The 72,089-nt window shown below is 36.2% G+C and overlaps 1 protein-coding gene and 1 long non-coding RNA gene across 4 annotated transcripts; one reads left to right on the top strand and one right to left on the bottom strand.

Annotated features, from left to right (window-relative positions):
- Positions 1 to 3,745: 3,745 nt before the first annotated feature.
- LOC140037314 (uncharacterized) lies at positions 3,746 to 5,497 on the bottom strand. Its single transcript, XR_011841237.1, has 4 exons — positions 5,013 to 5,497; positions 4,567 to 4,807; positions 4,256 to 4,294; positions 3,746 to 4,092 (listed from the first exon to the last, which is right to left on the bottom strand). It is a non-coding gene; the product is annotated as an uncharacterized lncRNA (long non-coding RNA).
- Positions 5,498 to 21,184: 15,687 nt separating this feature from the next.
- On the top strand, positions 21,185 to 34,735 carry LOC113739937 (protein FAR1-RELATED SEQUENCE 3). 3 transcript variants are annotated; one of them, XR_003460345.2, is made up of 7 exons: positions 21,185 to 21,545; positions 23,678 to 26,071; positions 26,187 to 26,270; positions 27,881 to 28,030; positions 29,225 to 29,484; positions 31,209 to 31,323; positions 34,309 to 34,735. XR_003460345.2 is itself a non-coding variant. In XM_072080618.1 (6 exons), exons 2-5 carry the CDS (start codon positions 23,831 to 23,833, stop codon positions 31,317 to 31,319), a joined length of 2,586 nt encoding a protein of 861 aa, XP_071936719.1. In that variant the 5' UTR covers positions 21,189 to 21,545; positions 23,678 to 23,830; the 3' UTR covers positions 31,320 to 31,323; positions 34,309 to 34,735. The 3 variants fall into 3 exon arrangements, 1 of the variants encoding a protein (XP_071936719.1); XR_003460346.2 differs by having other exon boundaries at positions 22,727 to 26,071; XM_072080618.1 differs by lacking the exon at positions 29,225 to 29,484 and having other exon boundaries at positions 21,189 to 21,545.
- Positions 34,736 to 72,089: the final 37,354 nt, after the last annotated feature.

Genomic DNA, 72,089 nt, shown 5'->3' with positions numbered 1-72,089 from the left:
TGTAATGTTATTGCATCATTTTGCTCAATAATTTCAGCCAAGTGTTGGCTTGTTTATTTTAGCTCAGGTGCAGCTAGAAGAGATAGGTAAGCAATTTGGTGCCTACGTCTTTGTCTTGAGTTTCTTTGAAACTCTAGACAAAGAGAGGCAAGTTGTAGACACCAAATTTTTGTCAATTTTTAATATTTTCCTAAATTTTTATCTATTTAATAAGTTATCTATTATTATTATTATTATTATTATTAATGTGTAATTTTCTCATTTTTGCAGGTTTATTTTAGAAAAAAGTTAAAATAAAAAATAAAAAAATAAAAAATAAAAAATCAAATCAAATCAAAATCAAATTATTACAAAACTTACACATTTTCATCATTTTTCCTATCAAAAAACACTTAACCCATTCCTACACTCAACTTTCTTGTCATCTGGTAAAAAATAATCATTTGGACCAAATACACACACAAGCTCCTCTTTTTCTCTCCCAATATGGTTTCTCTCGGCTGGGGGGGGACAGAAAAAAAAAGACACTCTCGGCTCTTCTCTCAACTCTCCCTCTCATTTTGGTGAACAATATACAAAACCTCACTCTCTCCCTCTCAGTTTTTTTTCCAACACACTCACGCACAACAAAAAAGAGGGGCAGCTACCAATTGGACAATCATAGCTTGGAATTTCCTCCAAACTCTAGCCCACGGACCGTAATTCCAGCTGGGGTAATTTTCCTTTTATTTTTCCGATTTCCTTTTCTTTTTCTTTCTATTTTAGTAGTTATATTTAAAGCATGTTTAGTTGATGATTTGTCCCTTCCTCTTGCTGGTTTTATTGTTGTGATGTTGTTGGGCAAGTTCAAGACTAGACTGAGGAAAAGAAAGACGATTTTTGTGCATGCATGCTAAATGTTTGATGAAATGCCAAAACAAAAAAAAATGAATTTTAGAAACTGTTTTGTCTTAATGTAGTCTTTTGTTGTTGTTTTCTTGTTAGCTAAGATTATATTTGTAATGTAAAGATTATAAGGAGCATTGTAATATATTTTTATGAATTTTTGGTGAAGGTTTAAAGGTCTAAAAATAATAAAAAATGCAGCTGTTTTTTTGGCCATTTGGCCACTTTTCTTTCTTCTTTTGTAAAAACTAACTCCGGAAATGAAACCTACGCGAAAAATCGAGTGAGGAGGTGTATTTTGGTGAAATTTTGTGATCGAAAAAATGGCCGGCGACCGGCGGTGGCGGCGCCGGCAGCCGCCATGTCAGCCATGGTTGGCGGTGGCGAGGAGCTTCAGCCGGCCAGGCAAGGAAAAGAAGAACCGGAAGGTAGAAGAAGAAGAAAAAGAAAAGAAAAGAAAAAAGGGGATTGGGCTAATGTTTATTTTTCGGTTGGGCCAAGAGCTAGTTTTGTTAGGTTTTGGGGCTGGGTTTTGGTTTATGTTTTCTTTTGGGTTTCGGTTGGGTTAGGAGTTTGGAGCCCATGTGTTTTTGGTTGGGTTTGAGTGATAGAAGACGGGCTGGCCTGTGTGTTTTGGCTTAGACTTTCGGCTGGGCTTAGGTAGTTTTCGGCCCAAAGAAATAAATAATGGCCCAGTGGCCCATTTGGCTGAGAAATCTGGTTACGAAATTGCAAATCAGTCCCTGTACCCTTGAGCATTTTCTCTATGGCCCTAAATATTTTGATTTCTTTCAATTAGGTCCTTAATATAATTACAAATAGGTCCCTAAACTTTATTTTTATTTAATTTTGATCCCATATCTTTTGTGATAATTATAATTTACCCCCAAAACTTTATTTATTTTTTCAATTAGATCCCTAACAGATTTGATTGCTTAAATAGAAGTTGTTTTTTCTTCTATAATCATTGATTACACTTCATTTAAGTGTTTTAATTGATTGATTTCATGTTTATTTCCATTTGTTATGATTCATTTGTTAATTAAATTGGTGCCTTGATGATTTTGTTAATTTTGGAGGTAAATAGGGCAAATCCAATTTCCCATTAATTATTACTTCAAGGGAGGTATCTTCTTGTATCACTTTAAATCCTCCTATGTGCTCCAATGTGTTTTATGTGTAATTACATGTTTTGAGTGTTTTTCTTTTATTTATTATTATTCTTTTCTTTTTTATTATTGTGATTCATTTTTTAATTTTATTTATTTTATTTTATTTTATTCTTGATTATTTGAGAAGGCAATTAAATGCCACAATTGTAATAGTTAGGTATTTATTTTAATTATTTTATTTCCCTTTTTAGATTGTAGTAGGCTTCCCCCCTAATGTAATACTTAGGGCTTGTTTGCTTTATTTACTTGGTGTGATTTGCATGCTTATTTGCTACGTGTTACCGCTTTTCTTAGGGTATTTGTATTTAGATATTATGCTTATGTGTTATGTGCTACGTGCTCTTATGTGTTTATTTATCCTAATTTATACTTTATTTGTTTACTATGTACTGTTGATGCATGACGCCACCACACTAGTCCAACGCTAGTTGTGGTTTCTCCCTCCATTTACTTGCTAGTCCAATGCTAGTAAGGACCTTTAGAAATGGGTTAGTCCAACGCTAGACCCTTAGATTGTTCATGCATTAAATTCATTTTTGTGTGATATTCATTACTTTTTCATGCATATTTTTTATTTTTAGGATCTTTTCCCATTTGCATGATATTCCCTATTATCTATTATCCCCCTATCCTCCATGTGTTAATCCTGTTGTTTAGAATTGCATCTCAATTAAGTTAGTTCATTTGCTTGTTCATGTTTGGAGAATTATTCTTTGAACATGGGAAATGGGTGATTATAACTCTTTAGTTTAAATACCCCATCGATCCCGTGTAAAATTATTACGTCACGAGTTTTTGTCTCCCGTACCCATTATGCTGCATTTTTCTTTTTCTTTGATCACTTATACCTATGTATATAATTTAATTTTCTTTTATTTTATTTTCTTTACTTTTAATTTCACCATTTGCATACTCGTGACACCTTCAAGGAATTATTTTGGCCTTTGCAATTAATGCGATTGGTTCAATTAAACCCTTGAATGAACATTTGTTCCTTTCGATGTTTTTATTTTTGCATCCATGTAGAAAACATTCAAATGTGATAAATTAAGGGTTAGATTAGAAAAATTTTGACTAAACCTCGCAACTAGCTTAGACTAGGTTGAAAGGGTGCCTTAGGTTTGAGTTAATCGAACCTTTGCCTTCCCTTTCTTCAACCGTGACTCCCGAATCCATTTTCTCTTGTTTTTCAAAGACCTGGAGTTGTTGAAAAGGGTTTTATTTTATTTTATTTAAATACATTTTTTGGGTGACTTGATACACCCAAACTCGATATCAAGTGGCGACTCCCTTTTTTCTTGAAAACCCTTTTTAGACTAAATTTTTGGACCCAAACTGTCGCATTTTTTAAAGTTCCATTTTAGGTCCTTTTTACTTATGTTTTAAAATAAATTCACATCTTGTAAATATCACACATTATTTATTCTTTTATTTTTCAAAAAATGGGGCGTGACAGAAAGGTTATTACACACTTTTATAGCAAGACAATTACATAATTCAGGTTTAAGCACAAAGACTAGTCCCACTAGTCATGTTAAGAAAAGTATCTAAATCTGAGTATTTAGTATTGTATGAGGCAACTTGATGTACACATGTACATCTGGAATATACAATCTATACCCAGATTAGAAAAAGGAACTTTTGCTACAAGTCATTACTTCACCAGCAACACCAAGGAACCATATATGAAAGCAGGAAAGAACTCCATTTTATTAACACAAACAATTAAAGAACATTACTTTAGCATTTGCAAATAATTAAGAATGCTATGAGATGGAGTTACACAAAAACAGATTAAGTTAAGATGCTAGAAGTCGAATAGATTCATTGTACCAAACAAAGAAGAAAAGTAAATCCAAACTACAAAAAAAAATGAAAAGAAAAAATTCCCTTCAATTAACCAATAACAGTCCCATAGCTATCTCTCCTGGCAAAGCACAAAAGAGAAGGGAAGAAGAAATACAAGTGATTACCCTCTTGGAAATAGAACGAATGTTTCGTATTGCTATCTTGGAGAAAATTGCAGTGCATAGTTCTGGAGAAAAAAAAATCATGGCAGAGGAAAATTAGATCTCAAATTCTAGTGTCAACACCAAGTTATGGTAAAGTTTAATAGTTCAATAAAGGGAAAAGACAATCTGCAACTCTTATTTATAGATATGAAGACAAGGATCAGCAATTACATCATAGCAAAGTACCTCTAAAAACAGATGGACCAGCCAATGCTATAGCATAACCTGCAAAAACAGCAGCTGAGCTCATAAAAGTGCCAAAATTAGTTGAATTCGCCGCATTAAGCTTGGCAATAGCACTAGCATTACCCGTTGCTATTGCTAACCAATCAATAAGTAGTTTAATAAGAATGGCCCTTGAACATTCCACATATAAAATACACAAAGGTACTTAACAAACAGAAACTCTAAAATGCTGATTTCCAAACAAATACAACTTAGAACAAGTTGTAGTTTCAATTATTTGAGAAATATAAATATTATCTTTTTTCACTTACCTTTGCACTACCCAAGAAGCCTAATGTGGAACAACCTGCAACTGGACTGCATAATTGTCCTTCAACCATAAATACTTTGCTAGACTTTGCTAGACTTTGGCATCCGAAACTTGGTCTACTGACACTGCTCCCAGTTGCTTTGCTAGGGTAGTTTTTAATCATATTCTTCCTCACCAACATTTCCACTATTCATCCAAAACATCCCAGCATTGTGTGGCTGACCCATAAGAACTTTTTTACACTAAATTAAAAAACAAAGAAAGCATGAACAATTTTTACAAAGCCAAGAAGAAAACTAGAGAAGAAAATTTGTCTCTTTCCTTAATTAAAAAAGTTAGTAAGCTGTAAATAAAATAAAATAACAACTTTAATATTCACTAAATAAATTCATTGAACGGGAATGAATGATACAAGGATTTGAATTAAGGCTAGAACTAAAAGCTCACCAGTATAGGGAATCAAAAAATCAGCTCCACTGAAAGATTTTAGGAGGGGGAAATTTGGATACAAGTTAGGGCTTGAAGGGCTGGGATTTGGGGAGACCTCATTGAAGAGATATAGCCAGAGTAATGGAAATTCTGACTGGAATAGGAATGGAAAAATAGTGCCGGTCTAGGAGACGCAACTTCTATGCACAGATGGGTGCTTGATTTATAGATCGAAGATGACGACGATACAAGTTGGAACGGCCTGTGGAGATACAAATTGGAACGGCTGGTTGGGAGATTTGCCAAAAAAAAAATACCTCAGAGGTATAGGAGGCAAAACGGAGACGTTTTGAGAGACAACCCATCAGGAGAAATGGCAGATCTACTGCAAATACGAAAGCAAAATGAGAGAAGGGAGGCCCTTCTGTGTGTGGGCAAAAGTTTATTGTGAATGTTCTCTGAAATACACAAGCGAGAAGATAAAAGCCAAAAATGTTTTATTACCTTACCTAGATATTCTATGACTTTCATTGACGACTTGTACACCTTAGTTATAGAAAGTCCATTTTATCATGATGATAACTCGAAACTTGTCATAAAAGATGACTTTTTGTGGTGAATTAGACTTTTGTCAAAAATTACCTTGTCATAAAAAGTACCTTTTTTTAATACCGTACTTCTTAAATTTGACTCTTTCTTATTAAAAAATTTAAAAAATGTCAATTAGATGAGAAAAATATTTTTTCATAAATAATTTATTTACTATTAGTCAAACATAAAACTTCACATTTAATTTATTAACTTTGAATAAAAAATACATAATTAAAGCAATATAATAAATTGATTTAATTAATTAACTAAAGATTTTAGGAGTTATTTGCTTTAATAACTAGTTTAATTTACAAACTCTTAAGATTAACATTTTTTAGGTATTGGAAAATTAACTACAAAATGTCTTTAGTTTTTTTTCCTTTAACAAGTCATTCTTGGACAAATTAATATGACCAATTGACTAAACTAGTCAAATTGCCAATTTATATGAAAATCAAGAGGCTCAAAATTGTATGATAGTCAAACGGTTTCATTAGAAACAAATTAACATTAATATTAATATATTGCCAAAGTTGTAAAAATTCTAAGATAGTTTAGTGACAACATATAATTATCACTAAAGCTATCCATTGTTATAGTGACAACAGAGAGTTTCTAGTAAAGAAAGTACACAAGCTTCAGTGACCGCCTACTCTTTATTAAATCCAGAAGCCCAAATGAAAATTTAAAACAAAAAATAATGCCTACCCACTCTAAAACCCAATTAAAAATAAATAAAAGGCCATGTAAGTCCCACAGACAACCAAGAGGGGGGGTGAATTGGTTTGATTAAAATCTTAACCAAGTTTATGCACTTTTTCTTTAATGAAAATTTACCTTCCTTTTTAGTAATGATCAACCAAGTAGATTAGAAGACAATAGCAATATTGATCAGAGAAGCGAGTTTGGATAAGCAATGAAGATTTTATTAAACAGAAATGTAAAATAGAGAAACAAACCAAGTGTCTACCAAGCTTTACCCAAACTTGAAGACTAAACACTAGGAAGAGCAACTTCTCTTTGATGAACGAAGATCAACTAGATGTACAATGGAGGGAGCACTTCCTCCTTGCCCTAAGCCTCACTTAGTCAAGTTAGGAAGTTTTACAATCACTCAGAAAACCCTCAACAAAGCTACACTAAAGATCCTTTCAACCACAAAAGAAATGCTCAACAGAAATTCACACCACTTTAAAACAAATCTGCTTTGGAGACTATTTTCTGGCTAAAATATCTCACTAGATCTTGTAAACAAAGTGTGCCAAAAGTTCTTTGAAAAATAGTAGGATGTATAGGTGGCATGTTCCTTTTGATAAACTCCTGCTTCCTTGCTTTCAAAGTCTCATCCAAGTTGTCCATTCTCCTTTTTAAATCACCATGTCTTTCGTTCAGCATTTTACAAATATTTGTCTTTCTATCAAGCTCATTCTGAACATCAAATCCGGCTCTTACAAGACATTCATTGTCAGTTTTTAGTTGTTTATTTTGTTGAAGGAGACATGCATTTTCATGAATGAGAAAAGCAATTTTCTGTTTTAGCTGTTTGTTCTTATCATAAGATTCCTTCAAAGCATTATGCAGTTTTTCAACAAAGGATTCAAGATCATCATCTTCTTCATCACCACTTTCAGATTGAGAGTGTATGGAAGTTACCTCATTATCTCCAATAGCCATGAAGGCCATTTGAGCTGATTCTTCCTCTTCTTCAACTTCCCCTTCAGAGTTGCATTCATTCCAAGTAATCTGGAAGTTGTTGAATCTTGGCTTTCGATCAGCTTTTCCATCTTTCATTTTCTTCATGGGGCATTCGTTTGCATAGTGTCCAGGCTGTCCACATTCATAGCATTTGTCCACTTGCTTCTTGTTGAATTCTTGTTTTCCTTTGTTCCTTGCATTTGATGAATAATTTTGGAATTGATTGTTAGGTCCTCCCTTTCTGAACTTTCTTTTATTCAAGATTCTTTTGAAGCCTCTTGTGATGAGAGCAAGATCATTATCATCACCATCCGAATCTTCATCATCCAAGTGAGCTGGATCATCTTCACTTTGAGTAGTCTTTAGAGCAATATTTCTTTTTGCTCTAGCATCCTCTTCCTCCTGCACTTTAGATTTCAGTTTTAACTCATAAGAGGTTAGTGAGTTAATGATAGATTCAATAGGCACAGAACTTAAATCCTTAGCCTCCTCTATTGCAGTCACTTTATTTTCCCATTCTTTGCCCAATGCATTGAGAATTTTTCTGTTCTTCTCTCCCAAGGTGTACTCTTTGCCCAACACCTCGAGATCTTTGATCAAGTCAGTGAACCTGCAAAACATTTTGTCAATATCCTCAAGAGGTTCAATCTTAAAAGATTCATACTTTGTGACCAAGATGGCTTTTCTCTGTTCTCTCACATTGTCACCACCCTCATGGATTTCTCTTAACTTATCCCACATTTCTTTGGCTGATTTACAGCCTTTCACTCTAATTGATTCATTTGAATCTAAGGCACTATAAAGAACATTCATGGCCTTGGCATTCAATGTGAGGTTAGTCCTGTCTTGAGCATTCATTTCAACTCTCATTTTTGGCCGAAGCAGCCCTGTATCTGCATCAAGAAAGTTAGCTTCATGCGGTCCTTCACTCACAATAAACCATAGTTCAATATCAATAGATTGTAAAAAGATAATCATCCGTTCTTTCCAGCTAACATAGTTAGAGCCACTGAACATGGGAGGCCTAGTAACAGATTGCCCCTCAACAAACATAGCATGACTGGTTGTCATCTTTACTCCAAGCCGTTAGAGCTTAATCTCAAGGAGACCAAGCTCTGATACCAATTGTCAGGATCAAGCGCTTACCATTGCACCAAAAGCTATAGCTGTTAGTGAAGGCGCAACTTTATTTCCTTAACCACAATGGCAGCGCAAAGCACCGTACCACGCTCGGCCAGCATGAGGGTCTGCACCCCTGGGTGCCACGGGTTGGGCGGTTAGTCCCGTCGAACCGGGATCTGAGGGATGTTGCTGATTAGGCCAACAATCCCTCCCCCAGCAACAGCCAGGGAGATTCGAACCCGCGACCTCGCTCTGATACCACTTGTCAGGATCAAGCGCTTACCATTGCACCAAAAGCTATAGCTGTTAGTGAAGGCGCAACTTTATTTCCTTAACCACAATGGCAGCGCAAAGCACCGTACCACGCTCGACCAGCATGAGGGTCTGCACCCCTGGGTGCCACGGGTTGGGCGGTTAGTCCCGTCGAACCGGGATCTGAGGGATGTTGCTGATTAGGCCAACAGGCCAACCCTTTATCTTTACTCTCATTCTCATTCTCATTCTTCTTCTTTTTCTTCTTTTTCTTCTTTTCTCTCATCTCTAGCCTGCTCCCCCATCCTGCCGACGACCATGGCTTCCACCGGCAACAGAGCTACCACTAGACAGCCATTCACGCCGGTCGCCAGCGACATTTTTAATAGTCAAAATTCATGTCCTCTCTCAATTTCTCGTAGAATCCATTTTCGGGGTTACTTTTTCACAAAAAATGAATGAAACATGGTGAAAATTGGCAAAAACAATCAGATTTCTCTCTCTGCCAAAATCACTAGAGTAAAGCCCAACAAATCACAAAAAATACTCCAACACACTCTTTAGAAAATGGGAAATCCACAGCAATTCACAAGAAATAAGAAACAATCACGAATCCATAAGTTCATATGCAAAATTAAAAACTAACTATGAAACCCATTTAACAAAATTTAAAAGCTAAATCAAGTAGAAATAAGAAAGAGAAGACCTTGATGGTGATGAATGTTGTTGTGGTGGTGGTTTTTCGATCAACCTTAGGCTGTTCACTTTCTTCCCCCATTTTTCCGTTCTTGCCTCTCTTTGCTTTTGCTCATTTTCTCTATTTCCTCTCATTCACTTTTATTTTCTCTTTTTTTTTGTGCTGAGAATTAATGTGTGTTATGTGTGTGTTGTGCTAGTATGTGTGTGCATTTGTGTGAGAATTCGAGAGGAAGAAGAAGAGGGAGTTGTGTGTATTATGTGAGATGGAGAGAACCGAGAGATTCAAGGAGAAATTTTGGAGAAAAAATTGTCTTGTATGTGCGTTTATGAGAAAGTCTGTGTTAGTGTCCATTGTGAAAAATTGAGAGGGAAAGGGTGTTGACCTTGGTCCCTAACTTTTGATGATTACAAAACAAATGGATGTTACTAACGTCTCCTCAAAGGCCTTTTCAGAAATGAAACAAATCAGATTCAAAGATTAAGCACATTTGAAAGGGACAAAGTATGCTGAAACTGTCGGATGCACAAAAAGACTGCATCAGCCGTCCGACAACCATTGAGTATCTTCGGACGCAGAAAATCAGCCTACCGGACCTCCTAACGAATTGAAGAAGAATTCTCAGTTGTACATCATACTTTCGGATGCAGAAAATCAGCCTACCGGACGTCCGAAAGAATTGAAGAAAAACTCTTTATCTCACTGCCTGTTGTCGGACGCAAAAAACAGGACTGCCGGACGTCCGATACTCCAACGACTAGTTGAATCTTCAGCTACTTTCTATCCGTTGGAAGCATTAATAAGGCACTTTCTTGGTCCTATATAAATAGTGATTGGTCAGATACTTTAAACAACTTTTGCACACTGAAGATACAAAAGATCTAGAGTGATTTTAGTGAGAAAATACTCTTCAAGGAAGATTTGTAGTCTTAGTGGTGTGAGGTTCATTGTAAGATTTTCATTTGTGAGTGAATACTTCATGAGTGTAGCTCTGTGAGGGTTGTCCTGAGAGATAGTAAAACGTCCTAACTTGACCGAGTGGAGTTCGGGGAAAGGAGGAGGTGAACCTTCCTTTGTACACAAGAGTGATTGTAATTCATCAACTTGAAGAAGCTTGTTTGAATTAATCTACAAGCTCAAGAGGAGTTGGGTAGTTAATTGGTTTGCAATTCTTTTCTTTTTATTTACTTATTGTTACATTTGTGATTTGTACATTGTTGTTTATCTCTTCTACTCACAAGCACTTGTGCTTTCTCATCAATTGTCCATTGTGTGGTCGCCTAGAAAAGAGGTTGTCTTCGCGCCTTACAATTGGTATCAGAGCTTGGTCTCCTAGAGATTAAGCTCAATCGGCTTTGGAGTAAAAATGACAACCAATAATGTCATATTTTTTGAAGGACATTCTGTCATTAGACCACCTATGTTTAATGGGTCAAATTATGTGAGTTGGAAAGAAAGAATGATTATCTTTTTGCAATCAATTGATACTGAATTGTGGTTTATTATTGGTGAAGGTCCATATGATGACTCTCTTATAGATGAAAATACTCAGAGATCTAGACCAAAAATAAGAAATGAACTGACTGCTGCGGATAGAGCTCATCTCACCTTAAATGCAAAAGCCATGAATGTGTTATATTGTGCTTTAAACTTAAATGAATCTATTAGAGTCAAGGGTTGCATGTCAGCTAAAGACATTTGGGAAGACATTTGGGACAAATTGAAAGAATTTCATGAAGGTAGTGAGAATGTTAGAGAGCAAAAGAAATCTATCTTAGTTACTAAATATGAGTCATTTAAGATGGAATCTCATGAAAATATTGATCAAATGTATTGTAGATTCAATAATTTTATTAAAGATTTAGAGGTTCTAGAAAAGGAATATACCTTAGGAGAGAAAAACAGAAAAATCTTGAATGCTCTGTCTAATGATTGGAAAAATAAAGTAACTGCTATTGAAGAGGCAAGAGATCTGAATTTCTTGTCCATTGAATCTCTTATTAATTCTCTAACCTCTTATGAGCTGAAACTTAAGTCCAAAGTGCAAGAGGAAGAGAATGCGAAAGTAAGAAGGAGCATTGCTCTAATGGCATTTCAAGATGAAGATGATTCTGCCTCCCTAGATGAAGAAGATGCGGAAGCTGATGATAGTGATCTAGCTCTCATCACTAGAAGTTTCAAGAGGATCCTCAACAAAAGGAGATTTAGAAGAGGAGAACCTAACAATTCAGATTCTAATCAATTCAACAATGCAAGAAATAAAGGAAGATATGAGGCCAATAAAAAGTAATGTGACAAATGCTATGAATGTGGCCAACTTGGACACTACATGAGTGAGTGTCCAATGAAGAAAAAAAATGGTGAACGAAAGCCAAGATTCAACAACTTTCAATTCACATGGAATGAGTGCAATTCCGATGGTGAAATTGAAGAGGAAGAACAATCTGCTCAATTGGCTTTTATAGCCATTGGAGATGATGAGGTAACAACTTCCAACTCTCAATTTGAAAGTAATGATGAAACTGATGATAATCTTGAATCTTTCAATATAAAATTGCATGATAGTTTGAAAGAATCTTATACTAGAAACAAGGAATTAAAATATAAAATTAGTTTTCTTGTTCAGGACAATGCTCGTCTTTTTCAAGAAAACAAGAAACTGAAAACTGAAAATGATTCTTTGAAAAAGAATGAGATTGATTTACAAAATAAACTTGATAGAAAAACAAGTCTTTGTGAGACACTCAAAAAGGAACAAGGTGATTTGAAAAGAAGAATTGATGATTTAAATGAGTTACTACAATATAAGAAACAAAACTGTTTTCAAAAAAATGGAACAAAACCTTATTTTGGCACTTATGAGAAAAAGATAAATTTTGGTACTCATCAGATAAGGCTGAATCAGAATGCAAATGATTTTACTATTTATAAAAGAAGACAAGTAAGATTTATTAAACTTGTTCATGTAAATAACTCTTTGGTTATGTGTAATTTTTACTGTAAAAAAGGTCACATGAAAAATAATTGTTATGTGAAAAAGAACATGAGAAGAGGCATGAAATGCATGTGGATAGTTAGACATGATACTAACTCTAACAAGTAGAAGATATTGGTAAGATTGATGAGATTTTTGTTCATAATATTTTTTTTGTAATTCTCTTTTGATGTATCTGATGATTTGAACTGAGTTTTTTCTTGATGTTCTTGCATATTACTGAATTTGTTTGATGTCAAAAAGGGAGAGAAAAGAACAATTCTGATCTAATGTTGGGATTGCTGAATTCTGGTATTATTTCTCTGTTTTTGTTTGGAATATTAGATTTTCTGTTATTGTTGCTGAATTACAGTATGAGATTTTTACTCTCATCTTATGATGACAAAAAGGGAGAGATATGGATGCTATATATGAGGGGGAGTTATTCTGAATTTGTAAGTTTGAATGCTATGTGTGAGGGAGAGGTTATGCTTATTTGCTCAATTTTTTTTCTTTCCTTCTTCCATCCATTGTTTTGTCATCCTAAAAAAAGGGGAGAATGTTGACATTGGTCCCTAACTTTTGATGATTACAAAACAAATGGATGTTACTAACGTCTCCTCAAAGGCCTTTTCAGAAATGAAACAAATCAGGTTCAAAGATTAAGCACATTTGAAAGGGACAAAGTATGCTGAAACTGTCGGACGCACAAAAAGACTGCATCGGCCGTCCGACAACCATTGAGTATCTTCGGACGCAGAAAATCAGCCTACCGAACGTCCTAACGAATTGAAGAAGAATTTCCAGTTTTACATCATACATTCGGACGCAGAAAATCAGCCTACCGGACGTCCGAAAGAATTAAAGAAAAACTCTTTATCTCACTGCCTGCTGTCGGACGCAAAAAACAGGACTACCGGACGTCCGATACTCCAACGACTAGTTGACTCTTCCGCTACTTTCTATCCGTTGGAAGCATTAATAAGGCACTTTTTTGGTCCTATATAAATAGTTGTTGGTCAGATACTTTAAACAACTTTTGCACACTGAAGATACAAAAGATCTAGAGTGATTTTAGTGAGAAAATACTTTTCAAGGAAGATTTGTAGTCTTAGTGGTGTGAGGTTCATTGTAAGTTTTTCATTTGTGAGTGAATACTTCATGAGTGTAGCTCTGTGAGGGTTGTCCTGAAGGATAGTAAAACGTCCTAACTTGACCGAGTGGAGTTCGGGGCAAGGAGGATGTGAACCTTCCTTTGTACACAAGAGTGATTGTAATTCATCAACTTGAAGAAACTTATTTGAATTAATCTACAAGCTCAAGAAGAGTTAGGTAGTTAATTGGTTTGCAATTCTTTCCTTTTTATTTACTTATTGTTACATTTGTGATCTGTACATTGTTGTTTATCTCTTCTACTCACAAACACTTGTGCTTTCTCATCAATTGCTCCATTGTGTGGTCGCCTAGAAAAGAGGTTGTATTCGGGCCTTACAAAGGGAGAACCAAGGAATTCAAGAAGGAGATGGGAGTGTTTTGTGAGAGTGTAGAGAAAGAATTTGGGAGGTTGAGTGTAGTAGTGGAGTAAATAGTGTATTAGTTGGAAAAAATGATTAGAAAGTGTTTTTCCCCCTCTTTTTTTATTTTTCTTTATTTTTTAAGATAAAATGAAAATAAATGACTCATTAAATAAATAAAATTCAAGAAAATATTATAAATTGATGAAAAAATTGCCAATTTGGTCCCCAAACATTTTTACTAATACCAATTTAGTCCCTTAAAGTTTTTTGTATGCAATTAGTCCTTAAAGTAAGATATATACGCTAATTAAGGACTTGTGTCGCAGTTACCGCCCCAAACATATCTTTTATTCGAATAGATGGTGGTCCATTCAAGGGCTTTTTGGGTAGTTCATGCCAAGATCATTTTAATGCTTCGAAAATTAAAAATAACAAATGAAAACCCAAATGGAAAAGAAGATATAAAGGCAATACGAAATGAGGGGCGGTCCAATTTAGCCAAATTAGGGTTTTGAGCAGATCCCATTCCAAAATGTCTTCAAATTTCTCTTTTTGAATGTATAATAGAAGGAGAAATATGGATGACGGGTCCTCTAGCTCAGCCACCAATGGAGATCCAAGGAACGACACATATTACACTTCAACTCTTGGAGGAATCATCCGAGAAAAGGTTGAAAGCTACGGTGGAGATGACAAGGTGAAGTGCCACTGCCAAGAAGTAAGTAAAATAGATATATATAGTTCGTGGACTACAGCAAATCCATCAAGAAGGTTTTATGGATGCAGAAATTATGGCATAATGTGACTAACTGGAATGGAATTTATTTGGGTTCATTTCTTTTTTTTAGGCTAATTCTTTTTTTTTTGTATTACTAATCACAGAATTATTGATAATTTGTAGACACTCCAAGTTTACAAATTTTTTTATGGCACGATCCTCCCATGTCAAAGTACACTAAGAACGTGATGGTGAAATTGCTACAAGAGCTAAGAAAAGTCAAGGGGGAGAACATGGAAATGAAGAAAGAAATAAAAAATTTGAAAAAAAGATGAAACTGTTTCTGTTGGTAGTGTTCGGCTGCTGCATTTTATTAGTTGCAATATTGAGTGATAATGCCAAAAAGAGGCATATAGGACATGGACTCAAAATGTTGCAGTAGCTCAGATGGTGTTGTTGGACAAAAAGCATTCTAGTATTCATGCCTTTGTTTTAGTCATCAATTGGAATTAGAGGTTGGATGTTGAAGAGGTTGGATGTTGAAGAGGTTGGATGTTGAACCTAGTTTAAGACTTGTAAAGCTATTGTGATATGTATGACTAATGAAACATGGTTAGCAACTTGTTTCTCATGTTTAAAAAACTTCTCAACAGAGTTTCACTTTAAATTTGAACAATCCCAACCTTGAAACCTAACTCTGTAGTGATACAATAGCAAAATCACTAGCTATAACCACAATTAGATATCAACTACATCATTTCAATGCAATAAGTTGCTCATAAAAAAAATTCTGCGGAGTTTTGCTTTCATTTTTAAGAATCCTAACTAGCAACCAAATACATAGTACATTAACTTTTTTCAAGTAACACCCTGAGCACTAAAAATTTCAGAACCCGTGAATGAGTATCATTCCAACCATTAACAAAAAGGGATATGTTCATGTTAGTTGGACATGATCATAGAGTACCAAAATAATAATGCAATTCCAGCAAAGTAAAATGTCCCAACTAACATGATTTAACTAGGGAACTAGCATACATGTTCCATAAGTAGACTCACAAAAAATGTTCAGCCAAAATACATAAGTAGGCTCAAAATAATTGATCAGTCCCTATATTCTAGATGAAATATGTTGATCAACATTGGGTGTGAGCTGCTATAGCTATTTGATATTACTCATAACCAGTTAGATGGTCATTAATTCTGGGTTCATTTTCCTCACTGGTTCATCTATGAGCCTATGTGCCAGCATAAACATGCAAGTATAAGTGCTATCATAAAAAAAGCATGCAAAGTATAAGTGCTATCATAAAGAAAGCATGCAAAGTATAAGTTGTTTTTCATCTCATATACTCACCCTCTACTTTATCCTACGTTTTTTTTTCAATTGATTCAACATATGGACCATAAGCATCCATAGATGCCTTCTGTATTCTCCAAGATTGTACCGGATGTGTGGGACATGTTGTCCTGTTATGTTTTGGAGCTCGACATAATGTGCATTTTACAGTTTTTGTCTTTTGTTCAGGAACTTGACTAGGAACCGAAGGTGTAAGCTCTGTTGTTTCAGCAGGTTGTACAATTTCAATCAATGCACATGAATCTACAAAGAAAAAAATAATAATTGGTGGCCATATAAATACAATTAACATGCAAGTTGTCATGTAAGTATGTAGCAACCATGTCCTTCATCTCGAGCAGCTTGTTTTCAACTGTACAGCCTTGCCAAGTATGATGTTCAATTGTTCATGAGCTTCTAGTTATTTTTCAATAGCTTGTTATGCATTAGACACCTCAAGACCTGACCTCTCTATAAAAAAGAGAAAAGATTAGCAAAATGGACTTAATATTACTCAAAATAGTGTAGGTGTTTGGTAGGAATAACAAACCAGCTATTGAAGTATTTTTGCCATTTGCAACTGCACAACTTTTCTCGCTATTGTAGATTGTTGGGCAAGTTCTTCTATTATGACCCAACTCTTGACAATTGCTGCACCTGTTATTGTTGAAAGACGGCCCCCAACTGCTACTATATGCAGTTAATTGCTCCTGTGGTATAAGCCGTGGACATTTTCTTTTAGTGTGTCATCTTTCATGGCATTTTGAACAACTTAGTGGAGTGACTCCTGCTCTTGACAGCTTTATAACTCCATCACTGCTCTTGACAGTTTTCTTAGACCTTCTAAGAAGTCTCATTTTCTTAGGTGGCAGTACAGGTTCCTTGGCCAAGGTTTTCCACGCATTTGGGCTACTTATTGGAGCAATAGTGGACTCATATGCAGCCAAGTATGCCTCTCTTGAATAACACTTGTGTGCATAGTCCTCTAGTTTGCCAGATGCAAGTGAAATACATGCAATAGCATGACAACAAGGCAAGCCTGTGAGTTCTCACCTTCTAAAAGTGCATGTGCACTTGCCTAGGTCCACCACATAGGTTTCTCCATAGATATGTTGTATTTCAAATCTCTTTTCATGTGCATGTGCACTTGTTGTGTAGGTGCCGTACACAATATCTATGCTCTATTCCTGGAATCACTTCTTGAATGGCAGATCCTAAACCCTGCAAGTATAGACCAATAAGCAAGGTCGATTCATTGAACTAGAAAATAAAAAAAAAAACTGTAAGCATAAGCAACAAAATGTTACCTTTTGCCTATCACTAATGAATGTCCAGCTTTTCTGTTCATAAATTGACAAGTCATACTTCAGGAATTTTATGAACCACTTCCATGAACTTTTAATTTCTACCTCCACTATGGCATAGGCAACAGGATAGATGCAGTCATTTGCATCAATACCAAATGCTGTTAACAATACTCCGAGGTGTGGACCCCTCAAGTGACAACCATTCACCCTAATCACACGTCTACAACTAGCTTTGAACCCTCTTTTCAATGCTTCAAAACATATATGCAATTTTAGAAATATCTCCTTACCACTAATTTTATCAATAGAGGTTTCCATATGCACTGTTGTCCTGGGATTACATGTAAGCAGCTTTTCACAATAGTCCCATAACTTTTTGTATTGGTCTTTGTAACTACCATGAATCAACAACTTGGCCTTCATGAAAGTCTTGCTTGCTTGGTCCTTAGTGATGTTGACATTGAGTTCAATGTGAAATTTTTCCTTGAACTATGCAACTGTCACCTTCTTGTTCAGCCTAATGAATTCCATGTAATGTCTACTTAAGAAACCTGAATTGGTCCGCTTGTGATAAAATGTTCTACCACAATGACAATGTGGTCTCCTGGTTCGTATGACAAACGCATCACTATGAGCCTTTTTAGAAGTGTAAATGAACCATTTGCAATTTGATGCCTTGCAATTGGTCCTCATTCTTTTAATATCATTCTTTTTCCATAGAAATACTTTTTTCCATTTCACACCATAGTAATCAATGACTCTCTTGAAGATTTGTTTATCATTGAAAAACAACCCAATATAAAATTTTGGGTCTGCCATGTCAATTTTAGGCCTAAACCTGACATATTTTGGCTTCCTCATTCTTAAACTATCCTCATTCGAGGACTCACAACAGCTATTTAGTTCCTCAATGTTGATTGAGACTGATTCTTCATGCACTGGAATGGGATCTCCATCATATCAGCCCCATCTTTGATGCTTTCTTGTTTGCTTGCTGCTGTTTTTTCTACTACATCATAAGCTGGTTTTGTGGCATTATTTCTACTACCTCGAGTCTCTCCAATAGGTAGTGTTTCGCCTATTTTTGATCAATTTTTAGCTCCTTTTCAACACTAGCAATAGCTTTTTGGAAAATCACATAGTCTTTGTCTTTGCTAAAGTCATAATCACTATCATGAAAACTTTCAACATCGATAGATTCTAATTCTGCATCATCATCAACCTTGCAGGCATCTACTTCCTCAATAAATTAAACTCTCACTGTAGTATCTTCAAAGGTAGTACAGTCGTTGAAGGTTATGTTAACATAACAACAATCTTCTTCTTCTTTTGATCCACTAGACTTGGCCATACCAACATTACACCTACCTAATTTACTCTCCAAGAATCTAATATGGAATTCTTGTACCAAATATAGTTCAACTTCACCAATTTTGCTCCCTATGGCAGCCATATCTGCGACATCATCTTTACTATCTATTTTGCAAAGTTTAAATTCATTCTTTCTACCTAGAAATCTCTAATACAATTGCACATTACCTTCATATTCGAGCAAGGTACAAAAGGAAGAGAGACTGCTCAAACTCACTCGATTTGTAAGGACACCTCAAAGGATTTCATACCGTCCCCTACATACTTTTCTTCTGGTGGTCTAAAATATACCCCACCATGAAATATTTTCAGCATAAAAATAATCCAATTTGTGTCCTGTTTCTATTTTTTTTCCAGAAAAAGACAAAAATATTTTTATTAATTATTCTCCACATGCTCAAACTTTATTCTATCCCTATTTCTAGTAGCCTGAAAGCAACAACATAATGCAATTTTACCAACAAAGGAACCAGATGGGTTAAAGAAAATCGAAAAAGCAACATTATCTCATATCATACCCCACATTCAACCACCCAATTTCCTGGTCTTTCCTACCCATGAAATGGACATGGCGCATAAAATCAAACAATCTTTCAAAATAAGTGAAGAATCAACAGATTATGTAATCAAATCGTCAAAACAATTCACTTCTCAAGTAAAAGTATAAATGATTGGACTTATTGTACTTAATGCTGCTATTTCACCAGCTATATCCTTCGCATTCTTTTACTCACCCAATTGTTCTATCCTTACCGATTCCATGTTATTCAGATCATTTTCCATCATCTGATTCGTGTCCACTAATGCAGAATTCGAACAGCAGCAAAAAGCCCTAAATTGGTTTCGCGCACTTCCTTTCTCAGACACTCTCCTAATTTTTGCCTTTTAATCGTGTTTTTATTTTCTATCAAAGCATTAAAATGATCCTGATGTGATCTACCCAAAAAGTCCTTGAATGGACCGTCGTCTATTCGAATAAAAGACATGTTTGGGGCGGCGCTACGACACATGTCCTTAACTGGCATATATATTTTACTTTGAGGACTAATTACATATAAAAAAAACTTTAAGGGACTAAATTGGCATTATAAAAAATGTTTAGAGATCAAATTGGTGATTTCTTCTAAATTAACAAAAATTTGATGTCTACATTTCGAAGGCCAAATCTTTAGAGATCAAATTAACATATACAAAGTAGAACCTATTTAAAAACACATGTGAACATGGCAGGGTAATCTACCAATCTTTTTGTCAAAGACTGAAAAATTGATACAAAATTTAAGCATTAACATAGGAAATCAATCATTCAACATGATCTGAATGAGCTTTACTTTGCTAAGGATAAAAATCTTTTTACTACCAAGTTTTGAATCTCAAATTAAATGCCAAAACAAGAAATTTCCTATCTTTTTTTTGGTGATTTCAAAAGTTCATTTTTACGTTTAATTCTTTACAAGAAATCAAACAAATCTACTTTGGCACTCTTCATTGGCAAATTTGCACATGATCAAAATTGACAATCGCTGCACAAATCAATATGCTTTCTCAAGATACATAGCCACCAAAAGAAAACACATAGACCATGCGAGACAATTCTGTCTAAGTCAGATTATAGTGCTTGGCCTTTAAAGAGAGTTATAAGCATTCTGCAATCTACTATTGCATGGCCGTCCTCCAGCCTTTTTGTTGAACTTCGTCAAATGTGTATTTCGTAGATATATGATAAATTGCATTTATATGTTCAAAAGTTGCAATTATCAAATGGATTGTTATATATGACAAATTTTGTTCTTTTCCTTGATGAATTCTTAGATGCATGATGAGATGATAGTCTAATTATTAAGGTTTAAGTTTAGAAAATTGCAGAATTTGACTAGGTCATGGCAACATTCAAAAATTTTCTAGCTGGTAGTAAAATTGAAGAAGCAATATTGACGGTGCAGAGGTGGAGAAATAAGTTTAGCGAATCTCTAGTTAAATAGGTTAATTGAATTTGGTGGGTTATCACTTACCCAATTATACCCATTTTATTTATACATATATGTAAAATTTAAGATACTCATACCCAACTATTTATGGGTGTGTATGAGTAGACTTCAATTAAATGGGTCTCTTTGACACCTCTAGATTATAAGTAGGAAATTCTAAATTCAACACCTCTCACTTAAAAAAATGGCATGTGGTGGGCTTGGCAATTGGGAGTGGGGTTTGAGGAAAAACTTCTTCGAGTGAGCAGATATTTTTCTTATTGTTAAGGGGCCAAATGCTAACAAAAATGAATATGCAGGACTAACTGCCACAAATATCTATTCACACGGGGCTGAATTGTCATTTGACTATTTATCAAGGGTCTGATTCACACACGTGACTTTTTTGCAGCATCAATTTAAAATATTAAAATAAAATATATAATTATAATAAAATTTTATAATTATAATAAATTATATATATATGTATATATTATAATATAAATATAAATATATAATATATAAAAATATTAATTATACTAAATATTATGTAATTATAAGATTTTGGAATCACACTTGGGTTTTGGACAAAACTCACCCTTTTACTAAGGAATGGAGGGATGCTAAATTTTTAGAAATCATTCCAAAATTTCAATTCCCATACCAGTGAACCAAACACCAATTATGGAGTTTATTCCATTCCTTCATTCCGATACCCTTTTACCAAATGCCCCCTAAAATGGAAACCCGGAAACCAGAAAACGTAAAAAACTCCGATTTGCCTGTAGAGCGAGCCAGCAGCTAGCCCAGCTCATTCTCGCTCTGAGCCCGAGCCCGCGCCCGCGCCTGATCCCTGACGACGGTCCCTGGCTTCCTAAGCTCTGCTAACCTCAACCGCCACCCGGACCACCGCCGGCGTCGCTACCACCACCACCGGTTTCCTCACAAATTGACGTTATTTCTGTGCATTTCCTACTTCGGTGTGTGTAAATTAGTAATTGGTGAGTTCGCTATTATTTCTAGTGCAGCATTAATATCTGTGCTTTTCTTTTTTCCACTCTAGGTTTCAGTCTGAAATGGAGAATTGGAAGTTTCAGTTGTAGTGTAAGGTAGAAATGTTACCTTTTTGATTTTTTATAGCTTTTTTTTTTCTTTTTAGGAATTTATTTTGCTTGATATTTGGGGTGAAACTAGGGAAACTGAAATGCTCATATATTTTGCCTTTTCTGTTTTCCACTTTTGATTGGTTTAGTATACAGAAAGCATAAAAAGAATGAAAGCATTTTAGCTTAAAACAAGCATTTCTTTCTTTCCTTTTTAAAAATTTTTAAATTTCTTTTTGAATTTATGATCAATTTGCTGGTTTTGCACAATGGGCTAGATAGGAAATGGTGGTTGTCTGGAGCATGGTGTTCCATTTGAAGACTGGCGAGGCTCAGGGGAAGTGGAAGGAGGGCTGTGTTTAATGGGATTGACTAGTGAGAGAGTAGACTGATGTGATGGCCGATTGCGTAGGGGGAGCAAAACTGTAGGGTTCAGCTTTTTGGAGCTAAGTAGCTGACTGATTTTTTGTACAGCCCCTTGCTCACTCTTTAGAGAAAGAGCATTGGGTGGCATGAAGAGCTGAGGCACTAATGTGGTGTTGAAGGTTCTAGCTAGTTTATAAGGTGAGGGTAATGTGAGGTGGGTGGAGAAGGGGAGAAATTTGCTCTGGATTGTAGGAGTAAGGTCACTACAGGAAAGCTATATTAAGGATAGCCTTCTGTCTGGTTATTTTTTGTTTCTTCGGTTAGAGATGCAACTACAACCATAGCGTATACTGTCTTGTACAAATATATTTCCAGATGCAGTGTAAACTCTCGCACCAAAAGAGAGAGGTTCAACTTAAAACACTTAAAAGAAAAATTACGACATTTGAGCAAATCTGCTGGTCCTGCATGAATCTCTTTAAACTCCCCATGTTTATGATTTTCCGATCCTTCTCTTTCTTTCCCTCTGAAGAAGCATTTGTGGAAGATGTCTTGAACATCAAAGACTTTGTATGAACAATAATTCTCATTGGACTAGATTCTACTTCAAGAATTCTTTCAAATCAAAGACTTTGTATGAACAATAGTACTTATTGTACTAGATTCTGATTATCTCTTGTACTATTGGAGGACCTTACTAACTCTTACTGCAGATGTATGAATGTTGTCAAGTCTGCTAGTGGGAGTATTGTCATGCTGTCCTCCACTGTCGGATGGTTTGGAAGCTTTTGCTAGAGGATAACCTTTTTAGGTAGCTACTGAAGTGGGATTTTAGGGTTTCAGATGGAGCATTCACTTAAAAATTGGTGGCTATCTGCGCAATTTATGATTTATATGACATCTATGGAAAATGTATCTTTGAACTTCTAAGCTGTGCCATTATTGTGGCTTTGAGATCCTATTTCTTGATCTCTATGTTTCCTTTAGCATCTTGACTTTTCTGATACTGCCTAAAAATATGTAGAGAGAGTGCAAAGCATTTCCTTTAACAGATTTATATTTAATTCACCTACAAGTTCTCATCTGTCTTTACTTTTTCATCTTGTTGATAATTTCTGGTATTCATAAAGGATAAAGAATTCATCCAACAAGGAAGAAGAAAGCAATATAAGTTTCTGAGAAGTTTCATTTGCATTCAAGAGGATTGATTACTGAGCTTTATCATATGAATTTCCTATGTTCACATGATTGCATGCAATAGTACTGTGTTTCCACATTTTTCCTATTCCGGCTACCAAAATTTGTTGTTCCCTTGTAAACTCTTAATCGGCTATAGTTGCATAATTAACTCTTAAACACACAGCAAAAATTCCTCAAGACACTGCCGCACGGCCTCTTGCTGTTGCTAATGCATTTGCCGCTGCTTCTACATATTCAGCTTCATCTTCTTGAGAAGGAAGGTGATGTTGACGGAGGCTGCAAGGCCCCTATGTATAACATTTGGTTATTTCTGCATGCTTATTTTTAATGCTGACTTCAATGGATGGATTGATAAATTCATGGTACAGCTTGGGTGCAAGTTGACACTAACTTTTTTCTAACTCTCTCTTTCTTCTCTCTTCTCTTTGCTTCTTGTTCGGTTGTTTATGAGTGGTTTCTTTCAGCATAAGCAGGAGGACAAATGTCGGATGCACTGTTAAGTTTAGTTGCTTGGATAAGATTTTAGTCGCCAACCATTCGTTTTACATGAATAGATGTGAGACATAGATGCGTGAGTGAGAGAATATGCCAATGTCCTGATACATTCACTCAGGTCAATGGATGATGAAGTTGTTGAAGTTGTCCATGTAGACCGAGAGAAGAGGCAAAAAAATGGTGAATCGCACACTCATATTAACCATGATAGAAAGAAAAATCTTCCGGGGAATTCTGCTGAAAACGAGAGAAGCTGTCAGGTTGAAAATGGAATTGAGAAGCCGTATGTGGGTATGGAGTTTGAATCTGAAGAAGCTGCCAAGAGCTTTTATGATGCATATGCAAGGCATGTGGGTTTTAGCACACATGTTGGGCAGTACAGCCGTTCGAAGCCAGATGGACCAATTGTTAGGTGGGATTTTGCTTGTTGCAGAGAAGTTTTTAAAAGAAAAAATGTTGAAACCTGTAACGCTATGCTTCGGATAGAAAAAAAAAATTCAGATAGTTGGATTGTGACTAAATTTGTGGAGGATCACAACCATTCTACAGTGAATCCTGGAAAGGTGCATTATCTCAGACCTCGAAGGCATTTTGCTGGTGCTACTACGAGTGCAGCAGAGACACTTAGTAGCCAGAATGACCTCATGATCTCCACTAATGGAAATAACGTATATTATGAACTTACTCACCGTGCAAGTTGTGTCTCTCCAGTAGAAATAAGTGTTCCAGTGAGAAATCTTAGCCCTCTTATGCCCATAAATTTTGTTCAACCCTGTGGGCAAAAAAGGACTCTGGGAAGAGATGCTCATAATCTCCTCAACTATTTCAAAAAGATGCAGGCTGAGAATCCTGGCTTCTACTATGCTATACAGCTTGATGATGACAATTGTATGACTAACATTTTCTGGGCTGATGCAAGATCAAGGACAGCATACAGTCACTTTGGTGATGCAGTTATATTTGATACCATGTATAGACCTAATCAGTTTCAGGTTCCATTTGCTTCTTTTACTGGGGTCAATCATCATGGTCAAATGGTGTTATTTGGTTGTGCTTTAATTTTGGATGAGTCTGAGTCTTCATTCGCATGGGTTTTCAGGACATGGTTATCTGCAATGAATAATCATCCTCCTGTTTCAATGACAACTGACCAAGATAGAGCCATCAAGGCAGCAGTTCATCAGGTATTACCAGAAACTCGTCACTGCATTTGTAAGTGGCATATCTTAAGAGAGGGCCAGGAAAGGTTGGCTCATGTGTATTTAGCTCATCCTTCCTTTTATGGAGAACTTTATAGCTGCATCAATTTTTCTGAGACAATTGAGGATTTTGAGTCTTCATGGAGCTCCCTCCTTGACAAATACAATCTCTGGAAAAATGAGTGGCTTAAAGCTGTATATAATGCTCGCCAGCAGTGGGCCCCAGTTTATTTTCGCGATTGTTTTTTTGCTGCATTTTCAGCAAACCATGGGATAAACTCCTTTTTTGATGGGTATGTGAATCAACAGACCAACCTTCCAACGTTCTTCAAGCAGTATGAAAGGGCTTTAGAAAATTCCCTGGAAAGGGAAATAGAAGCAGATTTTGATACGCTTTGCTCCACACCTGAACTGAAGACACCATCACCAATGGAACAACAAGCAGCAAGCCTGTATACAAAAAAGATTTTTGCGAAGTTCCAAGAAGAACTTGTTGAAACTTTTGTTTACACCGCCAATAAAATAGATGGTGATGGTGTGATAAGCAAGTTTAGGGTTGCAAAATATGAGCATGATGACAAAGCATATATTGTCACATTGGATATTTCTGATGTGAAAGCAGATTGTAGCTGTCAGATGTTTGAGTACTCAGGCATTGTCTGTAGACACATTTTGACTGTTTTTACTGTGACAAATGTGCTTAAGCTTCCAGCCTGTTATATACTGAAGAGATGGACGAGGACTGCCAGACTTGGATCTGATGACAGAGGTGCAGATACGCAGAGTATGGAGTCTCTAACGTCTCGTTTCAACAATCTATGTAGGGAAGCACTGAAGTATGCAGAGGAAGGGGCAATTTCTTCAGAGACCTATTGTACTGCATTGGGTGCATTAAGGGAAGGTGCAAGAAAGATTGCTGTGGTGAAGAAGAATGTTGCCAAAGTTAGACCTCCTTCATCTCAAGGGAGTGGGCATTTTCAGGATGAGATTAATAAGAAGACACCTTTACCAACTTCTAATGCGTGTCCACCTCTGCGGCCATGGTCAGATATGTTGCCACATTGCTTGAACCTGAATGACGTTGGTGTCCCTCTTGCTGATTCGAATCAACCATCCACGGGTCCTGTGACTATTAACCATGAAGGAAGCCCTTCTGATAGTTCTGTGTGTACTGGCGCCTTTACAGTTTATTTTATCAAAATTTTGTTAACAATTAAAAGCACAACTAATGTGGATTATTTCAACTCGTTCTCTTAAGTACTTCATTTCATGCATGCAGGTTGTTCTCACTTGTTTTAAGTCTATGACATGGGTTATAGAAAACACAGATCCGGCCAATAAAGTAGCTGTCATTAATCTGAAGGTTTGATCTCTTGTCCCTGGACTTAGACTCTAGCTTGGGAGACTGCTGTTTTTTCTGCTGTTATTAGAAGGAAAAGTGGACATGATAGTGCGCCAATTAGCAATTATGGATAAGTTGATTTTTAGGATGCAGTTGTAAAAATCTTCACAAATCAGAAGATAGGAGAGGGAACAATAAGATCTAGAAGTAGAAACTTTGAGAAATCAGAATTAACTTTAGACATAGAAGCAAGAACTTTGAAAATAAGGACTTGAAGTAAGAAATTCTAGGGATGCCACCTAGATTTCCTTGGGGAAGACCTAAAAGGCAAAGCTACTTTCAGTTCTCTAAGAAGGACAGCACTGGATAATAAATTCAATTCAACAAAGTTCTGTGTCATTCATCTCTACTAATGTACTGCAACTGACATATATATAGAAAAAAAAAAAGAATATAAGTACCTTTAGGACTAAATTTGATGCTTAGAAATCCTAATAAATAAGAAAGATAAAGCTAATAAATGTGAAAGCCAAACTGGACTTGAACCCTTAAGCGTAGGCAGCCAAATTTGACCTTAACAGCATAAGTTTGATTTGATTGGACAAAAGCCTTGATACTTTTAACTTGCCTAGGATGACTCGTGCCTTCAGCACTTAACATCTGTTGGCATTACAAAACTGCCTTCAAACACCTAGAATTCTAATGGAGCATTACTAGTAATACATCCTAGTTGACCTAGATGATTGGAAAAATTGCTCTGTAACAGCTAGGTATAATTCGGTGGAATTGCAAAAGTTACCTTCTTTCCTTCTTTTCATCTTTGCTCTCTGAATCAGGACCTGTTATTCATACTGAAAGTTGAAAGGTATAACAGTTTATACTCATTCATGCTAAAAATCAAAAGACATAACCATTTACAGTCTTACTTTCTTACGGTTCAAAAAGCATTGGTGCAGTTGGATTCAACTTTAAACTGATGCTCCATTGTGTCAAATGTTAGAGAATCAGGATCAGTATCTCAAGGACATTAACACATGAAAGGTGTCTTATTGTATAACCCAGGCTCTTATGCATGAGATGACATATCTCCCTTTGCTCATCTAATAAGTCCTTTTGTATGTAATTGAAACATATTTACAGGTATATCAATAGCTGTTGATTCGTTACTAATACAATGTTGTTGTGCATTTTTGTGTAGTCTTATACATCATACGTGTAGAATTTTACAAGGTGAAATTTATCCTAGTTGTTGTAGCATGTTATCAAGTGAAATTTATCCTAGTTGCTGTAGCATGTTAATTTTTGAAGAGGTATACAACAATTCTAGACATGTTTCTTGCACAAAATAATAAAATGGAGTAAGAGGCTGATTAATTGGCTGTATAAGATCTGTTGGCCATAACTAACGTCTAGTGGGTGCTGCTGCTTGAAATTGGCAAGTGCATCAGAGGTTGTCTGCTCTTAGGCTATGAATTTTGTGACGACCTTAAAATGTTGACACGATGATTTGTTCCCATTGGTTTTGACTATCATGTATTTGACAGGGTGAATATGTACTGGATGCATTGCTTTTGATTTGTTCTACATATCAATTAACATTAATCTGCATTTCTGTCTTGATTATGTTGCAGCTGCAAGATTATGGTAAGACTCCTTCAGGAGAAACAGATGTGCAGTTTAGACTTACAAAGGTCACACTGGAACCAATGTTGAAATCCATGACATATATTAGTCAACAGCTTTCTGCGCCAGCTAATAGGGTTGCTGTCATCAATTTGAAGGTTAGCTTTATAAATTCTTGAAATCAAAAAACAATGGAATGATTTAAGTTTCTCTTCTATGTGGCTACCCTTTTTATGCTTTTTTTTTTTCCTTTGGGTGCCAAATTGTAAATTAGTAGAAGCCAATATAGATGCCTGGTGGTCCTGCATGCCTTTGGTAAAACAGAGCATAAAGTTTGTTGTTAAAGGTATTCACTGAGTGCTGAATAGAATTGAGGAAGATTTTATACAAAATATTCAAGAAGGATAGTAAAGGTTCTAGAATGTTTATATTTGATTTTGGAAGTTGGACATGAGATAGATGAGATGTCTGATACTTACACTGAGATTGCTTGCAGAACCAGGCTTGATTTTGCATGATGACAACCCGAGCATTGTAATTACTGAACATGTATAAGAATTGTTGTTCCTACAGTTCTACTATTGTAATTCTCTTCCATGAGGATGTACATTGGGACATGTTTCCATCTGTATCATGAGGTTCATGGAAATTTCTTTCCAAAAAAAGGTATACAGCAACGTATAACTGGGATTGTTGTACATGAGACAATCTTCCAGTTACAGGTCCTTGTCTCAGAAGCAGATCAGCATCCTTATCATCTTGCTCCATGCTGTGCTCTGCTGACATGTCATCTTTATTGTTTATTTCAATGATTCCCTTCTCCAAAAATACTTGGAGAGTTGGATGATGAGAAGTTTTCAACTGTACATCACCATCATGAATGATAACATTTTGATTTTCTTCCAGCAGCTGCAATAGCAGCTTTTTTGTTTCTCAATCTGTCCTTAAATGTTACTTCCATGCAAGTTGTCATGGTGCTGTATTTGCTCTGATAACAGTTTTTTTTTTCCTTTGAGCACCAAATCTAGGCTCGTTGGTGAATATAAGTTTGCCCATAGACTCTAAACTTTTTAGGAAATTGCTTTATTAAGTGCCTTAGAGTGTTAAGGTCTAAATGCAGCATTTTATGGATATAAAAAATTGGTATGTTGTGTAGAGAAGTTGAGATGCCTTTGTCTTACAGAGTAAGTATGCAGCAAAAGAGACATTTACAAGCAAATAAGTTGCAGACATTTAATGAAAATGAATTAATGCTGCAGGGATTAGGTGTCTCAGCCTTCCCACAAAAAGAGAGTGGAAGTTTATTTATGATTATTGCCATCGTAACATAACCTGGTCCATTGATCTCGTAGGAAACAGTTTTGAAGACTGAGTACTTGATCTCCAGGCAAATGTTTTGTGTCATAGAGAATCTTGGCTATGAAGCTGTGACAGCAGATGAAAGTCACTTGTACAGCAGCTTTATCATATGCTATGCTGCAGCGAAGTCACAAATTGAATACCTATGTGCCGTACTTGTTATGAAGCCCTTATATGATGTGCAATAATAAACACAGGCACAAAACCTGCCTAGCAAAGCACGGTTTGAAATTTTCTGTATCAATTCTGAGTTGTAAGCATGCCAAGACAAATGAACACTTTTGCTTTAGAGTTCAACTTTCTCCTTTTTTGTGACATTTTCCAAATCTTATGTCCTTGTTTGTATTAATAGTGTTAAAATTTTGTACATTGTCCAAAGATGCATCTAAAATTTTAAGTGCTCAGAAGTGTTTACCCTAGTCAATGAGTTTCTGCGTAATGAACACAGAAAGGCTGAGATCTTTGGGATGAAGAACTTGAACCTGTGTAGTTGAGACAATAGAACCTTGATGGTCAATAGTGCTAGACATCTGCCACATGATTTGTTCTTTTCACAAGAATTTGGCTCAAGGGTTCACAGAATGACGAGCAGAAACCTTGGACTAATTTTAAATTCAAATTGAATTTATGGTTTTGGGACTTGATTATTTATAGGATTCAGGGAAACTGGATAAAAGCTATTGGAATCATTTACTTATCTATAAACACACAAAATAGAAATAACATATTATTTGGTGGTAATTGGATGTAACACAAAATGAGGGGCTTGAAAAAATATAGGAACCTCAAATTCAGAGGAAACTGAGTACAACTGCATTCATAAACTATTAATCCTGAGACTATTGAAGTCCTGTGGAATTAATAATATTTTGCATCAAGAACAAACATGACTAAATGTTGGAGAACACTCTTTTTCTTGGATATTCCAATGTTCAATTTTGCATATAACTTGACACAATAACATAATAGGTCGACTTCTTGATTTTGAAAATTGAGATCTTGGTGTTACGATGTTAGGTTTTGGACATCAAGGATTCTTGTCACTCTGTGAACTGTACAATATTGTGTTTTTTCTTGTTTGTTTATTTTGACATCTGTACATAGTAGAAGTTGGTATAATTAAGGACAAACATATTTCCTACATGCAGTTCTGTCTTTCATATAGGTCAACAAAGTAGAGAGGAAGAAATTGTTAGCCTTAAAAGACTCGCTCATGAAGATTTTGATGCTTTATAGTTGGTAGTAAATCTAAGGTCATAGTTGATCGTTTACTGCATGATAAACAACAGTCAACAATAACCAGTGAACCGTGGTAGTAGAATTCATCAGGGCTGCCTTTTGCGGTCCCCTTGTGTAATAGGTGTAAAAGTTGGGACGAATTGAAAGTATGTAGGGTGCTACTACTGGTGAAATCCTTCTGCAGTCCCATTGCGTATAGGTGTGAAAGTTGGGTGGGAGGATTGAGAAGTGAAATCCTTGAGAATGGTGGCTTGACACTATTAATTGCTAGAATTTCGACGGTTCTTGGCAGGTGGTTAAGATTTCAGGAGGAGATTAATAGTACAACTTATCTGCTGGACCTTGTTTCAAAGAGGAGCAAGAATATTAGAAAAAACTTAAAAATGTCAATTCTGAGACACCCTTTTGCTTTCAGATAAATGGCCTCCACTAATTACTAGGGCTCCTCATTGTATAAGATAACTACTTGTTTATCTTATTTTGTTCCCTCTTGCTGCCTCTTAACAAAATCATCGCCTTCTCAACGAAACGGAAAAAAAATAAAATATAAAATGAGTTTATCAACTAAGTTGACACAGAAATTGCGTGAAACAAAAATCTAGGCCGCTATAAGATATGCACCAAATAACTTTATTTCCCTGTTTATTTCCCTTTTGATATTGAGTGATTCTTCACATCATGTTATGAATAATATTTTAATATCCAAATTAAATATTCTGTTATTTTTATGCATGTCAGCTCCAGGATACCATGACAACTACTGGTGAAACAGAAGTGAAATTTCAAGTCTCAAAAGACACGTTAAATTCCATGTTGCGATCAATGGCTTACATCCGTGAGCAACTTTGAGTTTGTAAGTAGCGTTCTCTGCAAGTTCCTTCTATTTCATTGCTAGAGTTTCTTTTGGGAGCAGTTTTATTACTTGCCAAAAGCTAGGCCAATTGTCTACCTAGTGTTACGGTTGCTTGGGCACTGCAGATAGCTTTTGTCTGATCTGGATGAATTTTTCATCCCATGTAACTTTCCCTCTACAACTAGAATTCTATGTGCTAGTTGACATGCTGCTCCATCATCTTATTTGGGGATTTGGACAGACATATTGCTCTTGAAGGGCATAATTGATAAAAGAAATTTTGCATTATGTGAAGAGGACTGCAAGATATTTTAGCAATTCATACACAAGTAATTTAAAACTTGCCTGCAAGTAAATTTGCAGAAATAGAAACAAGTTCAGTAAGATTTCAAGGATTTGTCACAGGATCTAACATGACAGAGTGGCCTGAGTAATTGAAAGTTTAGCATTTGAATCACTCTGATTATCTTAGCTATGTCAAGTACCTCGGTTTAAGGGTGTATCTAGGTTGAACTCTACTCTGATACTAGGCTTTCTACATTCATCTCTTAAACCTTCCTGGGTGAGCTTTGAATTCGTCAAGTGTCCTAAAGGTTAATTTACTTATAAGCAAACCATCTTTCTTTCGTGAATAGCCATTAATTCCTGCTGTACCATTAGAATGAGTTTATTGTGATATCTTTGAGAGCAGTTTTTTAACCAACTTACGTTGATAGATGGGGAGTTATGATTCCATTTAATCTTATCTTGGTGAGGCAACATGGATCAGTATCATTTATAGCCCTGTCAAGTACTGAAACTATGTTAAATGTTGAATCTCAGCAATAATTTTTTAGTGTGGAACTAAGACCTGTTCTGTGATAGTTTTGATTAAATTTGTAATTTGTTTCCATTTCCAGATTTTTTCTTTATGTTAACCATCAGATTAATACTATGGAATATATGCATTTGCAGGATAAAATTCAGAGATTAGACGTAATTTGGTATATAGACTACAAGTAACAATCTGAACATGGGACTGCCTAGTCTTTATGTCCACAAGGCCAAAGCCTGATTTCCATGGTTTTTCTTTTTGGGTCAAATGCATTGTATATTGGGAGGAGGACTAGAATCTTGGACCTCACATAGGGATTTTATAAGATGTCTGGATCTTGTTAAAGTGGGAGGTATATATGTATTGTAAGAGGGAAGTTGCCTTCTCAAATATTTACTGGCCTACTTATTTGTGTTATACGAATACAAAGCTTGATTAAGATGAATATTATTCTGATTATTAAAGCTTCATAAGTTAATTATTGAAAGCCTATTCCGTCATTCTGGAATTTCTGGGATTATGAAGTTTTACTGGAAGTTGCATCTGTTGGAAAAACCTTTGTATGTGAAGTTATGAAGGGAAACAGATAGCTGATAGGATCTTGCATGCGTGTGGTGTTTGTTGTGTCTTGGGACTTTAATCCTTATGATACCGCTCTATAAAAGGTCATAGTAGCTTTTGTTTTTCTGGGCAGTTTGATAGTCCAAAGCATTAAGAAAGTAGATTTCTTGCTGGAATTAGCAAGTTTAGTTGTTGAGGAAAAGGGATTTCACTTGGCTGGTACTTCATAGCGAAAATTGCTGCACAAGTATAACAATGGTGGCACTAAATCTCTCTCACTCTGATATCAAGGCAACAGTTTCCAGCTCTTAGTTTCTGCTGTCAGCTTAGGTTTTCTTGTTTGTGTAGTCGTAATCAGAAAGGAAAACTGCTTAGGTTGATGTTATATTTTATGTGAGAAAATTCTGCATTTGAACAACTTTTTCCTTTTCAGGTTTAGTAATTTTGCGCAGCTGTTCATCCTGGCTACTTTGTCATCCATTTCTGTTATCATTTTCCGACTTCGCCTCCAGCTCTCTTCCTCTCTTTGTTTTTTATCCTCTCATTCTAATCTCTTTGCTTTTGAAGCGTGATCAAAGCCTCAGTCCTTTTAGTTTTGTCATGACACTCAATGATCTTGTCACTCAATGGATCATAAGTTAACAAAAACAAGGAGAGCAGGCATTCATTTATTGTTTTCATGCCAAACCATTTATTTCTTCCTGGGAACACATCTCCCAGGTGCCCATGTAATCCAAAGTTGGGAGATGCTTGGTTTCGCAGCATGGAAGGTCTTATGATTTTTGACTTAAAACTCCTGTTGAGCCTACAGTATGTGACCTGAGGCTGGAATTAGACTGATATTAGTGCTATAAAATGTTAGGAAGTCCATTTAATGCATACATAACATTGCTTTGGAATGAAAAGATAGGATTCAGAAGCATTTGGAAGTCAAGCAGGATGTCTTGCTTTTCATGGAAAGTCCTGTTTAGACATGGAGCTTTTGTGTTTTTTAATAGTTCTTTGGACCTTCCACTAGAATGCAGTTTCTGTAATGTTGGTATGCTCAACATTTTGTGTACGTCTTGAACACAGGATTAAATCTTGCATGCAGAGAACAGAAACTGTAGTCTCCCCGCTGGTGCTTCATGTGGCCGTCCTTAAATAATATGAAGAAGTATTAATGTCTCCCCGCTAGTGCTTGTGTAAAGCAGCAGGGAAAAATCAAAGCATGTTTAGGTCTGTGGAGATAGCTTCTAAACCTGTTAAATATTGTGTTTTGTCAGATGAAACGTTGACTTTTGAGGTCCATTCTAGCAGGCCGCTGGAGGATTTTTCGTGTTATACTCAGTAGCATGTGAATGTGATGTCACTCTCTTGCAGTTCTACGTGCATGATATGGGTCACTTCCTTGGGCAATTGCTAAATTTTCAATATCTCAAGTAACTGCTTTTGATTGATTGTGGATAAAAGGTCTATTATGACAAGGTTTATTTTGATAGCTAAAATTATTATGTCTATGACCTTGACACCTTGCTTATTTCGCTGCTGCATCAGTCAATTAATTTCCTATCCTCTCATAGCATTATAAGAAATATTGTTTGTTGACATGAAGAGATGATATTTTATAGGTGCAGAAGACCTTTGAGTGATTGTTGATTATCTACCACAAGCAAAGTGACGAGGTGAAAGAGCTTCTGCTGCGCACGAAGACGAAAAGATATGCATTGTCCTAATGCAGTTGCTCATTTTGCTGTAATCGCTCGTGTGCTTTCATCCGGTTCAATCCCTGCTGTTTATTCTAATTCTAGTCACAGGTTGTCTAACTCAGTTTCTAGCTGCGTAACCTATCTTTTGACTGTAAGAAACTTTATGGAAACATTTGTATATGGAATTTCTGAAAACCTAGTCCAAGCTTGGTTGCAGAATATTTGAGGTTAGCATTAGATTGTAGTATAGGTCTGGTTATTTGTAGATAGTGAGGTCATCCTCCGTGTAGTGTAACTGATGAAGTTGGTACAGATTTAGCCAAATTTATGCAAATTCAGTTTCCTTCAATCCCTGTTTTATTTTATTTTATTTTATTTTTGGGGCAAATTCCATTTACACCTTGTGGTTAAGCACTTCTAGCAAGCCACCCGCATATACAACCCCCCCCCTCCCCCTCTCCTCCCCCCCCCCCCCCCCCCCCTCTTTTCTTCCCGCCTTTTTGGGTTTAAGTGGAACTAGGTGAAACTGACTACACTAACAGTGCGGTCCAACGGTGAAGTATACAAGTTTTCTTTTTCTTTTTTCGTTTCTTTTATCAATAATAATAAACATTTCTGTGGTCAAATTAGAGTTTTTAAAATTTTTGTGGGTCGAAATGAAAATTTCAAAACTGTTCATCTCCCAAAACCAATCTGACTTCGTTGCTGCAACTTCCTCAGGTGGCGGTCAGCCACCTTTGATCTCTGTCGGCCACCACTTGGTTATTTTACAAAGAAAATTTAGTTCCCAATTCCATTTTTCACTATCAGGATTTGCACCTTGTTTACAAGAACGATGGAAGATCCAAAAAATGTTTAAACAATAAATGGACTATTTTAAGAATAAACAAGCAAAACAAGAGAAATTAAAGGAGATTGCAAATTCTTTAGAATTCACTATAGAATATGACCATTTGGTGGATCATATGCACAAGATCCAAATGAAATATAAATTTCAAAGAAAGTACAAATATTCAAAGGGTTGTCGGCCACAATAAAAGATGAAGTGACATAAAGAGGTCAGCCAATTCAAAAGAAATTCAAAAGAAAGTATAGGCATGACTTACTTGTTAGTAGACGAAATTGTGGATCAAATATTTGAAGAAAGCTTAAAATTGAATAAGCTATTAGCAACAAATGGAGAACCACTTCATGTTACTTACAATTTACAAAAGGGCTGTATGTAATAATGATTACTGTTTTCTATAAAACATTATTTTATTATAGTAAAAAATAGGGCAAAGAGTCCCAGTGGCCCTCAAACTATTAGCCGGATGAACTTTTGGTTCTCAAACAATTAAAAGTAAATTTTTGGCTCCCGATCTATCCAAAGTACAAAATATTAGATCTTTTGTCAAAATCAGCAGTTAATACTGATGGAATCTACGACCACGTGAAACGCACACCGAAATACCAAGGGCATTTTTGTCCACAATGAACTGTGTTCCACTCGGTAAAATGGAGCGAAAAATAATTTTGACCAAACGGTTTACTTTCACCACTATCTCTCCCTCTGTCTGCCATTATCGGCTACTACTGCAACTTCCCCACTACCAGCACCGTGGAAATGATGAATATAAAAATGGCTGTTTTGAGAGTGAAGCCAAACAAAGCCCACATGCAAAAGGCACTGCAGAGCATAGCCACCAATCCAAAGCCTAAAAGGGGTGGTGGGTCTCTCGGTGACGGTAGTCAAAAGCACAAAGGCAGCCACCAATACAAACCCCAAGTTCCATATCAAATCAAGAATCACGAAGGGCCTTGAGAACGAACATTCTTGGCCTACTGGGAGTGATGGGCCACGGCCACAGTCATCCTCATGCTCCTGCCTCTCATCATCATCATCGTAATCATTGAAGAAAATCCTGTGGTGGTTCAAGGTGGCCTGGAGAATGTGGTGGCTATATTGGTGGGGGCCCTTGTGTTATTGTTGGAGCTGCTTCTGTGGCCATTCTAAAGAAGAAGCAAGCCTTGCTACTGGTTCTCCAGGTCCATTTATAGGGATGATAAAATTTTGGTGGCTGCAATCTACTCTTTTGCCCAATGAGAGAGAGCTGGTGCGATCGGTGGCGGTAGTGAATTTTGTTTTGTTTTGAGAGATACGGTTATAGTAGCAGTAGAGCAAAGAAATGGTTTGTTGGTCGACTCTGCTGCACTTTGGGAAGTGGGGGCCTACTGAGGACTGAGGAGAGACAATCAATCACCCATCCGTGCAATTCTCCATTTTGTAGCGACTTTCCTTTCTTGTCTTCTTACTTCTTCTTCATATGCATCTCTTTGCTGTTCAGCTACATTAATTCTTTTCAGCAGCCCAGGTATGATCTCCGTTGACCGGCTGCACATCTCCTTGTCAATCCACTGCTAAAATCTGCAGCCACCATCCGTGTACACCGCAAATCTCTGCCCAGGATTTCTTGAGGTCCACGAAATTCTGACCTTCGACATTTTCTCACACCTGTACAATGGGAAAGGCAGATTGTTGGTTTCTCGCATGCTTCCAGTTCAGCAACTTCTTTGGCTGCAATGGAGTTTTTCTTTGTTCAAGTTCGGGAAGGAGTCCCATTTTACCGAGTGGAACACAGCTCATTGTGGATAAAAATGCCCTTCGTATTTCAGCATGCGTCTCACGTGGTCGTAGATTCCGTCGGTATTAACTGCTGATTTTGACAGAAGGTTTAACATTTTGTACTTTGGATAGATCGGGGGCCAAAAGTTTACTTTTAATTGTTTGGGGGCTAAAAGTTCATCCGGCTAATAGTTTGAGGGCCACTGGGACTTTTTGCCCTAAAATATATAGCTCCAAATATAGTATTAGGTACTCCTTTTCTTATTCAAATTTATCCATTTTCAGTACACTTTGAGAGAATTCATACAAAGATAACGGGAAGAACTATTGCATTTAAATTTTTGACTCCAATGAAACAAAGAGAACTTAAACTATTACAATCCTCTTGTATATGTGTGTGTGTGTGAGACAATAAATCAAATTTAGTATGTTAAAAGACAAATAAACTATGTAAAAGAAGAAAAATCTTATTTGCATATAGAAGAACAACTTCAAAATGATAATATTCAGAAATTTTATTAGTAGTTTCATTAGCTCTTTCACAATATTTTGTTGGTATTAATCCTTCTTTAATGCAATTTTGATCTGCTCCACTATCTAAAAAAGTTATAAAAGTTTCTTTAAAATCTTCGACTGTAATAGTTACCATGACATACCATTTTTGAAATATTAATTGTTCTATTAATTTTAAATACTATTCATTGTTAGGTTTATCTGCTATTACTATCTCTTGATTGTTTTTAGAAGAATTTGAGGTTGAAGGTTTTGTTACTAAGGTTAATGTTAATCTTGTTTCTATTTCTAAGTCTTTTGTTTTTAATTCTAAAATTTCATTTTGTAATTGTCTTATTAATTTTCTTAAATCATTAATCTCTTCTTGAAGATTTTTTGTGGTATCCTTTCTAACGTTAGTAACAGATGAATATTTATCTAATAAGTTTGAAATACTAAAAGGTTTTTTTATTTATGGTAATTTTCCTTCTTGAAGTATTACATCTTTTAACCTAGTTAAGTATTCCTTGTTTGCTTTTGGATCTATATTTTTTCTATAATATCTAATAAAAAATTTTTATCTTCTTTTTTAATGATTACATTTAAGTATTTTGTAGGAAAGTGCAAGGAACTTTAGATTCATTTGAACTACTCAAATCATTATAATTATCTTATGTTGAATAATTTTCTTCTTCATTTACTAATAGTGCCGTTAAATTGTCCTTAATATCATTATCTGCAAATAAGTCATTAATTTTTTGTTTTAGTTAACATTGATCTGCTTATGACCATATTTTCCACATTTCTAGCAAGTATTATTAAATTTAATCATTTTCTTTCCCTTTTTCTAATATTTACCCTTGCTTCTTTTGTTTTTGGGATTTTTATATTTTATATATCTTTTTCACTTTTTAAGGTTCTTTTTATTTAGTGAGGAAGGAGACTTAATCCCTTTTATTCTAAAGGTTTCACAAAATGTCCCTACTTCTTTTCTTTCTGATCCATATTTCATTTGAATCTTTAATTCAGGACACAATGCTAATCCTTCTTTTTCAATGAATGCAAATAATTGTCCAAATGTCATATTTTCAAATGAAACTACTTTTGTTCCCATTTATTTTTGCAAATTGTTCATTGTTCTTTGAGAAAATAAGTCTAGTAACCCTATAACAAATCTTTCTTTCCAGAATGAAGCATTACAATCAGGTCTTCTTAATACTTGAGTTAAAAATGTATCTTTATATCGTCTAAAATCTATTAATATAGGACATCTTAAATTTGTTAAAAATACTTTTGAACATTTAATTTTCTTTTGGATTTCCTACAAAATACATGGCTATAGTAACTACTAAAAAATCTGTCACATCTGACTGAGTTTGAATATTTCCCTGATTGTCTTCTACTTCTATTGTATGATCTACTATGACAACTTTATCTTGAAGTCCTAGTGCATTATCCCACAAATTTTTTAATTGTCCAGTAAATCTAGATATTAATAAATTTGCAATATGTCTTTCGTTTATGTTAGTAAAATTTTTGGGTCAACCCATGAACTGATTTGGTAGAAAAAGGCTCAATTTTATTATGCCTGTGATTTGTTCGATGAAATGTTTAGGTGAATTCTAGTAAAGAAGAAGGGGTATTTGAAATCCTTCATGTGATTGTAGGAGTGGAGAACTCTGGCTAACCTAACACTGGCTCAAATCTACGAGTTTTTAGGCGCAACTAGAAAAAGAATTGGAGTGCTATAGTGGTTGATTTTCTTTGTTTTGTTTTTTGTGATGGTACAGAATCAGATTACAACAATGGCAGAAATATCACAGCAACCAATATGAACTTAACTACAACAGAAATTAATGGAACAGAGAGTTTGAGAATTCAAAGATGAACTCAACTTTTCATTAATGAATTTCAATAACGACTTACAAGAATAAAAAGTATGGATTCGGAGTAGACGGGGAAAGGGATGAAGGAAAACATGGGAAGGAGAAATGAGATTGGCAATGCCAAATCTTCTTACAACCAAATCTAAAAAAATGACGAAAGTTACAAAAGCTCCCCATGCTTATATCATTTCCTAAGCTAACTAACTTCCGACGTGACCAACGAGCTTAAGACATGGGTCCCTCCCAGAATCTTCAGCTGCAGTGGTCCTCAGCTCCTGTAGAATTTACAGATTTCTAGTAAAGGCATGCTCCTAAAATCACGCCTTCCTTCAACTTCTTACTATTTCACTCTCCACGCCTTTGTTTTTGTTTCACGCCTTCTCATTCCTTCATGCTTCTATAAACTAAAACTGAGTATTAGTCCCTCCACTCCATCATAGAGCTTCCCCCTTCAAAGCAATCTTGCCCTCAAGATTGGAACTGAGGAAATTGAGAGGCAATTTCCTCAGCATCCTCCCAGGTTGCTTCAGCTGGATCAGTTCCCCACCAATGCACCAACCGCTGCACTGCTGCAGCATTCCTTTTCTTAACTATTCTTCTATCCAAAACTGCTACTGGTTCCAGTCTCAAGTGCTCTTTTGCATTAACATCTGGCAGCTGCAGAACTGGAGAAATCTGGTCCCCTATCTTCCTCTTTAGTAATGAAACATGGAAGATTGGATGGATCTTAGAACCTGCTGGCAAATTCAACCTATATGCGACCTTCCCAATCCTTTCCTCCATCATATAAGGCCCATAATATTTAGCTGATAGTTTGGTGTTGCTCCTTATGGCTACTGAACTTTGTCTGTAAGGTTGTAACCTCAAGTACACCCAATCTCCCATTTCGAATTCTCTTACACTCCTTTTCTCATCACCATATCTCTTCATCCTTTCTTGAGCTTGTTTCAAGTTCTGCTTCAGTGTAGTGTCAATCTTTTGCCTATCCCTCACGTAGTCTTCAACTGCAGCCACTCTAGCTTAAGTGTAAGACCCCAAAGCTAGCTGTGGTGGTGGCCTGCCATATAGTGTTTCAAAAGGGATCATCTGTATTGCTGTGTGGTAGGTGGTATTGTACCACCATTTAGCTAAAGACAACCAGTGATTCCACTTCCTTGGTTCCAAGTGTGAGAAACATCTAAGGTACATCTCCAAGACTAGGTTCACTTTTTCAGTCTGGCCATTAGATTGAGGGTGGTAAGTTGTGCTGAGGTCCAGTTTAGCTCCCAATAGTGAAAACAACTCACTCCAAAATTGACTAACAAAAATTCTATCCCTGTCTGATAGCATACTCTGGGGTATTCCATGCAGTTTGGTTATATAATCAATGAACAGCCAGGCAATTTTGGGTGCATCAAAGGGGTGTGATAGGCTCAAGAAATGTGCATATTTTGTGTATCTATCAACTACTACCATGATGGTATTCTTCCCTTCAGAGGTAGGTAGTCTCTCAATGAAATCCATAGTGACATGACTCTAGGGGTGTTGTGGGATTGGCAGGGGTTGTAGCAGCCCAGGATATGCAACATGTTCATCCTTGCACTTCGTGCATACATCACATTCCAATATTGCTATTTTTATTTTCTTATACATCCCTGACTAGTAGAAAAGGTGCTTGGCCGTCATGTAACTTGCCTGTACCCAGAATGTCCCCCCCAACTGTGAATCATGGAGGGCAGTGATCAACCTTCTCCTTATGTTTCCCCCTGAACCAAATGCCACCCTATTATGGTACTTCAGCACTCTATTCTGGTAGCTAAAGTTAGGTATCTTATCAAGGTTTAGCATTGCTTCCCTGATGACGTTTGTGCCCACTCATCTCCTTCATAACTTTCTATCACCTCCTTCACCTATTCAGGAACCACACTGATCATTGCAACACTTTTGGTCCTCTCCATCCCTTCTAGATAAAGCATTAGCCACCACATTCTCCTTCCCTTTTCTTGTAGTGAATTTCATAGCTTGATCCCATAAGCTTTGTTAACCACTTCTGCTGCAAAGGGGTTGTCATTCTATGCTCTAGTAGGTACTTCAAGCTTTGATGGTCAGTATTAATATAATGAAGTGATGGCCTTCTAAGTAGTGCCTCCACTTGGTGACTACAGTAACTAAAGCCAGTAACTCCTTCTCATAGATGGATAGCCTAAGGTTCTTAGGTCCTAGTCCTTGACTGATGAAGGCCAAGGGTCTTCTATTCTGCATTAAGACTGCCCCTATTCCATGGTAACAGGCATCAGTTTCCATCACAAATGGTTGAGTAAAATCAGGGAGAGCCAATACAGGTGTGCTACACATGGCCAGTTTGAGCCTCTAAAATGCCTTTTCTGCTTCTGCTCCCCACTTAAAGTTATCCTTCTTCAGCAATGTAGTTAGTGGTCTAGCTATGCCCCCATAACCTTTGACAAATCTCCTATAATACCCTGTCAGTCCTAGGAATTCCTTTAACTATTTCACATTCACTATGGAGACCAATTCATCATACTCTCAATTTTCTTAGGATCAGCCTTCATCCCTTCAGCTAAAATGATGTGACCAAGATACTCTACCTGCAACTGAGCAAAGGCACACTTGCTCTTCTTAGCATACAACTGGTGTTGGCTCAGAAAGCTCAGCACCTCAATGACATGCTTCACATGCTCCTGCAAGGTTGGATTGTATACTAGTATATTATCAAAAAAACACCAGTACAAACTTCCTCAGTTGATCCTTAAACACCTGATTCATCAAACTCTGAAATGTAGCAGGGGCATTGGTCAAGCCAAATGGCATGACCTTGAATTCATAAAGCCCTTGGTCAGTCCTGAATGCAATTTTGGGTATATCCTCAACCTTGACCCTAATCTAAAAATATCTAGCACTTAAATCTATTTTAGTGAAGTATTTGGACCTATGCAACTAATCTAGGAGTTCATCAATGAGAGGTATGAGGTATTTACTCTTAACTGTTAGCTCATTCAATTGTCTGTAGTCTACATAGAACCTCCGTGTCCCATCTTTCTTCTTTACAAGCAGCACAGGAGATGCAAAAGGGCTATTACTGAGCTGAATGATCCCATTTTCAAGCATCTCCTGTACCAGCTTCTCTATTTCAATCTTCTATACATAGGGGCACTTGTAAGGCCTGATCTGGAAAAGTTTGGCCCCTCTTTAAGTGTGATGGTAGGATCTTGGCTCTTCTCAGGAGGTACTTCTTGAGGTTCCTTAAATACACTCTCAAATTTTTCTAGTACCACCTCAATTTCTGGAGGTATTGCCCCCTGTTCTTGTACTTTATCATCTACTGCACTCACCTGTGCTATAACCCCGTAGGCTTGCTTCTTGCCCATTTATGCAGCCTGCTACCCTTGATCAGCTTCAACTGTACCTAACTGTTTTCCCCTTTCAAGTCCACTTGCTGTCTACCCTTCCTAAACTTCATACATAACCCTTTAAAGTCAAACTCCATGGGGTTGTATCTAGCAAGCCAATTTGCCCCTAACACCATATCACAACCCCCTAATTTCAGTGTATTAAACTGATGCTAGAACTCATACCTCTGCATTTTCTAGGTTACAGGTTTAACTAGGCTCTTGGACTGCATCCTTTCCCCATTAGCTATCTTAACTGCCAGTGTATGTTCTCTACTCCCTAGTCCCAAGCTTTTGCTACTTGTTCATCCAAGAAGTAGTATGTACTGCCACTGTCAATTAGTGCAGTGATACCCCTTCCCTTTATTACTCCTTTTAATCTAATAGTTTTGTGCTCACTTACTCCTGGTAGAGCATGAATTGGAATTTCCATATGTTCATCTTCTAGTTTCCCTTCAATACAATCACAGAAAACATCAGGCTTATTCCCTTTCTCCCTAGTTACAGTTTCCCTTACCTCTTCATCCATTAGTATGAAATGCATGTGTGATTGCTTACATACATGGCCAAATGTGTATGGTTCAGCACATTTATAGCACAACCCCTTTTCTTTTCTGAGGTTAAATTCACTGGGAGTGATCCTTTTGAACTGGTTCTAGTTGCTGGTTGTATTCTTATAATCTTTGGTGGGTAGTTTATCAGAGGTTCTGGGATTGGAGGGGCTCCATTTGGGGTTGTTCTGAGGTTTGAATGAGGTTTTTTTTTTGGAATTGGTGAGTAGTAGGTGGGGATTTATGGATTTTCTGTAGGGCTTTCAGATTTCTCTCTTGCAATTTAGCTACTTCTATTACATTTGCTAGAGTTAAGGGTTTAGCCATCTTGACCATGTTTACTATTTTTTTTCCTTTAAACCACTCAAAAAACATCCTTTGTAATAGGAATTAGTTAGATGAGGGAGAGAAGGCATTATCAATGCTTTGAGCATCTCAAATTTTACCAGGTAATCAGCTATAGAGCCGGTTTGCATCAGCTTGTTGAACTCCTCAATGGCCTCCTCTGGGGTCCCATCACCAAATCTCTCACATAATGCAGTACAGAGCTCATTCCATGGGATTGTTTCTCTGCCACTAAACACTCTATGGAACCAAGTGTTAGCCCTATCCCTGAAGTATAATTCTGCAATTTTAGACTTCATGTTTTCCTCTACACCATTGATTTTGAAGAATTTGTTAGCCTTCTTGATCCATTCCCTTGGATTCTCCCCTACAAAATTAGGTAGTTCTATCTTTGGCAACCTGGTAAAGGCTTTACACTTTCTTAAGTTTGATTTTCCCTGGCCTTCTGGCTGCTTTCGTAAGTTTGATTTTCCCTGGCCTTTTGGTTTGCCATCAGCCCTCTGTATTTCCCATTTCATATCCCCTTCCTTAGTTCCTACTCCTGAGCTACTACCCTCCACCTCCTTGCCGTTTTCGTTAAGTTTTGCCATCATCTGAGCCATCGTGGACATCATACTTTCATATTTTTTATCCAGATTTTTAAGAGTCGTCTCAATGCTCTCCTATCTATGCTCAAGTGTTCTTACTGCTTGTTCTCAACCATCATTCCTGTTAGCAAACATCTTGACTGCACTTCCTAGTTCAGTTAAATCCTTCCGTAACGTCTCATCTTGTGATTTCGTCATCCCAATGGCTCGTAACTGAGCTTTGTGATGGTATAGAACCATATTACAACAATGGCAGAAATATCACGGCAACCAATATGAACTTAACTACAATAGAAATTAATGGAACAGAGAGTTTGAGAATTCAAAGATGAACTCAACTTTTCATTAATGAACTTCAATAACGACTTACAAGAATAGAAATTATGGATTCAGAGGAGAAGGAGAAAGAGATGAAAGAAAACATGGGAAGGGGAAATGAGATTGGCAATGCCAAATCTTCTTACAACCAAATCTGGAAAAATGACAAAAGATGAATGTGAGGACTCGAAGTTTCTTTGATATATCCCACTTTGGAGCACTTGCATTTATTTATTGATTAGTGAATAATTTTCGTACCTTATTACTTTTCTAACTATTGCATGAAAATTTTTGACGACTTAATAGTTGTTAAAATAAGAATTAGTGGGGTAATAGCATAATAAATCTAGAATTTTACGACAAAAATGGGATTTTAATTTTTGCATGCAAAACATAAGAGTCATTTGTCAAAAATTTCAACACTTGACAAAATTTATGCCACTTGTCAGAAACTAAAGGGAAACAACTGTTTTACCCCTAAAGCTTGCCATAATTACCATGCAACCAATGTTTGGAAAATAAAGACAAGAACCAAACACAAAAGCTTTCATTTTCCTTCCTGAAGACCTGAGAGCTCTTCCATTTCGAACTTGTCGCCGAGAGAGAGAGAGTGTGTGTGAGGACCCGAATTTTTCTCACTTATAATTCAATTTTTATGGCTTAATTAATTATTTGCTTACCCATTTTCTCCGAATATTATTTTCTAACCTCCTTAGACCTAATTACATGGATCTATAGATTTGTTATATTTTAACAGTGACTTGTTTCAAAAATTAATTTTTGAAAGCTCGTTTAGTGAAAAAGTGAAAACGCGTTTGGAAATTTTAACCGTTTGAGAGCACAATAAGTTTGGAAAATTGGAGACTTGTATAATGGTCTTAAAATAGGTAATTTTATGTTTAAGTACTCAAATGATAATTATTAGTAATATCGTTATAAGAATTTCTTAGAAATTTCGCCTTATTGCGCATAAATTGGAAGTACGCGTTTTTACGCGCGCGATTTAATTGAGGAACTTTAGACCCTTATTTTGGGACAACTAAGAGTAAATAATAATAATATTGATATAAGTGTATTGAAGGTTTAGTGCACTAGTGAAATAAACTCGAGAGGAATCGAGCCCAAAACGCGTGCGTACACGCGCAAGAGAGAGTTGACTTTTGGGTGAATTGTGACCACACATTTAAGCTTACTTTAGGAGCTTTATTTCAGCACCACACTCTCTCTCTTTCCCTCTCACTTTGGCCGAACCATCAGCTGCAAAAACAACTCAAAGTTTCTCAAATTCTCATTTCCAAATCTTGCACAAACCTTCACCAAATCCTACCAAATTTTAACTACACCTAGCTTAACACTTGGAGATTACATCTACCTAAGAAAAGGAGCTTCAATCCACGGTTTTCTTGGGCAAAGAAGGGACCAAAATTCTGCCTTGCTACATCTAAACAAATAGGTAACGATCAACCTTGAAAATCTTGGTTTATGGAAGTAGTATTACATGTATAAACTCTTGCATGCATGTGGGTAGTCTTGTTTATGGTGGATTTGTGTTGTGTGGGCTCTATGAACTCCCACATTTGATGGATGGACTGATTTGATGTTGGATGATGAAATTAATGGTGGTTTAGTGCTTATATTAGTGGATTAATGTTGTATTGTTGGTAGAAAATCAAAGGAGGTGCTTGGAGCAAAAGTGACCGTTTTACCCCTGCCTTGTTCAAGCACTTTTGTGCTAAATTTTGAGGTTCTAATGACTTGATTATATTTTTTACATGTTATTGTGAGTGTGTAAAAAAATTTCATTGAAAAATAACATGATTTGGTTGGTCAAATGAGTTGATTTCCAAAGTTAGCAAAACTGGAAAATGAATCCCGTATTGCCCAAGCAGTCATTTTGTATTGGCCATAACTCTTTGCTCCGATGTCAAAATCAAGTGCCGTTTGTGGCACTGGAAACTAGACATTCCCAGATTTCCATTGGTATAAAATGCATGACCAAGTTCCAGTCGAGTTAGCTAAACCATTCGTTTGAAAATTGCTGTCCTGTTTCGTTGCTCTTCAGGAGGCAGGACATGAACTGTAACTTGATGCTCAAAAACGAGTTGCTTGTGAATAGATTTTGAAAATGGTTTCTTCTAAGAAATTCTAGCTTTATCAAAGATCTTTTCAACGCCACCAACCACGCTCAATTCCGAGTTGAATTGAGTGAGTTGTGTCCATATTTCGAAACTGATGCAGTGAGTAAAAATCCTCTTTTGGCTAGTAAAGGCCTAACCCTTGGTTGGGACTTGTTGTTTTGAAATTCTTGGTGTTAATTACCTACCGAATGTATCTTGGATTCTTATTAGACCTGGTTATCACAAATGAGACATGTTTTAGGCATTTTATTGGCCAAAGGTTTTAGAAAAGAAAATTTGAAGTACAAGGCAGATTTGCCTTGGAAATTCTTGAAACTTTGATGGTTTTGTTAACCAACTTGCTGAATGAATTTTCCTATGAAATTTGACATAAGAATAGCTCTTATATGGTAATGTAATCATACCAAATTTGGTGCCGTTCCGAGTCCATTTCGCTACCAAATTAAAGTCCCAAAGTTTGGAACTCAAATCTGGAAACTAGCTTAACAGTTTCGTTTTTTTTTCCTCCAACTTTGAGCGACCATATCTCGGTGCTCAAAACTCCGATTCTTGATCCGCTTATTCTGTCCTAAACCTTACTTGCAACTCTAATTGAGTTAGAAATTTAGGAGGCTGGTTTGAAACGTATGAATTTTACCGAATTTCCAAAGTTAGCGAAAAACCAACCCCGGCATAACTCTAAGTAACCTGAAATAGTAACTTTAAGCCCATTTTTGAATACCTTCCACTTAGATTCATGGAAAAGTGTATTCTAAGAACTTTTAGTACTTTGGAAGTAGTTTCCAACGGTACCAATTTTTCCAATTTTGGATTTGTAGAGAGTGAGATACGATTTTCCAAAAATCTCGTATCCAAACAGAAATGCGAAACTTAAGGAAATAGATTTTTTCGAATTCTCCTTTTTCCTTCGATATCACTTAAATGTTTTGCAGATGATTTCAAATATAAAAACCCGATTTCTCTTATACTTTGAAACCCTACTTTTGAGCCTCGATTTGCATGTGATTAGGACTCGTACTCGTGAAATTTTCTTAGATTGTACATGGGTACAATCTTTCTCAATAAGTAGGGGGTTTTAAGCGATAGTGTGTAATAGTTGATTGTTATTTGTTCAGGCGCTTAAGGGGACCTTCAAGAGGAACTCGAAGCGGACGCCTAGACACTTGTTTGAGTAGTTACTCTCTTGTTGCAATAGGTGAGTGTTCCATATAGGAATACGTAATTTGCATAAGTTTATGACATGGTCATTCTATGGTCATCACGTGTTAAGTGTTAAGTGCTACATGTTAAGTATTTATCACACTTACGCATATGTAAGTAACATATACTTGAATTACTTGCTATGAATTGTTTGAAGAGTATATTTATGTGACTACTTGAATTACTCGACATGAAATGCTTGAAATACGTATACTTGAATTACTCGACATGGAATATGTGAATTGCATATTTACGTGAAGTATTTAAATGATCAATTATGCTATGGTTGCATAAGTCGGTTGGAGTGAATCTCCTCGACTCTTAAGTGATAAATATGGGAAATGGTCAATAGCGGCCTATTAAAATGACAAATGTCTACCGATTACCAATTACCGATTACTGTTTACCGTTAATCATAAATACCTACCGTATACCGATTTATTTGATTACTACTGTTTATAGATTTACTTGACTACTTGATTATTTGATTACCATGAATTCCGTGTTCATATGAAATTATGGCATATTTCTTACGGGTTTGGATGTTAAGTGTTACCTATAATTACTCATATGGAATTGTCCATCATTTTAGGGCGAGTGTGTACTTTATCTCACTCGGCCTACCCAAAATGATAGATTTTTACCGTTCATCGGTTTACGTGATTACGTGTGCATGTTGTAAGATCTAAGCTGAACTTGGGCCCTACCCTTGGTTACTGACCTACTCGGGCCAGGATTGGGCTCGGTCGGGTAAGTTGGAACCCTGGGCCACCGTTTCGGTATACTCGAGTATTGTCACTGGAGGGATTAGGTGATGGCCAGACAAACCGAGGGGATCCGGAAGTCATAAGGTGCAGATGACCGAAATGATTCCACTGGAACACCGTATCCTTCAATATGTGTTTAACTTTGCATAGTGATAACCATTTTATGCAAATGTGCCAACGTGCAAATCTTGAGTCATACATGTGATATGTTCAAAGTACTCGTATACTGATATTTGTCTCATGTTCATGTACCAATGTGCAACCCCGAACCATACATGTGGTATGCTCCCTTTACTTGATTTATTAGAACTGCTAAAGTGTCTTGAAACCTCACTGGGTTGTGTAACTCATACCACGTTGTGAATTTCTTTTACAGGGTCCGAGACCAAGAGTGGCCGAGAATAGTACTAGATTGCTTTCTTTTGAAAATCTTAAATTGTATTATAACGGATGGTTGTAGTACATATTCTTTTGGATTGTATTAAGCTTGAGGGCTATCTGATTGTAAGTGTGAAATGTTTTGGAGTACTTTAATTATGCAATTGAAGTATTTGAAATATTCCTAGTTTTGAATTATGGATCGTATCGAGTCCTGGCGAGAGTTGAGCAGGCGTCCCGCCGATACCCTTGGGTTCGCCCTTGGGAGAAGTGGGGGCGTCACAGTTGGTATCAAAACTTAGGTTTCAGATCTTTGTAGTGTATTCTAGACTTAAAAGTTTAGGATGCCGGACTGTGGGACTAGTTTGAAAGTTAAGTGACTACTTGTAGGGATAAATCAAACCCGCTTCACGTGGTCTCTGCGTGGGTGAGTTTGGACTAAGTGGTGTTATGGTCCTTATGATGTGAACGATTAAAGGGTTAAGTGCTTTTCTAGAGTGAAATTGTGGATCATGAATGTGATAGGTGTAAAACCTTTACCTTGATACTTGGAGGAAATTGGATATGTATGTTGGGTAGGAATCTCGAGTGTGGTGATTTACTCTTGGGACCGGCCGGCTCGAGTTGTGAATTACCTTGTTTTGGATTCTTGTACCCGAGTACTCGAAAGCTGAGGGCAATCCTAAGGACTTGAGATCTCCATTTGTGGAGAATAAGAATAAATCGATATTTCACGTGAATGGTTATAGGGAATCGATAATCATTTGGCTAAAATGGCTCAATAATTAAGAGCGGGAGGTGGAGAATATCGTAGCCCAGAAGATTCTAGTATTGGAATGAAGTTAAACGTGTTAAGGAATGGGAGTCATCTAGTTCTAATTAAGCTAGCGAAACCCTATTTGTGATCTTTTGTAGTGGGTCGATAGGAGTGGAACCTAAGAGTTTGTCCCTTGGAAATAAATGCACTTTTGATAATCGCTTGTTTACTTTTGTTTATTGATCTTGACTTGGTATGAACTTTACTTGACTATAACTTGTGTTATGATTCAATGAGCTCTAGCTTGTATTTACTTGTATGGTGCTAATGCTATTTGTGCAAGTGATCTCATTCTTCTTTAAAAGTTGTTACTGGTATGTGTGTGTAATTCAATTATGGCTTAGTGTGAGATTTATGTATGTGCATCTAGATTAGTTGTGAACATGGAAACTAGAGGACAACGAAAGGAACGTCAACCTAGACAACCCCGAAATCAAGGAGTAGGTAATGGGTCTGATATTGATCAAAACGTCGAGCCAAGTGCTGGGAGAGGAGATGACCAAATGTGGTTTGTTATAACTCGTGTGACGGATGTACTAGAGCTCTTAGTAGCTCAACAGGGTCAAGGAGTTGGACAAGGAACCCGACATGGAAACCAAGAGATAGGGGAGGATCGAGCTTTAGAGCGGTTTCAGAAATTCTTTCCACCCAAATTTTCTGGAGGGCCTAACCCAGAAGTGGCTGAGAATTGGTTAGAGAATATAAGAAACATATTCGATGCCCTGGATTACACGGAGGAAAGACAAGTCACCTTTGCTGTATTTCAACTTGAAGGAGCGGCCCGAGCCTGGTATGTTATACTATTCCATTTTTGACGACGAATTTATTTGATAGCTCAGATATTGTTATTCATGATATTGATCCGATTCAAAACCATCGAGAGGTAATTCATTCATTGAATTTACAGGCGAAAGGTTTAACATCTCTATGGGATTAAATCCCGAGTTATTGCGAAAGAAAAAAAAAGATTAGATTATGGAAGTAAATATTCTTGCATTTATTGCTACTGCACTATTCATTCTAGTTCCTACGGCCTTTCTACTTATAATTTACGTAAAAACAGTCAGTCAAAATAATTAATTTGAATTAAACTTGACTTATGAGTTCTTATCAAAAGTTTTCGAAATCAAATGAAAAGTATTCCAATTTTAGTGTCTTAAATTGAAATTAAATAATGATCGGCAGTATTCTAATAGCTAGATCTGTTATAAGAAATAAGTGGGAAAGCGATCAAACTCCAAAGACTTGGATAAACTTTGTAAGAGAGTTTAATGAGAAATTTCTTCCTTCGCTTGTCCAAGAAAAGAGAGAAGACGATTTTATAAAACTTCGTCAAGGAACTTTAAGTGTGGCTGAGTACGAAACACGTTTCACGAAATTATCTACATATGCTCCAGCATTGGTGGCTACGGAACGGAAGAGAATAAGACGGTTTATCCAAGGATTAAATTTAGAAATCCAAGATGCCCTTGCCGCGGCACAGATTGAAACATTTAGTGACGCTCTTGAGAAAGCGCAAAGGGTGGAAAACACCAAATCCCAACTGAGAGACTTTCAAGCGAGGAAAAGGGATATATCTGATAATAGACTAAGAGAAATTGAACCACCACCCAAAGTAAGAAAAGGAGTGGATGGAGTAGGACTATCACTTCCTGCACCACTCATGATAAAGGAACCAAAAGGGACTACGTCACGAAGAGCTCTAGTAGGACAAATGCAGTCAAAGAGGATCTCACAAGCAAGTCAGGTCACAGTGTCTCGTCCGACTTATGGATATTGTGAAAGGACGAATCATATTGAAGAAAATTGCTGGCTAAAGGGGCAAAAATGTATGGGATGTGGGAGCACCAACCATAAAGTTCACGACTGTCTAAGGAGGTATCCCCGAGGAATTACTACTCAACAAGAAAATGGAACTATCTCTCGACAAATCAATGGGGGAGAAAACCGACCAGTGGCATCCGCAAGAACGCATGAAATGATCACACAACAAGGTTCAGGGTTATCTGAGATTACAGAAAGTATGAATTTCGAGGACGAAATTCTTTTAAGGAGGGGAGGTTGTGAGGACCCGAATTTTTATCACTTATAATTCAATTTTTATGGCTTAATTAATTATTTGCTTACCCATTTTCTCCGAATATTATTTTCTAACCTCCTTAGACCTAATTACATGGATCTATAACTTTGTTATATTTTAAAAGTGACTTGTTTCAAAAATTAATTTTTGGAAGCTCGTTTAGTGAAAAAGTGGAAATGCGTTTGGAAATTTTAACCGTTTGATAGCACAATAAATTTGAAAAATTGGAGACTTGTATAATGATCCAAAAATAGGTAATTTTATGTTTAAGTACTCAAATGATAATTATTAGTAATATCGTTATAAGAATTTCTTAGAAATTTCGCCTTATTGCGCATAAATTGGAAGTACGCGTTTTTACGCGCGCGATTTAATTGAGGAACTTTAGACCCTTATTTTGGGACAACTAAGAGTAAATAATAATAATATTGATATAAGTGTATTGAAGGTTTAGTGCACTAGTGAAATAAACTCGAGAGAAATCGAGTCCAAAACGCGCGCATACATGTGCAAGAGAGAGTTGACTTTTGGGTGAATTGTGACCACACATTTAAGCTTACTTTAGGAGCTTTATTTCAGCATCACACTCTCTCTCTTTCCCTCTCACTTTGGCTGAACCATCACCTGCAAAAACAACTCAAAGTTTCTCAAATTTTCATCTCCAAATCTTGCAAAAACCTTCACCAAATCATACCAAATTTTAACTACACCTAGCTTAACACTTGGAGATTACATCTAACTAAGAAAAGGAGCTTCAATCCACGGTTTTCTTGGGCAAAGAAGGGATCAAAATTCTGCCTTGCTACATCTAAACAAGTAGGTAACGATCAACCTTGAAAATCTTGGTTTATGGAAGTAGTATTACACGTATAAACTCTTGCATGCATGTGGGTAGTCTTGTTTATGGTGGATTTGTGTTGTGTGGGCTCTATGAACTCCCACATTTGATGGATGGACTGATTTGATGTTGGATGATGAAATTAATGGTGGTTTAGTGCTTATATTAGTGGATTAATGTTGTATTGTTGGTAGAAAATCAAAGGAGGTGCTTGGAGCAAAAGTGACCGTTTTATCCCTGCCTTATTCAGGCACTTTTGTGCTAAATTTTGAGGTTCTAATGACTTGATTATGTTGTTTACATGTTATTATGAGTGTGTAAAAAAATTTCATTGAAAAATAACATGATTTGGTTGGTCAAATGAGTTGATTTCCAAAGTTAGCAAAACTGGAAAATGAATCCCGCATTGCCCAGGCAGTCATTTGGTATTGGCCATAACTCTTTGCTCTGATGTCAAAATCAAGTGCCGTTTGTGGCACTGGAAACTAGACATTCCCAGCTTTCCATTGGTATAAAATTCATGACCTAGTTCCACTCGAGTGAGCTAAACCATGCGTTTGAAAATTGCTGTCCTGTTTCGTTGCTCTTCAGGAGGCAGGACATGAACTGTAACTTTATTCTCAAAAACGAGTTGCTTGTGAATAGATTTTGGAAATGGTTTCTTCTGAAAAATTCTATATTTATGAAATATCTTTTCAACGCCATCAACCATGCTCAATTCCGAGTTGAATTGAGTGAGTTGTGTCCATATTTCGAAACTGATGCAGTGAGTAAAAATCCTCTTTTGGCTCGTAAAGGCCTAACCCTTGGTTGGGACTTGTTGTTTTGAAATTCTTGGTGTTAATCACCTACCGAATGTATCTTGGATTCTTATTAGACCTGGTTATCACAAATGAGACATGTTTTAGGCATTTTATTGGCCAAAGGTTTTAGAAAAGAAAATTTGAAGTACAAGGCAGATTTGCCTTAGAAATTCTTGAAACTTTGATGGTTTTGTTAACCAACTTGCCGAATAAATTTTCCTATGAAATTTGACATAAGAATAGCTCTTATATGGTAGTGTAATCATACCAAATTTGGTGTCGTTCCGAGTCCATTTCGCTACCAAATTAAAGTCCCAAAGTTTGGAACTCAAATCTGGAAACTAGCTTAACAGTTTCGTTTTTTTTCCTCCAACTTTGAGCGACCATATCTCGGTGCTCAAAACTCTGATTCTTGATCCTCTTGTTCTGTCCTAAACCTTACTTGTAACTCTAATTGATTTAGAAATTTAGGAGGCTGGTTTGCAACGTATGAATTTTACCGAATTTCCAAAGTTAGCGAAAAACCAACCCCGGCATAACTCTAAGTAACCTGAAATAGTAACTTTAAGCCCATTTTTGAATACCTTCCACTTAGATTCATGGAAAAGTGTATTCTAAGAACTTTTAGTACTTTGGAAGTAGTTTCCAACGGTAAAAAGTTTTCCAATTTTGGACTTGTAGAGAGTGAGATATGATTTTCCAAAAATCTCGTATCCAATCAGAAATTTCCGAAACTTAAGGAAATAGAGTTTTTCGAATTCTCCTTTTTCCTTCGATATCACTTAAATCTTTTGCACATGATTTCAAATATAAAAACCCGATTTCTCTTATGCTTTGAAACCCCACTTTTGAGCCTCGATTTGCATGTGATTAGGACTCGTACTCGTGAAATATTCTTGGATTGTACATGGGTACAATCTTTCTCAATAAGTAGAGGGTTTTAAGCGATAGTGTGTAATAGTTGATTGTTATTTGTTCAGGCACTCAAGGGGACCTTCAAGAGGAACTCGAAGCGGACGCCTAGACACCTGTTTGAGTAGTTACTCTCTTGTTGCAATAGGTGAGTGTTCCATATAGGAATACGTAATTTGCATAAGTCTATGACATGGTCATTCTGTGGTCATCACGTGTTAAGTGTTAAGTGCTACATGTTAAATATTTATCACACTTACGCATATGTAAGTAGCATATACTTGAATTACTTGCTATGAAATGCTTGAAAAGCATATTTATGTGACTACTTGAATTACTCGACATGAAATACTTGAAATACGTATACTTGAATTACTCGACATGGAATATGTGAATTGCATATTTACGTGAAGTGTTTAAATGATCAATTATGCTATGGTTGCATAAGTAGGTTGGAGTGAATCTCCTCAACTCTTAAGTGATAAATATGAGAAATGGTCAATAGCGGCCTATTAAAATGACAAATGTCTACCGATTACCAATTACCGATTACCGTTTACCGTTAATCATAAATACCTACCGTATACCGATTTATTTGATTACTACTGTTTACAGATTTACTTGACTACTTGGTTATTTGATTACCATGAATTCCGTGTTCATATGAAATTATGGCATATTTCTTACGGGTTTGGATGTTAAGTGTTACCTATAATTACTCATATGGAATTGTCCATCATTTTAGGGTGAGTGTGTATTTTATCTCACTCGGCCTACCCAAAATGATAGATTTTTACCGTTCATCGGTTTACGTGATTACGTGTGCAAGTTGTAAGCTCTAAGCTGAACTTGGGTCCTGCCCTTGGTTACTGACCTACTCGATCCAGGACTGGGCTCGATCAGGTAGGTTGGAACCCTGAGCCACCGTTTCGGTATACTCGAGTATTACCACTGGAGGGATAAGGTGATGGCCAGACAAATCGAGGGGATCCGGAAGTCATAAAGTGCAGATAACCGAAATGGTTCCACTGGAACACCGTATCCTTCAATATGTGTTTAACTTTGCATAGTAATAACCATTTTATGCAAATGTGCCAACGTGCAAATCTTGAGTCATACCTGTGATATGTTCAAAGTATTCGTATACTGATATTTGTCTCATGTTCATGTACCAATGTGCAACCCCGAACCATACATGTGGTATGCTCTCTTTACTTGATTTATTAGAACTGCTAAAGTGTTTTGGAATCTCACTGGGTTGTGTAGCTCATACCACGTCGTGGATTTCTTTTACAGGGTCCGAGACCAAGAGTGCCCGTGAATAGTACTAGATTGCTTTTTTTTGAAGATCTTAAGTTGTATTATAACGGATGGTTGTAGTACATATTCTTTTGGATTGTATTAAGCTTGAGGGCTATCTGATTGTAAGTGTGAAATGTTTTGGAGTACTTTAATTATGTAATTGAAGTATTTGAAGTATTTATAGTTTTGAATTATGGATCGTATCGAGTCCTGGCAAGCGTTGGGCAGGCATCCCGCCGATACCCTTGGGTTCGCCCTTGGGAGAAGTGGGGGCGTCACAGAGAGTTTGAGAGTTTAGAGAATTCCTTCCAATTTCCAAAGTTTTAATCCAAGAGAAAAAAAAAATTGAGAGATGCTTGAGAAAACTTGCTCCGTTTCCATTGTCTTGAAGTCGATAGGAAGAAAGAAAAGGCTAAGGGAACTTTGCTCTATTGCATCCTTGAAACCGAGGGAAAGGGAACCGAGGGTGAGAAGGAAGATTTTGCTTCATTTCAGCTTTGTTTTGTGAAAATCAAGAGGTAAAAATGGTCTTAAAACTCTTCCTTCTTCTGCTACGTTCAAGCTCTCGGGATGCATGTTGAGTTTGGGCAGAAAAGAATGGGGTTTGTGAAGAGAAATTTCGTGTTTCTTACTAAATTTTCAGTTTCCTTGAACCTGTGAAAGATGGCTTGATACTTGAGAATTTTGCTGGATTCCTTTGCATAGAAAGCATGTAATATGTCTTGGTAAATTGCTGAAAATTTTGTTTAGCCGGTGATAGATTTATTTGTGGTTTCTTGGTGGAATTATTTGCTGAAATTACATGTCACTTGCTTTATTGTATGTTGGATAGAATGTATGTTGTGTGTTTGGTGTTTTAAACGAGCAAAAGTTGGAAATTTTGTTGAAAATTTTGTAGTAACTTTGCTGAAAAATCTATTTTGCTGGCCGAGAGAGTGAAGGCTGAAACTCTCATGTTATTTCCGAAAATTCAATGATAATTGGCTGTAATCTCGTGTAAAACATATTATATCACCTTTTGCTTGTCTCTCATGTACATTTTATTGATTTTAAGACTTGAAAAGCAGGTGAAATTTGAGAAAATTTAAACAACAAGCTGACTGGAATCTGGTTTAGCCTAGAGGGAATAAATGAAAAGTTCACTAGCCTTAATCTTTAAATTTTGGGTTGAAAATGGTTTAATCTTAGCTTAGACACCTCACAAGACATTAATTTTGGTGTACATATATATTTCCCTTGTTTTGAGCTGATAAACTTGATAAATCTCGAAGAGAAATGTAAGAAAGGGTTGCTGGAATTTCACATCTTGTTTGATAATCTAAGGAACTTGGTTTCTAGTGATTTAAACCTTAAATTGGTGAGATTTTGACGCTTAAAACTTCTCTCCTTATATTTTAGAACTTATGTTTGGGGCTGCACATAAAATTCCTAATTTTAAAAATGTGAATCAAATGGAAGTTTTAAGAGTACTAGGATGCTTGGATTAGTTGAACTATGTTTAGAGAATCCTAAAAACTCTAAATAACTTATTAGAATTCACATTAAGAATACCTGAATGATTGGTTGTATTATACCTCAGGAATTGAAAGTGATCAAGGGTTTAACCCGGAAAGTGAAGCTTAATCAATCTTTAACGGTGAGTGTTCCTTGTATTTTGTCAATTAAATGGCTTTATGGTGTTGTTATTGGTTTGTTTGACAGTTAAATATATTTCAATGATCGCTTTACTATTTATAGATGAGTGTGTACTTTACCACGCTCGACCTAAGTGAATGTGAATTTTACAATGGTAAAATGATTAAATATTACTTGTGCATGAATGTAAGCCATGTGTACTTTATCGCATCGGTTGAACTGTGCCCTTACCCTTCCTCGCTAGCCTATTCGATCCAGTATAGGACTCGATCGGGTAGGTTGGTAACCCTGGGCCACTATTTTGGTATACTCGAGTATTACCACAAATTCAGGTGGAGTAATGGCTGATGAATGAAATGAAATGATCAATGTAGGGGATTATTCAAATTTCGGAGGTTGTAAGGAAGTGATGGGCGGAGGAGTAGTAATGATGAATGAAACGGTTCTAAGTGAGCTCGTATCCTTTAAATGATTGAATTCTTGCATCTTGAATAATTAACTAATACCTTGAGACTGTTTATTACCATGCAAAGTATGTGAAATTGTTAAATGTAATATTTCCATGATTTGAATGGTTAACTGTTGCATTGAGCCTGTTTATTATTTTATCCAATGTGCTATACTGCTAATGCCAAACTGTGGTGTTTCATGTTTTGCTTGGGCGTTTGTTTGGGAATCTCACTGGGTGTAAGCTCATCCCATTTGTTTGTTTTCCTTACAGGATTTGAGGTCCTAAGCGAGTAAGCTCGATCCTCTTGCACATGTACTTTTGGTAGACAGATTGTATTTTGATATTTGGTAGTGGATCTTTCATCTCACTTTTGGTTTATAATTAAGTTTGAATTTTGGTTGTATTGTAGAACTCTAACGTTATTTTGGAAGTCTGAAAGGTTATTTTGAGAATTTATTATAATGAGTCCTAGCGACAGCTAGACAGACGATCCGCTAAACCTTTGGGTATGCCCTAGGGGGAGGTGGGGTTGTCACAATGAATCATTTCAAAAGCTCCCCACGCTTATATCATTACCTAAACTAACTAACTTCCAACGTGACCAACGAGCTTAAGACACGTGTCCCTCCTAGAATCTTTAGCTGCAATGGTTCTCAGCTCTTGCAGAATTTGCGGATATCCAGTAAAGGCATGCTCCTAAAATCATGCCTTCCTTTAGCTTCTCACTGTTTAACTCTCTACGCCTTTGTTTCTATTTCACGCCTCCTCATTTCTTCATGCTCTTGTAAACTAAAACTGAGTATCAGTCCCTACACTCCATCATATTTTTCCGAGAAAATTTTTGTGTTTTTGTTGTGTGATTATGTGTGAGGAAGTGGAGGCAACACAGCTTGTTGGTAATTGCTAAGACAAAAGAAGAAGCATCGGCAATGGCAGACATTCTGCCTTGATGGAGAAGAGGACCGACTTAGAAATTTCCAATTTTAGTCCTTTATCTAAGCTTCTGATGATGACCCCATCCCTTCATTTTTCTTGTTTTCTTATTTGACCCTAGCATTTTATTTTTAGGTGTTTTCGATTGAGCTCCTAGGCATAAGTTAGCTAACTATTAGTTTAATAGTTTTCAATTAGTTTTGATATTCTCTTTTAGAGATGATATAACTCTTATTGGACATAGGCTTATGTAATTTTGTTAATTTTACTTTATTGTAATTAATCACTTTGTTTTATTTGCTTATTTACTTGTTATGCATGCTTAAGCATTAGATTTTTTCCCCTTGTTAATTGAAATGCACGTTATGTGTATAGCTTGAATTGACTCGTTGTTGGTCTTAAAATTAAAAGAATAAACCTCGCAACTGGTTTTGCCGGATGTTGGGATTCTTAAAGGTAAAACCTTGACCCTCCCCTCTCATAAATTTAGTCCTGAATCCATTCTATGATTTGGAAAGACTAGGAGTTCTATAAGAAAAGGGTTTTCAATAATGGAGCGCGACATTATTGAGGAAAGAAAATCATATTCCTGGCATGAAATCTTCATACCTATTATTTGTTGGTACTAAAGTCTGTTCAGTGATAAATGCCTATAGATTTTTTTAAATCAATTGCAAGCTCATTTGATTATGGAATCTATTACGCAAGCTTGATGATTGGCATAGTTGCGAACATGTTGATACTATTTCAACCTACAAATAGATGAGCTAGCAAACCTAGGTTGATTATAGAAAGTGTTACAATCAAGTGCAATTCTTGATTGATAAACCAAGCTGAATTTGTCGTGACACACCCCAGACAAACTAAAGGAAAGTTATGAAGGAATCAAAAGAAAACTCTCAATTTTTATTCATCAAATCCCTAACCTTACGGAGAATAAGACCTATTTATAAGGTAAAGTCCTAACTAATCCAAATCCAAATGGGATTGGGAATATGTCACTTAACTAGCTAATTTAGAATTGAACTTGGATTCCAATTAAACTACTGAACTAATGGCTTAATTAGCTAATACGGCTGGCCATTTTATTAATAATAACTACTAATTAATAATTAAAAGTAGAATAAAAATAGGAAAAACCCTGAAAAAATAACTAGTTGAATTTTACAGGGCAATCCTCAAAAATGATAGCCAGCTTCCTTCAATATCGATTGATTTCTTTGCTGAACTAATGAGGCAATTCATCCTGAGGTTTGCATTCTCTCAAGCTCTTGCCAAGACATTGGCACATCTCATGAATATATTTAGCAGAGACCTAACGAGTTTCTATGATCGTACCTCACGCACTTCTCGAAGGAGAGCTTGTAAGTGCCCAAACCCAATGAACAAGTTACTATCACTGCATTTGTCCATGGTTTTAAGATTGAAAAATTCCACACCGATCTCCATGATGATATGCCCTAGACTCTAGAAAACCTACTAGAAAGGGCTTACTATCACAGCTGTTGTTGTCAAGGCTACAAGGAATGGGAGAAGGAGAAAAGCCAGGTTTAGTAGCTTAGGGTGCCCCTCTAGTAGCCAAGACTGAAAGAGCATTTTTTATTGGATTCAAAAGGGCAAACCCCCATTTTCAACATTCTCACCGTTATGGAGCAAAACAACCTGGGTCGGCCTGTCTCGAAGATGGTAGAAAAGAGAGAGAGAAAGAATGCCAATTTGTGTTGTGCTTACCATCAGGACATTGGACATTAGACCGAAAGTTGTAACGATTTGACGAAGGAGATTTAACATCTCATTCAACAAGACCACCTCCAGCAGTTAGTAAAAAATAATTGATGGGATGAACAAAGGGAAGATAGGCGAGTCAATTGCGAGACAATCGTCAGGAGGATCGCAAAGACGATCATCAGGAGGACAAAAGCAATTATCAAGAGTGGTGTGCTCCATCCCAAGATCCTTTCCTTGATCAGGACAAAACTTCGCTGATCATCATTGCTGGAGGACCGACAGGAGGAGATAGCCAAACTTCCTAGAAGAGGAACTCCTAGTAGGCAGGGTTGATTAGTTGGAGCCCAGCTCAAGTGTAACATATAGGGTCCAAACAACCCATTCCTTTAACTTCTAGCTAGCATGAGGCCATCATCATCGATGTCATTGCTAATAATTGCAAGGTAAAGAAAGTCTGTAGACTTTGACAGTTCAATTGATGCTTTTTTATTATTGATCATTCCAACAAATAGGTCTTTAGCATTTTGAGCTCACTCCAGTTTGCATCCCACATGTAGGGTTTGGGAGACAAGAGATTCACCTTGAGGCGATGATTACCCTTACAGTCACTATTGGCATGTCCATGCTAAGGCAAACCCTCCCTATCAACTTTGCAATTGTAAGATCTCCTTCATCCCACAGGATGATCTTAGGACTACCTACTTTGAATGCCTTGAGAACTATTCTCTCTAATTATCACTTAACTATGAAGTTTGAAACCCAGCAGAGAGTGGCCAAGATTTGTGGTGATATGGAAACCACTAGAGAATCTTATATGGCAATGATGAGGGAACCTACTATAGGTAAAAATAACTAAGGTGAGGCCACGAGGTCTTCCTCTTTAAATTTTAGGGAGAATTGTAGTTTGGTCCTAATGTTTAGTCCATGTGTCAAATTGGTTTACAATGTTTAGGTAAAAACAAATCTACTCCCCAAAGTTTGTGATTTTGGGCAAATTTAGCACAACTAACGGAAATGGAATAATAACTAACAGTTAATATCAAATTGTCATGGTCAACTTTGCACATAGTTTAAAAAATTTAATATTTGACCAACCATCAAATAACTCTTTCCATGATTACCCCTTAACTTAGATTCAAATTTTGTTAGTTGTTTTTGAATTTTACATTAGTTTGTTGGATCAACTATTGTTGAAACAAACCTTTAATGCTCCCTTTAGAAATTAAACAAAGGGTAAACTTGGGAGGTTAGTCTTTTTTTCATTTCCCTTTTAAGACCATGACAAATAATTTGGACAATCCAAAATAGAAATCAAGACTATAAAAAGGGATGGAGGGAGTACATAAAACACGTGAAAAGTGTATTCTTGTCATATAAGTTTCAACAAGGCTTTAGTTAGTTAGTAGGGCAATTTTTAAATGGGTCAAAGGTCAACTATTGTGCTTTGTCTTAACAGATGGAATTAAGTGACTGAAAGTTAACGTTACAAACTAAATGGATAGTTGGGTTGACAAGGTACCTAATAGTGAGTACATTTGTAAATACTTCCTCTTTATCTTGACCAAATATTATGTTAATTGATGGATTATATTCATATTTTGCATTTGGTGATAATTGTAGGAATTGGGAGTGAAAAGGAGTCAAAATGGTGTTTTTTAGAAGACTTCTATCCAGTTAGATGTGGGCGCGTCCGAAAGAAGTCCGAAAAGTTCGAGACTTTGATGCGTTGAAATTTCCAATGCCAAGTCGGTTTTCTACTGATCCGATGTTTCTTTCCATACATAGATTTCATGCACTATGAGGAAGCTTATTAGTTTCCTTGTGTTTCTTATTTTTATTTTCTTTTTATAGAAGAACTTGGATATGTTTTTGATAGCTATAAAAAATAGGAAAAGATATTAGAATTAGGGTTTAGCTTTTTCTCTTTTTCTCTGGCTATACGTCGACTTTTTCTTTAATTGGTTTTCTCCATAAGGAGCAAACTCCATTTTCTAAGTAAAGGATAACTTGAAGATTTGGATCTACAAACAACTGTGAGATCGAATTAATTTGTTTTGTTTCTTTTATTCATTGGTATTTGTGTGTTTTATGGATAAATTTCTTATGATTGCTATGTTTACTTGAATGTCAAGGGCCTGATATTTGACTGAACTAGATAATCAACTACCAATTGAAATAGTTAAATCGTAATTATTTGACTCTTTTAATCCAGTGGTGATTGGTATGATTGGGTTTGTGTCAGGAAAACATACGATCTAATTTAAATAATTTAATTCATAGCATTTTTATTGGTCAGAACTAGGTTTTTCTAGTTTTTACTGCAATTAGGAGGTTGAATCCTATGATCATACCTAAGGTTATTTGTTAATTAGGAAAGTAGTTAATGATCATACCTTAACTGCTGACAAAGTAAGGAAAAGTTGGCTATCAGAGTTTGTTGTTAGCTATAACTAGTTTATCAATGAATGATTGAATTTATTATTGCATGAATGATCAGTTATGTGAACCATCTCTAAAAGTTACTCATTTAACTAGAGCTTTGCTATTTATTGATTTAATTTTAGTTTAATTCCATTTAATTATTTATTTTAGTCATTCAAAACCCTCCATTCACTCTTGCTCGGAAAGAAACAAATTTCTTCCAATCCTTGTGGAGACGATCCTACTCACTACTATACGCAAATTTACATTTTCTTAAGTTTTATTATTGAACAGATTCGACACTGTCAATTTTTGGCACTGTTGTCAAGCATTGGTGTTGATGTATTTGTTTTCTTTTATTTTATTTTTCAGGTATTTTTGCTAGTTTATGGCTCATTTTTCACATATATGTGAATTAATTTTTTATTCTAAGCTTGAGATAACTACACATAGGCTAAGCAAAGAGACCAAGAGACGTTAGGAGTACATGATGGAAGCAATGAAAAAAGTTGAAAGATTTCATCCTTCTTAAGAAAATATGGCCATGTCTAACCAAAGATATTAAACAAAGGCACTTATTAAGAGATAATCCAATTGATTTTTAGTTTGTTTTATTTTTATCTTAGGTATTATTGTTTCTTGTTACTTATGTGTTTTGGTTACTTTTATTGCATTGATGGATAGAAGACTACTATTAGACTTGGCGTGCCTGCACTCAATTGCCTGTTGAGTTCTCATGACAGGTTTAGATTTTTCAGAAGACTAGTGATCGACTGAACGTGCCCATGCTTTTGAATCACGCTACAGTTTGATGATGCTGAAATTTTTTGACCAAAAGGCTTCCTATATTTTAGGTGTACCTGTGTCTAAAGTGATTGAAGAATTTGGCAACTACTGTCATTCTATTGGTTTCACCCTACCTTTTGTACCACATACTTAACTTTGCTGCTTTCTCCTCCTTGTTCAGGAAAGTTTCTTTGTCCCCTTTTTATTATTTTGTTCTTTGTTTCTTACATTGGGGACAATGTAAGATTTCGGTATGGTGGAAGGAATATGTTAGATAGATGTGCCCTATATGTCTAATATTGCTGAAATTTTTGAACTTTTTGCTAGTTTTTTCTTTCTTTTGGCTATGATATATGATTATACTAGCTAAGTATCTTATTTTCTTGAGAATAGATTCAAATGACGAGTATGCAAGATTTGACATATTTTAACCCTTTTGTGAGATTTTGAGCCTATTAATGAGCATTTTATCCATATTTGTTCTTTTTTCTTTTGTTGAGTGGTTGTCACATATGATTTTGTCATTTTAAAACTTGCTCTGTTATGCATGTCGAGATCACATTTTTGCTGAATTTGATGCATCAAACTGACAAGGGCACTAGGATTAACCCTTTTGACTTTCTTAAAATCCCACCTTTTTTTTTTATTTATCATTAGTGAGCCCATTTTGAGTCTTAACCTTTTCTTTGTTTAATAGCCATAGTTGTTTCTTGAGACCTCTTTGTTTAAACTTTCTTGTTGAATCTTATATTAAAGGGATGTTTAATCTCATTGCATGAATGTTCAAAATATTATTGCAAAGTGATGATGGGAAAGGCAAATACTAACAAGCATATAGTTTTCAAGGTTGTTTATGTCGAGCTAGAAAAAAAGAAGAAGAAAAACAAAAAGAAAAGTTGAAAAAAAAGAAGAAAGAAAAAATTGAAGAAAACAGAGAAGCACCCAAGAATAAAAAAAGTGGTGAAGTGATTATGCAACTATTTGTTGTGTTGTGATAGTTGGGCAATGGCCCTAGCAATTTTTTTTTTTTTTGTGCTTGTTAGATTTGATAAAATTATACCTTGGAGCAATAAATATTTGCAAAGTTGGCAATTAAATTCATGTAGTCAAATTTTTTTCACATCCTTTTGATATAGTTACACTTAAATTTACTTTTTTTTTATCCTACCTCTTGCCCAATGCTCCGTTACAACCTTGTTAAAGCCGCTTGAATTTTTGCATTGAATTCACAGTGGTTGGTGGAGATGTGATATATGAGCAAACCTATGGTAATGTCACTCCATTGTGCTAGATTTGAGAGTTATATTATACCCTAAACAGTTTTGAGTGATGAATGTATTCGTTAAAATCCATGTGAGAATTGTTGAATCTAGAATTTTCTGATTTTGATGAAATTGTTGAAGAAAAGCGATGGTTGTGCTGGTGTATTATGCCGCAAAATGTTTGTTATCTTCATTGTACTTCTGAGATATGATATGTTTGAGGACAAACATAGTTTAGGTGTGGGAGAAATTGATAGGGTACATAATAGTGATTAAATTCATAACTATTTCCTCTTTGTCTTGACCAAATCTTGTGTTAATTGATGGATTCTATTCATATTTTGCATTAGGTGATACTTATAGGAATTGAGAGTGAAAAGAAGTCAAATGGTGTTTTCTAGAAGACTTCTATCTAATTAGATGTGGGCATGTCTAAAAGAAGTCCAAAAGTTTGGAATTTGAAGCGTTGAAATTTTCAATGCCAATTCAGATTCCTACTGACCTGATATTCCTTTCCATACGCAAATTTTCAACTCTATTAGGAAGCTTAATAGTTTCCTTGTGTTTCTTATTTTTATTTTCTTTTCCTAGAGAAACTTGGATATATTTTTGATAGCTATAAAAAAAGGGAAAAAGGAGTCAATGGTGTTTTCCAGAAGACTTCTATCTAGTTAGACGTGGGCACATCTAAAAGAAGTCCAAAAGTTCGGGATTTTGACGTGTTGAAATTGTCAATGCCAATTCATATTCCTACTGATCTAATATTCCTTTCCATACGCAGATTTTCAACTCTATTAGGAAATTTATTAGTTTGCTTGTGTTTTTTATTTTCATCTTCTTTTCCTAGAGAAACTTGAATATGTTTTTGACAGCTATAAAAATAGGAAAAGACATTAGAATTAGGTTCAATTTTTTCTCTTTTTCTCTAGCTGTACATCGACTTTTTCTTTAATTGGTTTTCTCCATAAAGAGCAAACTCTATTTTCTAGTCAGAGGATAATTTGAAGATTTGGTTCTACAAACAATTGTGATATCGAATTAATTTTTATTGTTTCTTTATTCATTGATATTTGTGTGTTTTCTGGAAAAATTTCTTATGATTGCTATGTTTAGTTGAATATCAAGGATCCGATATTTGATTGAACCAAATAATCTATTACCAATTAAAATAGTTAAATCCGTACTTATTTGACTCTTTTAATCTCAGTGGTGACTGACATGATTGGGTTTTGTCAGGAAAACATACAATCTAATCTAAATAAACCCTTGTAGTGTGTTTGTAGGTTAAGACTAGGTTTTTATAGTTTTTACTGCAATTGGGAGTTTGAATCCTACGATCGTAACCAGGGTTAATTTTTTATTAGGGAAGTAGTTAATGGTTGTACCTTAACTACAGACAAAGTAAGGAAAAATTGACTATCAGACCTTGTTGATAGCTATAACTAGTTTATGTGATGACCCCACCTCCTCCTAGCGCTTACCCCAGGGTTTAGCGGACCGCCTGCCCAACACTCACCAGGACTCACTCACTCACTTCAAGAAAATAGATTGCAATCTCAAGAATAAAAGAAATAATAGTTTCCAAGTTTGGAACGTACAAATACATTCATTTCTATTTCAATCATCCACACAATCACAAATATATCAAAAGATATGAGTTCCAGATACATTCAGTCCTAATCGAGCACTAGCGCGAGTACAATCGCAAAATTTTCAAAAAACTAGACTATGCTAGCCTGTACCAGTCTCACGCCCTCGCTTGTATCCCCTGTAAGGAAAACAAATTTAACGGAAAAGGGTAAGCTAAAGCTCAGTGAAGTTCCAAATAGCAAGTTGACCATTATTTAAAAGTGAGCGTATCAAAGTAGCAAAGTAGCAAGCATAACAAGTTCATAAAAATGTTAACACAATAGTCCTTCAACTAGGCTCAATGTCATCCAATTACAAGACAAGTCTAGCAATACAACTATCAAAATCAAAGCTGGAACTAGTATTAAAGAAGAATAACTAAGTAACAGGTTTGACATCTTCCGGCATTTTGGTCACAGCTGAAGCTACGCTTATCAGATTGGTGTACACTTTATGCCGTTTCGAAGCTAAGACAGAGAAATATATTTCCTATGAAGACCTCAACACCCAGTTCTTGCATTTTCAAGGTCAAAATGTGCAATCTCAGAGAAAACAGAAAACTGTCGGTTAAACTGGGTATTTGGGCAGTCAGGGGTAATTTAGTCATTTCATAGGCTACAGTACTCCAATTGAGTTGAAAATTTACAAGAAGATATTTAACTCTATTCCCTACAACTTTCATGTTTTGAGCAAGACCTGATTCGGCCTCTATCATGGACGAATATTTAGGTCCGAAATAGGGCAGATTCATCATCAATGCTGGAAATTATACCCTAAGCTGGAAAATCCTTTAGGCAAGTTAAACTAGCCTATAAAACTTCAATTTTTCACATAGCAAAGTTATCAAAACATGGAAACTCTCAAGTATCACATATTAGCAGAAAATTCACTACAAAAACTGAAAATTTCCATCACATCACTTCAAACCATAATATGTCTCATAAACCTACATATTTTGCAACTCTAAACCACAAGGATGCTAGTATTAGAAGTAAAGAGAGATTTCTTGCCATAAATACCTTATACCCTATGCAAAGAGGGTACCAACACCTTTATCTTCCCAAATCACTCCATAAAAACCCTTAAGCTTCCTTAGAGATCCACTTTTATGGACTAGTTTGCAAAACTAACGGTTGAAACTCAAGATTCAAGCAAGGAAGTGAGGTGCAAGATGGAGTCTCTCCCTTGTTTTTCCTCTCTCTATTTTCGGCCAAGACAATGAAAAATGAAATGGTTTTGGTTCAATGTTTACAAGAGGAAGACTAAGAAAGGCTTGGTCAAAGGGTCTTTGTCCCTTGGATGGATTTTTGACAAATGGCACAATCACAAATATTTCCACCAAAATATCTTTCTTTTCCTTAGTCAATAATGGTGGCTGACTTAAGGGTTAATTAAGGACTAATTAGCTCAATTAAGACAAGGTAACAAAGTAGTGTTCAAGTGATGTATTCAATCGGTAGCAAACGGTGCACGTCGGTTCAAGCCGGTTTTCCTTAACTCGCGCGTACTTGTGTTTTTACTTATGGTTCACTTACTTATTATTAACACTTCTAATCACACTTTTTCTTACCTAAAACTCACTCTTGACCACCAAATTTAGTACACATACCTCACCAAGTGATCATACTACCAAAGTGCACAAAAACACACCAAAAACCCTAGTATGCACAAAAAAAACCCTAACTTATACCATTCCTTTTGTGATACCCCGACTTTTAGGATAATGTTTTTGTTTAGTTTCAAAGAGGATATTACAGTTTCTTTATTTTATTTTTGTTTTAAAACATTGTTTTATTTTAAAGACTAGAAACCCTACTTGTACTTTAAAACCCTAGTTTACTTCTGACTAACAGGTTGTGATTAAATCCCTCATATTTGACTCAAAACCCTAATTTTATTCTATGGAATTGTAAAATTCATCACATTTTTCTTAAAATTCCCTTTTATTTGAAATACATTACCTTATCATAGCTATACTACTTATTTACATCCTCAAGAGTTAGAATAAAGAATAGAATTAAGAGTTTTACCCTTAGTTTCATAGTTCGGGTAAATTAGAGTTTTCACGTATTTTGATAATGTGATTAAGTGTGGAGGTTTGTGTACTAAATTTAGTAATTAAGAGTAAGTTTTAGATGAGAAATAATATGAGATTAGAAGTGAGAATAATAAGTTAGTGAATTATAAGTAAAAATCCTAGTACGTGCGAGTTAAGGAAAAACGGGTAGAATCGACGTGCACCGTTTGTTACCGAGTGAGTGCACCATGTGAACACCACTTTATTACCTTAATATCCTTGCTCTTAATTGAGTCAAATCAACCCCAAAATATCTGATAAAGCAGCCGAAAAGTTGGACAAAAAAACAAGAGAGAGAAAAGAAAATTTTGACCACCAATCAAATTGTGACATGTGTTAAACTTTGACCAAGCCTTTTTCTTGCTTTCTTATCTTTCCTTGGGCTGCATTTCTTCTTCATTTCTGTACATTTGGCTGTGAGAGTGAGGAGAGAAAAGGTGAGAAAGAAACACTTCATTCCATCTTGATTTCTTGCTCAATCTTGCAAACTAACCGATAGATTCACCAAATAATCCATGGAAGCTGCTTAGGAAGGTGGATTGCCATCTTGGAGTGGAGAGTTTTGGTGGTTCAAGCTTCCTAGAGGCTGTTGTGCTTCTCCAATACTAGGTAAGGAAGGTATTAGTTCATGGTTGTACTACTTAATGGTTTACAAGTGAAAGTTATGGTTTGTTGGGTAGATCTCATGGTTTAGTAGTAGATTTGGTCAATTCCAGCTTTGTAGTGTAAAATTTCAGCTTTGGGTTTGAATGATTTTCTTCTTATACTTGTTGTATGGATGGTATATGATGTATATAAGCTTGTATATGAGGTTTTAGTGCTGGTTTCAAGCTTAAAATGAGAGTTATACCTTGAATGGAGCAAATTTCCAGAATATCGGTTTCTTATGGTTCAGTTCTGCCTGTTTCTGTTTGAGTATGTTAGAGACCGAACCAGCCTTATCCCAAAACATGAAAGTTGTATATAATGATATTTTATGGTTACCTACAAAAGTTTAGCCCAATCCGACCTCCGTATCCTGTGAAAAGACCAAAATACCCCTGCTGCCCTGTTTCTGTCCGAAACTGATAATAAGCTTCTGTAATTGGTTAGTTTGACCGGGAATACTACTGATTTGGTTGTCAATTTCTTCTTAAGAATTATAGCCTTGTATATTAGCTTTCAAATGGCTTTGGAATTACTTGAATCGGAGTTGTGTATGCTGAGATATGATTGAATGAATCAGGACTACTAGTTGAATTTCACAGTGAGTTTCGAACTGGAAAATCTGGGGTTGTTTTGGTAACTTTGTCCTAGTTAGGATGAAAACTGGACTAAGTAGTCTTCATCAAAGTTATAGCCCTCTGTCTTAGCTTCGAAACGGTATAAATTTTACCCCAATCCGATAAGCATAACTCTGGTTGTGTCCGTTACGTAAAACAACGTCAAATCTGCCTTTTGTTTCCTAACTTAAACTTCATTTCCGCACATGTTCTTAGTTTGATTTTGTACTTGTATGACCTTGAGCCTATTGGACGGCTAATGAAATGAAATTATGTTGTGTGTAACTTTGGGTTTGATTGAGGAAAAGAATGAAGCCATAAATGGCTGGAAAATAGGTAAATACAAAGGGCGTGCTGCCCAAATTTACGCTCGAGAACTAGGTAGATATGCTTGCGACTTGAGTAAGGTTTGAGAGCAAATACCACTTGAATCATCTAGGATATTGCACCTTCTTTTATCGAGGTATATAAGTTAGAACTTGGCCGACCTTGTACCCTTGGAAAAATGAAATTTATAACTAATAGATATACTTTTCTCCATTTCGTCGACCCAAATGGTATTTCAAAGTATAATTGTTTCCAAGTTTCAAAGTCTTAAGAGCGAGCATGAATTTCTTAGAATTTGATAAGTATCTTGAATACTACTTAAACGAATTGCATTTACTTGATTTTCTTGAAACGAAACTCCTATGTTTCGAACTCTAGAAAATTTTACATTCGTAAATGATATTTTATCACAGATTTGGACTCCAACCAAGGAGTTGGACCTGAACGTGTTTTTGAGAGGCACTAGACTTTTGGTGAGTGCTTCCAAATATCTGGTTGAACTTGACACTTGTTTTAATACTTGATCCATGAAATACCTGATACGAGATTTGTTGATCGGGTAAGGGTGTACTTTATCGCACTTGCCCTAATATGATATCTACTTGTTTATTGTTGCAATTAACTTGATATACTTGTACTTGATTTGTAAGTGTGGAGCGGTAGTATGTACCACACTCTATCCGAGTGGGAGGTGCCTCTCATTCCCGTCTCTATACTTTTATTTTAATTCAGTCGATTGGAGTGTTACCTCATCGACTTTTGGGGACCCCAAACCCCATTGGCTAGTTAATCGAGTCGAGCCGGCAAGGGCTTGGTCGATTGGGTAACGAACCATGGGTCTTTCGTTTTATCGAGTGGAGTGATATCTCCTCGACTAATCGGTATACTCGAGTATCACCACCAATATTTATTGAGGATTTTGGGCCCAGTAGGAGGTGTGAATGGTGGACGGAGAGTAGTGTAAGTGGTGCTCTACTGGATTGGTTACTTACTTGAAGGTTGACGGAGTGTCAACTATTACTTGATCAAGCTCTGGTGATGCAAAGGGGAATTTGGCTCCTGAGAGCCATCCGTATCCTTATGCTTTGGAATGATTATTGTTTATTGGATTATTGTTTATTCTAAAAACTTTTATACTCGCTCATTTTGAGATTGCTACTTGACGTGTTATTGCTCACTTTTATGAACTCTTCATGCTCGTTATTTTGCTATATCGAAAACTTGTACTTATAAATAATGGTCAATTTGCTATTTGGAACCTCACTGGGCTTTTAGCTCATTCCACGCCATTTATTTTCTTTACAGGGGTACGAGCGAGGCGTGAGACATGTAAAGACTAGCGTAGCCTAGTTGTTTTTGACTTTTGACTTGTACTCGCGCTATCCCTTGATTAGGATGATTGTACTTGGATTTTATACACTTTGAATCAGTTTGGATAAATAGAGGCTTTGTATTTTGAATATGCATCGATGTAAATTGTAAGTGTGAATTGCGATGTTATTTATTGTCGACGGTTGTATGCACGTGATACGAGTGAGTGAGTCCTGACGAGAATTGGGCAGGCGGTCCACTAAACCCTAGGGTATGCCCAGGGGGAGGTGGGGCCGTCACAGATGGTATCAGAGCTCCTATTGAGCTCGTGCCGGGAGAGGGTTCTCGGACTGTGGGGATTGGCTTGTTAAGTGTGGAACAAATATCTGTTATTGAGGACCTTAGATATGTATGTTGGGTAGGAATCTTAACTTGGATGATTTGCACTTAGGAGCGTACGGCTTGAGACGTGAATG

This window comes from Coffea arabica, chromosome 2e (genome assembly GCF_036785885.1).
Source record: "Coffea arabica cultivar ET-39 chromosome 2e, Coffea Arabica ET-39 HiFi, whole genome shotgun sequence".
Lineage (NCBI taxonomy): Eukaryota > Viridiplantae > Streptophyta > Magnoliopsida > Gentianales > Rubiaceae > Coffea > Coffea arabica.
Note: the sequence above shows the minus strand (reverse complement) of the source record. Positions and strands in the feature narration are given on the sequence as shown.

Excerpts from the sequence above, each read along its gene's own strand:
- LOC113739937 (XM_072080618.1), top strand. The coding sequence starts at position 23,831 with ATGGATGATGAAGTTGTTGAAGTTGTCCATGTAGACCGAGAGAAGAGG. Across the intron at positions 26,271-27,880 it reads TAGCTGTCATTAATCTGAAG|CTGCAAGATTATGGTAAGAC; the intron begins GTTTGATCTCTT and ends ATTATGTTGCAG. Across the intron at positions 28,031-31,208 it reads TTGCTGTCATCAATTTGAAG|CTCCAGGATACCATGACAAC; the intron begins GTTAGCTTTATA and ends TATGCATGTCAG.